The sequence below is a fragment of the Mus caroli genome, unplaced genomic scaffold (genome assembly GCF_978045245.1).
Source record: "Mus caroli unplaced genomic scaffold, Mus_caroli_1 scaffold_2, whole genome shotgun sequence".
NCBI lineage: Eukaryota > Metazoa > Chordata > Mammalia > Rodentia > Muridae > Mus > Mus caroli.
Genome location: NW_028227257.1, coordinates 173364334 through 173436422, shown reverse-complemented (window position 1 = coordinate 173436422; position 72089 = coordinate 173364334). Strand labels below are relative to the sequence as shown.

General features: G+C 37.0%; 1 non-coding gene across 1 annotated transcript; it reads left to right on the top strand.

The window, feature by feature from the left end:
* Positions 1–58792: 58792 nt before the first annotated feature.
* Positions 58793–58924, top strand: LOC115030510 (small nucleolar RNA SNORA17). The gene has a single exon (XR_003836102.1). It is a non-coding gene; the product is annotated as a small nucleolar RNA SNORA17 (small nucleolar RNA).
* The last annotated feature ends 13165 nt before the right edge of the window (positions 58925–72089 follow it).

Below are 72089 nucleotides of genomic sequence, written 5' to 3'. Positions count from 1 at the left end.
TTTTCTTCTAGAGTTACTCTTCCCAACAATCTGTATTATTATTTTTTTTCTGTTCTTACATAATTCTTCAAGACAGTTTACTGAGTAAGATGAGTGTGGATCTATCTGTATTTGATTAAACTATCACGTGATTAAACTATCATCACTTGCACACAGAAGATGAACAACTTTCCCTTACCCTCAAGTTACCTTAAAATTTTAATGCAGAGAGAATATGAATGCTCCCTTTAATTTGAACACTTGTCATGTCACCTGAGTTTTGATCCTGCTAATTGAGATGTTGCTGTTGCTTAACATGTTAGAGATAGCATTTGAAAGCAAAAATGCAGTCCTGCTCTCCTAAGCTGGCTCTCTACTGGCTGCTGCTTGTTTGGATTTGAATGAAGTCAGGATGTGGTTTCTATTACTGTTTAGATGTTTCAAGCTGGGCATAATGACACACACTTGTAATCCCAAAACTCGAGGGGTAGAGGTCCGAGGATCAGGAGGTCAAGGGCTACGTGAGACTCCTTGAAAACCTATTAAAACACAGAAATACACAAGCACACTGGAGAAAAATCAAACATTTGAAAGAGTAATCGTATTCAAAGTTTTAAAATAATGAAACCAGAGACTAAGGAAGTTAGCTGTTGTCTCCATGGTTACATAGGTGTAAAATTAGCAATCAAAGCAAATGCAGATCTGTAGGAAAACAGTGCACATTTTCAACATTTCTTTTATTTTTAGAGATCATAATAAAGTTACACTATTTCCCCTCCCTTTTCTTCCCTTGCCCCCCCCCCATTTATACCTCCCTCTATCCTTGCAAATTCATGGGCTCATTTATCATTCATTGTTCTTATATAGATATAAGTGGAAGAATTCGCTTTCCAGGGACGAGCACATTGATGTGTCATGGTCAGCCCTGAAACATATGCAAGTAACATACAGACTGAGAAGGTTGTATTTAAGAGTATATATGTATACACATACATGTATGTCACAAATGATATTTCAAGTAAAAAAGCTATTTTACTGAATTCTCACTTTCTGTTTTGAACAAACAAACTTCCTTATGGAAAATGACTTTTCTATGAGCAGTTTACTAATTGACACAGTTGTGAATATAAGTATTATTTTTCATTATATATATTCCAGGATATATTTCCAATATACATTATATACTTTTATATCTTTTTCTGGTAATATAAAGCTTCTTAAAACTATAAAACAAGAATATTGTAATTTCCCTTTTGAGTTCAATAATTAAGTGTTTAGAGACACACTGAAGTTGTATTTCTAAATCTTGTTTTACAGGCGGAAGAGTTACTTAATAATTGTCTTAATCTAAAATCCTGAAAAAGTTGGGTGCACCAGGACCTAAAATAAGGTAAATCTGTATCAAAATTTGTAAAAAGGCCATTTTGTTTGAGTGCACATAGCTATGTTCTGTGGAGTATGTAGTAAGTTCCCTTTAAATGATAAAATAAGTGAGGTCAGGCAGATACATTGTCACACAGCTTCAGAATGATTAAGTTTCAGTGTGTAAACAACGTGGAGAATTGTAGAACAGTGTCTTCGCTTTTCATTTACAAAGAGTGTCTTACTGCATGTTCTCTGAATTCTCTCTTTCATTTCTGATTTCACTAATATTCTTTTTTTCATGATTTATATCTGTATAAAACTTAAACATTGGAAAAAGTGTTTTAATAATAAACAAATTGTCTATTTTTCAAATCTGGATCACTGTTCTTTAATATAGGATGACTTTCCATCCGTTCAACAGGTTTCATGGGACATCTTAGAGAGTGTGCCTCAGAAATATGAATATAAGATCAGTCCTAACACATATAGAAATAGACCTTTAATGATTACATTTTGAACATATTTTTAAGTAATTATTTGTTTGATAATTTTTATATATCTCATTTGCTACTGATTTAATTTTCATATCATAAACACAGTAAAGTAAAATTATTTACATTAAAAACAAACCTAATAGAAAAATTAAAGCTTCTTAATGGGACTAAGTTTCTAAGATTATAGCATTTTTGTTTGTTTGTTTGTTTTTTGTTTGTTTTTGGTTTTTGGTTTTTTGAGACAGGGTTTCTCTATATAGCCCTGGCTGTCCTGGAACTCACTCTGTAGACCAGGCTGGCCTCGAACTCAGAAATCTGCCTGCCTCTGCCTCCCGAGTGCTGGGATTAAAGGCGTGCACCACCAAGCCCAGCCCGAGACTATGGCATTTTTGTGCAAGATAGTTTTTATTGTGAATTGATTTGTTCAATTATTAAATGCCACAAAATTTATAGCAATCAAGCATACTATTGAAGAATACATTATACTTTGACTCAATTTCAGTATGGTTCTAACTCAGTTTACTAACTTGCTAATAATCTAATTGTTCAGTTTGTAAACGGTAGATATAGAAGCCAAACTAATTCATAAGTCAATTTGGAATTTTAATATTATTTTTAAAAGCTTCATGTAAATAAATGGCTCAATATTTTAGCGGAGATCTAGCTAGAGCCTGGCTGCAAGAAGGCCTATGTCTGCTCTGTTATATGATTAACCAAGGATGCAGATCAGATTCTCAAGGAAGTTCATCACGAAATAAAGAATAACAATCTGGTAATGTTTTAGAAATTACTCTTGTACTACGTAGGTGAAGGTTAGGAAACAATACACTAGAGAAACAGGCATAAAGAAGATACAGTAGTCAGGGAATGTCACATTCTCCAGAGAGCTCCAAAATTGGATGTCCCTTAAAAGTAGTCAGGAGTCCTCGATATTGTGACCTTGTCATGGCACCTCCATGAGGGGATGGTATCTCCTACAAAAATGAGGTCCCAAGCTAAGATCATTTCCTCCACAAAACTCAGTGCTGAAAGCAGAGCTGTTGGAATCCTTGGTTCTTTACCTCAAAGGACAGACTTAGTAGAGACACACAGCATTAAGGGAACGTGGTTTTCTATGGATAAACCAAAAGTTTCAAGATGAAAATGCATAGTTGTCCCCACCTAGCTGTAGCCTAATAAACCTGTTTGGGGACCTCATGGCTTCTTCAAGAACAGATGCTGAGGACAGCAAAAAAGCCTTCATAAGTAATAATGCCAACCTACACGTTGGAAAATGCAGAATCATTGTGTTCGTCATTAAATGTCAATGGCTTAGAGGTTGTATCTATAGCTATCTCAGAAATCCTATTTGTCAGAACTAAGTCCCAAGACTCTACCTCCAGGGTAGTTTGTGGAATGCTCCAAATGTATACACCATTTCTAACAGGCTTATTATAATTATTATAATAATTAGTAGTAGTAGTAAAGACAAGTCAATGCATTGGTTAATTCTGAATATTGTCTGGCTCATACAGTGTTTGTAATGAACAAACAACTCCAGCAGTTGAAATGTGCATTATCTATTTGTATTGTTACAATATAGTTACTGTATGAAAAGTCCCATTGATAGCTATTCAAAATTAGCTATTATTAGTTTAATACTTTGCAGTTTGTTTCCTATCTAAGCCAAAAAAGCCCACAGTAGTGTCTTATATATGTTTCCTTTGATTTTGCCATCATGCATTCTGGAGTATGGATTTAATATTTGCAAGTGGCATGGGCAATATCAAAGGGAATTTTCACCCTGGCTCCAACTTATTCTCTGCATTAATTACTGCTATGTACAGCAGCCAAAGGTATATGCCACCCACTTGAGCTCAGCCTCCAGAACCCTCAAAGAACAGCTCTCTAACATAACTCCAAGTGAGCATGATTTTGTGAATGATTTTCCCTTGGCCTCCTAGCATGTGTTGTCTAATTGGTGCCTAATGCCATGGCCGAAGAACCAACTCCATCATCTTTGGACCCCTCTGATACTCTCACCAGTGAGGTTTATATATCAGTTCTGTGGTCATTATATCCTCTATTTGTTATATGTTATTTTAGTGGGTGCATGACCTTAACTTTAAAGATAGTATTGCTCTTTTAAATTCTTTAGAGTTAATGTCTCAGTATCAAAATCATTCCTTCTTTAAATAAGAAAATACAAAGATATAGACATAGGAACTTGCAAACTTCATCAACAAATACATATACATGAACATCTAGGTGTTATTTCCCAATGAAAACACTATAAAGAAATTTTGTATGGTCTTTAATAGTTCCTTATAGCCAAGTTAATAAAATAAAATAAAATAAGTATTTTATTTACTTAAAAACCAAATTTTATACTACCAAAAATCTATTTGAAACTTTTCTTACATCAACATGAATGCTTTCAATATTATATTCATCTTTTCTTTTTTTGTCATTAGTTATTGGTTAAAGACAAAATCATTACAAATGAGCATCAAGACTTCAACTTGAACAATAAAGTCATAATAAAAACTGTTATTTACTGAAGAACTTGGGACAGTAGAGCCTTTAGAAGATGGAATCTACAGTGTCATCTTAAGTTGATTGAGGAATATATTTGAAAGGATTTTCTTTAAGTAATTGGGGGATAGCTTTGAAGATAGTTATGGGACCCAGGTCTTCTCTTGATCTTTAAAACATTTCTTCCTGTCCATGCGATGAACAATTTTGCTCTACAATACACTTCTACCATGATGTACCATGAGTCCCAAAACAATGGGGTCAGTTGATCACAGACTAGAGCCTCTTAAAAAATAGCCTCAGATGTGCTTTTTTCTCTTAAAAATATTTTTTCAATTTTCTATTATGTGTTTTGCTGAATTTACTAGATAGATAATTTCTTTATTGGGTCTAGATCGATATAATGGTGAGGCTAGCCATAATAAGTCAGTCACAAATGCTTCTCTATCTAGTAAAATAAAGGCTATATGTGGTGCCTTGCTGCTTCAATTTGACATCGAGTGCTAATGGTAAGGATTCTGTCCCCTAAGGGTAGCTGGAACAAATGCTACACACATCAAAAAGACAAAAATTAATTGCCTTTGTGGGACAAGTTTTCATGTTTGAAGTACTGAATATTCGTGGGAATAGAATTGCTGTGGGTGTTTTAAAAGATCCAGTCATTATTGTGCTGGGGATTTTCATTCTTTATCAACATCAGATAAAAGGCAAGCCTTTAGAGTCTCTCCAAATGTTCTGATCTTCTTTACTCTACACTTTGAGGAAAGACTATTCCCATTACATAGAAGGAAAGATGTTTTGCTCTTGATAGGAAATTGCATTGTGTTCTGGATGGCACTGGAGCATTGGTGCACATCTGTCTCCTCAGCTGTCCAAAACTCGAGAACTCTAGTCTGGAAATTCAGTTGACTATAAGTGTTCAGTTTGAAAATGCTCTTTAACTGGAATTTAATGCCAAGAAATGATGGCAGTAATTGAGTTTGAATCTGTTTTAAGCTGATGAGGCAGAGCACAGACTCTTTCAATCTCAATGAGACTTATTTCCAAGTTTCAAGTTATATATATATATATATATATATATATATATATATATATATATTCTTTTTTTTTCTTCATTTTGGAGCAGATGCCCTTTGAAGTCCTTTATGGTTTCTTTTACCTTTTCTACTGAGGTCAAGTTTAGCAATACAAAACATTGTGCTAACCCAAGGACATCATGCTCAAATGCCACCCAATCTTTGTATAACAGGCAGAGTGATATTCCATAGACTGGGAAAGCACATTGTTAGAACCTGTGACCAGTGGAAAGGGATATCATAATTATAACACTTTTACAAGATGAGTTTTTTTTTCTAATTTTTCACCAATGGACAAATTGTCTTCTGTGTAAATTTGTATTGTAAATTCTTCTCTGCATGCACATCACTTCAACCACTGAAGTGATTATGTGTCATAGATAGTTCTAGACAACTACTACCTCAAATGGAGATGCAAAGTGAGACTCCAGAAAGAGGCCTTTCGATCTCCAAGTCCCTATATCTGCAAAGCATTATTTCTAAGGAGACGTATTCTACGTATTCTTTTCTGTACACTGTAGCTGTCCTCAGAAACACCAGAAGAGGGAATCAGATCTCATTAAAGATGGTTGTGAGCCATCATGTGGTTGCTGGGAATTTAATTCAGGACCTCTTGAAGAACAATCAGTGGTCCAGTGGCTCTTAACCACTGAGCTATCTGTCCAGCCTGTTTTATATATTCTTTACATACAATCTTGCAATTAGTATGTTTTTAACATGTAGTTAAAAATTGGAAAATCTAATCTGTATTCAAATCTACTGTGTGACTAATGGTGTAGTCATTGAGGGAGGGTGGAAAGAAGGGGGGTTCAGAGTGAAGTGAAGGACATTAGATGGCAATGGAGGTGCCCAAAAGTAAAGAGAATAATAAATGATAATAGAGTTCTAAACTGAGTCCTATGTGTAAACTGTCAAGATGTCAGACACTGAAGAAATTTTCAGTGGCATAAATTTAAAATGGCTTATTTCAATACTTGAAATTCAGGTTAGAATTATTTAAAATTCTGTTCAAGTAGTCAAGACTAAGTTTAAGAAAGTAGTGCATGGTGCACACAACTGAGATCTGCTTTACTCTCTGACTCTTTAAATCCTTCTTTCCTTGCTGTGGATAAGCTGTCACTCCTGGATCTCTCTACCAGTGGCAAAAATGTCACAGAATTGATTTTGACCATGATCACAATCTGTAATAAGAACACTTTATAAATTCAAAGACCAGGCCAAAAGTAAGTGAAGAGGAGAACTGTAAACCACATACTTGTATTTTATACATGATTAAAAGTAAAATGATCAGCACATTAAATTGGCTACATATATTGCTGTATACAGAAAACCCAGTTTTCAGCCTCGAGGCGTAAAGCACACGTGGTAACTACTCCACATCCAAGGAGGAGATAAGTGGACACTGGACCACATTCGTATGGATACTTAACAATGTGCCAATTCATTATCTTAATTTGGATGGATTTCTTTCTGGGTGAAAGAGTTGGCTTGTAAGTCAAACAAATCTAGGAGGAAAATGGGAAGGCAAAGAAAAGATGTTTCCCTTTTAAAGAAAAAATATCTAAGTGTTTTAACTAATGAATATGCAAGAAGATATTCCATTCACTTCTAAATTTGATTTGATTCTACTATATGCTTTGAAAATAAAGGTGTCAGTGTGTGTTAAACAGTTAATGTACATGTTCTTTATTCATACCTTTTTATATTCTTTTGCTCTACTTTGAATGTTGTTGGCAGATCCTTGGTTACTGAAAATGGCGTAGACCACTGAGTCCAAAGTAAATGAATATATATTCCAATAGTATATTCCATTGAAAGCCTACTGAATGATGAGCAAGACATAGAGCAGAAAAACTCAGTTATTTACTTTTCATTTTAGCTGTCGATTGTGTTTAATGTCTTGTGCATATATATATGTGTGTATATATATATCCACATCAAAAATATAAATGTATGTTTCACTCTCTTGAGTAACAACCCCACTCATATCAAGCATATTAACTCCAGACTTCTATAGACTATCTATGATCCATTTTTCTCTGTACTGCCTTGCTCTGTGAGAGGACAGCAGACAATCCTGCTGTTTGCAGACTAGAGACCTAACTATGTCTACAGAGGTTTAAGATGAAGGAGCAAGAGTTAGTCATACAGAATGGGAGACCAAGGTTGGAGAACTCTGAATATGTCCTATCTCTTCAGGTTAAGATTCTTTTAAAGTCTAGTAGAAAGGCAGAGGGATAGGCAGCTGCACAATGTGGCCCTTTGAATGATCTATGTGTTACAGGAGAAAATAAACACCATTGTAATAGAAGCTGCTTTTTAAAGGAAGACAATTTGAATTGCTAGTGAATTCAAAACTTAAATGAGACTACCATCAGCTCTTACACAGAAGGTAGTAGAAATATTCTTCTTTATGTAGAATACTAAAATGTAATACCAGGGCTGGTAAGGTGGTTCTGTGGGTAAAGATAGCACTGCAATTACCATGCAAGTCTGGGAACCTGAGTTTCATCCCTCAAATCAGTATAAATTAAGGAGGAGACGACTAAATTCACAAAGATATTCTGTGAACTTCCCATATAAGCCATTGTGGTCTCCCTTTTCCCAGGCCGCAACAAGCCATGATATGAAGCAATCCACAAATGTGAGCCCCCTTCCAGGAATACACTCACAAATAGTAAATAAGTAAATAAAAATATTATCACAAGATTGAAGGCAAGTGTCTCCTATGTCTGGTTCTTTACTAGTTTGTATAACTAATCCCACAGGTGGGAACTGTTGTCTCCTATAAATTGTCAGTGTATTCAAATCCCTGGCAAAAATGAGCACTTGTATATCTGAAATGTAGTGTTGAACATTTTAGTAAGTGGAAAACCCATGATAATATGTATGTATCCGTGGTCCACTTAAGATCTTTCTACTTAGTTCCTAAATATTGATAGATATTATCTGTATAGAATGATTCATTCTTTTAAACCTAGGGAGAACTTCCTTGTAAAGGTAGAGACAAGGAGAAATCAAACAAATTAGGGATATAAGAGAGGTGGCTTAGCCATTACAGGCTAGACTCACAACCAAAATATACAATGTACTTTCTATGCCTTTAAAAATGCATTAACACCTTGCCAGTCTCCATATGGGTCTCTGGCAAAGCAAATGGGACTTACATGAACGTGCAATAATTCATGTTGCCACTGGGTGGCAATGGCAGCTTTTCTCTCCAAAATATGCATGGTGCCCATAATGTAATTTGGTGCCCATAATGCAATTTAGTGCCAAAGCTCTTGGTCCCCAAGTTTCTCAGGATAATCAGGTACAAACTACACTTGTTTTATGTTCATGACACAACACTTATTCCAAACCTAAGACGGTTACTAATGTTCCCTTATTCCCAGCCAATCATGAACTGTATGGTACCAAGTGCATGAGGAAGAAAAGGCAAAATAAAATGTAGTAGAAAATAAAGCAGGTACCAGCAGAATTGCCTTAATGCCTTCTGCTAGTGAAAGCTTGCAGAGAATCTAAGTATCCTCTAGACTGTTGTCCGTCACACAGCAGTAGTGCTATCCTTCATTCTCTTTAGCACCTCATTGCCTAAAACATCTTCCCCTGGCCCATAGATGACTTGCAATAATATGGACACACACTTCTGAAGTGCAGTTCAGACAGTGAGCTAAGAATGCTTCCATTTCCCAGGATCCATTTGTTGTAAATGGACAAAGAGAAGAGAAAATATTTTGGAAAAGTGTTAGAATATGTATGGTAATGAAGGCTTTGCAACAAATTTTGAGTGGAGATAAATGTATAGACACTTGAATTCCAACAAATTCAAAGTTTTAAAATAATAACAAGGTTTGAGACCTTACCACAGGCTAGAATAATAACTTTTTTCATGGAAATACGGGTTTAAGTGTATCCATCTGAATATAAGGCATCTACGTGTAAATAGCTTTTCTAGTTCATATGAAGGGGTGATCTTAGATTATTATTTTCATTAATACAGTAAGGTGGTTATATCAATAAAGTGAAATAATATTCTACAAATGTGAACAACAAAACAATGAAGACATATCTTTTTTTTTTCTCTTGGGAAATTTACTCCTACTTTAACTTCCAGAAACCTTGGTCTGTTTCATGGTAACAGTAAAAAAAGTTATTATTCTAGCCTGTGGTAAGGTCTCAAACCTTGTTATTATTTTAAAACTTTGAATTTGTTGGAATTCAAGTGTCTATACATTTATCTCCACTCAAAATTTGTTGCAAAGCCTTCATTACCATACATATTCTAACACTTTTCCAAAATATTTTCTCTTCTCTTTGTCCATTTACAACAAATGGATCCTGGGAAATGGAAGCATTCTTAGCTCACTGTCTGAACTGCACTTCAGAAGTGTGTGTCCATATTATTGCAAGTCATCTATGGGCCAGGGGAAGATGTTTTAGGCAATGAGGTGCTAAAGAGAATGAAGGATAGCACTACTGCTGTGTGACGGACAACAGTCTAGAGGATACTTAGATTCTCTGCAAGCTTTCACTAGCAGAAGGCATTAAGGCAATTCTGCTGGTACCTGCTTTATTTTCTACTACATTTTATTTTGCCTTTTCTTCCTCATGCACTTGGTACCATACAGTTCATGATTGGCTGGGAATAAGGGAACATTAGTAACCGTCTTAGGTTTGGAAAAAATGGTTTAGTAAATAGAACTCAAGTACAAAATTCTCATAACTAATGGATATATATGACTAAAGAGGTAACTATTGCATCTTTTTATTACCCTAGGCCTCTCTGACAGAGGAAACATACATAGATACCATTTTAGATCTATAGACAAACTAGACAGGATAAAGCCAATTTTTAAATCTTTTCCATGTTTCCTTCCTACAGCGAGCCAGACACATATACAGTGCTTTAATTAATCATATACATTTGGGAAAAGATATTCTTCATAACCAAAGAGGACACATTCACTCCTTCCCCATGAGACTTTGTCTAAGAGCTTCAAGGCCTGGACTGAGTTGAAATTTTGCACAGTTGAAAACAAGACCCAGGTACCTTGTGTACTGTTGTCCACTCTATTCTTGTTATGTATGAGACCTGTTAAATGCACTAGGTCAAAAAACATTTACAGTTACAAATAGAAATTTGAAAACTAATTAGAGATATAAGAGAGCAAAAAAACTATTTCAAAATCTTCAAATACTTATTATGAATTGAAAACACAAATAAATCCAGTTGTTATGATCTTGTGTACAGACACATGTGTTCACACACATACAACAGAGACACACTCATGGAGGAACTGGAGTGCCAGATTGACTAATGGAAGTAGAGCTGAGTGTACTTTTAACTTGGAAGAAAATGGGAGGTGGTGTTGTGTGCATGTTTACTAAAATTGCATGTGAATTGGGGTTTTCCTGATATCTTTATATTTGCAAATTAATGTACAACACTGACTAAGTGCGGCACTTCATGTAAGTCATTTAGGAAAAAGCGCGTTAAAAATGTGTGACCACAGAGAGACATGACTGGGCACACCTGTGAGGCATGGGACTCAGGAACTACAAGCCATCCTCAACAACATAGACAGTTTGAGGCCAGCCTGGTCTACATTTAAAAGTTAAACTCAAGAATAAATGTAGACAAATTAAAAAATATCAATGCCTCCCTATGGAGAATTTTGTGGCTTACCCACACATCTTGGATCTTGGTAGCCTGCCCATGGATTATGTGACAAGAACACTTGCTGCTAATGAGGTGTGCACACTAGAGAATGACTGAGCAAAGCTCTTCTAGAACAAACATACACGTAGTTTAACATTCAGGGTTACACTCATTTAATTTTAATGTAAAGTTCATGCATGGATTTATACATCAATTACAAAAAGTAAGAATTCTGATGCAGATGCTGTGTCTTCCAGCCTTTCATACAAAAACAATACTCAACATATGTCTCGCCACATGATAGTTGCACATATATCTGGCTATCTTCTCCCTTTCTAGCTTATGTGTTTCCCTAGGCATTGCCAAAGAGGAATTCTTATTACGATAAAGTGTATGCATTCTGTAACTTGCCTCTGCTTCCACTCTGGCTCCAGCAGGCTGCCTTCACTTGGTTAATATTTGTTCTTAGCTGCTTCCTCATTCTCTGGGCCGAGCCAGCCTTCCTGGAAGTCTGTGTTCCCCATGGCTCTTGAAGCTACATAAATAAAAATGTTTTTTAACTGAGGTCATTAAAAGGTTCACAGAATTTTTTCAAGATTTCAAGAGTAGTTGATGATGCAGGCATACAAACCAACAGGACACAGCTTCCAAGTGGAAATGAAAGGTCCTCAGGAACATTTTCTTCCCTGCCTTCCTGTGAATTAATGTGCTCTGACAGACCCCCAGGTGGGGCATTTAATATTTGAAGCCTAAAAGGAGACAGAGTCCTGGTAAAATATTAATAAAAATCTATGAATTCAAGATAAATATATTGCAGACAAACATGGACTCTTAAATGTATAAGAGAGCATTCAAATACTTTCAGATGAAATTTGAAATTTTATATTTTGAAAGCACAAATGAGATTTTCTTAAAATATAACTCAAGAAAAAAGATGGGAAAATAAAAGCAAGCAAAGTAAAAAAAAAAATACACTTTCAAAAAAGTTTATTCATGGCAGTGAACATGCTCTTCCAAGGACAGTAACCTCTTGAAAGTGCATGCTTACAGAGGAGTGACACGTAACTCATGTCTAAAATCCGTCTAGCAAATCATCTGTCTCATTAGTACAAACTGAGCTGTGAATCTGTTTATTGATCCCACTGAAAAAAGACAGCACAGGTTTTGTTTTCTGAAAGAACCCTGAAATACAGAATTATCACTTCATGAATTCTAAATGTTCAGAGTGTTTCCAGAGCAGATCTGCTGTTTATCTTGAATCTGCTCTTTAGAGTTTTTGTTTTAAAAACTCTGTTGTATTTTATCTTAAATTTGAATAAGCTAAAATTAAGACAAAAATCTACTATATAAATTATTTGCCAATGAGTATTATGTTTTCTTGTTAGAAATTTATCATATATTCATAATCCCACTTTACATTTTATGACTACCAGTGATACAGTCATTTATAAAGTTAATTGTTTTTGTCTTTATGTAAGCGATTGTCTTTCTATTGTAGTTCTGCTTTCCTTTCTGGCTTTTCTCTGAAGGATCCTTTCTAGTGAGTTTCAAAGGATCAGGTTAATTTATGCTTATTTTAAGTCAGTAAAATTAAATATCAGAGTAATGTCTAATATATGAATTTTACATATCTTAATATATTTATCTCCTAGCCAACTGAAAAAAACCTGTAGGTGCAAATTTCAAAGCATCTCTTCATAGTTAATATTATGAATCACCTGTATCTGAGCATAAGGGTTATTATTTTATTCTAGCATATAGATCACTTTAATCTTGATTAAAATACTCTTGGTTGGATATCTTTATGTCAAAATCTAATTCTATTTATAACAGAATGCTTTGATACTTTGCATTATATAAAACTTGAAGGCAGTAAACTTAAATTTATTTTGAGCCTTTTACATGAATGATTGTAATTTTTTTCTTTAAAATTGAAATTGAAAGTCTTAACTTTATTTTAAATTACATCACTTTTTTAGGATTAGTGAGTTCTCAAACAATGCCCTCATTTGGTTTTCCTTTGTTTTTTAAACAGTAGTGTTGGCATTTATTTGTGATCCTTTGATTTTATTTGTTTTTATTCAACTGAAGACAATAATATTTTTTTATTTTATTTTTATAAAACATCGTTATTGTCATTATGATTAGATATATTCTTGATTCCTAAGAGAACACCTGCCTTTGCTATTGATTTTCCTTCAATTTTGGCTATGGGTTTTGTTATACTTGGAGCTAACTTTAGTATTTCTAGTGCAGATCTTTTCTTTCACATTTTCTGTCAGCATTGTTTATAATTCATTCTCTCTCTTTTATTCTCCCTTAGTTTTCTCATTTTGGATTTACTGAATGGTGCTTTCCCTTACATAAGGAATAGGCTTTCCTGTTACTAACATTTCTCATTGCTGTGACCAAATGTCTGACAGGAAGCAACTTAACCGAGGAAGGGATAATACCAGCTTGTGATGGTCCACCATGGAGAGAAGGGCACGGTGTCAGTGGACAGAAAGATGGCTGGGCTTTGCCTCTGGGATGCTACACTTCAGTAGTTCGTGAGTCAGAAAGCACAGAAGCCAGAGGAAGTTGTGTGGGCCATTAAACCACTTTCCTCAGCAAGGCTCCAACTCATGGAACTTCTACAGCCTTCCTAATCGGGCCATCATCTAGGTGGGGACCTAGTGTTTACATAGGTGAATCTATGGATGTATTTCTCCTTCAAGTATAATTGACTCAATGGTACTTTTGTTTTCTTTCAGCACTAGGAAGTAAAACAATGGACTCTTGAATGTTCCATCACTGAACTGCAGAGTTATTGGTAATTTTCAGTTCTTTCTGGTTGGTGGTTGTACCTACTGCTACAAATATAGTAAGCAGTACATCTCCTATCTCCAATCGATTTCTCTGCTTCTATGTTTAGAAATAAAAAACAATACACTATGTGTTTAGTTGGTTGGATTTGGATACAAGGTTTGACTCTAGTTACTTACTATGTAGACCAAGTTTTCAGTCACAAAGCTGGTTTTTGCCTAGCTTGTCATCCTTAGAATCTTCCAAACCTGTGAGCTTCCTCTCTCTGGATGAAGAGCTCCCCGAAATCTATCATAGTATGAAACAATTAAAACATCTCACTGTATATATTTATGGTAGACAGCATTGCATTATAGAAGGATGTTTTTATACTAGAAAATATTGCGTGTTGGCATATGTTCACATACTGCCAATTCTCAACCTCCTATGATCACTAATCTCCTTTGTTTCCATAAGCAGTTTGTGTCTCTCTATATATGGCTATATACAGACAGACAGACAGACAGACAGACAGACAGACACACACACACACACACACACACACACACAGTTTCTGTATAAAATCTATGAATCACATAGAAGCAAAATGACATGGTATCTTCCTAAGAATGCCATAATTTGATTAATATAATTATCGCCATAAGTAACCAAGTTCTGCAAAAGTTAAGCAGAATATCAACCCATATCTGTTGACCTGTACTTTGAGTATGAGTCAAATTTGTCTCTAGAAAATTTAAAAAACAGAATAGATGGCTTTCTTCCTCATGATATGTCTGATATTGCAATGTTGCCCCACTCCATCTTGGTGCAGGTCTGTTTAAGAGTTTGTGGGCTTTCAAAGGGTAGGGAAGCTGATCAGATAAGGCCAAGATGAGAGCTAAATGGTCCTAACCTGTGCAAACTGACAGTTTAAAAAGACCTCGATTATTCTCATTGATGACTTGAACTGTTATCTCTATTGGGTAATTTGTTGATAAAGAGATATTTCAACTTCTTATTATAGTATACATATTTCAGTTATCCAGAAATGGATTGACTGTGCATAACTTATTAAATGGCTTTATATGTTTTTGAGTCTTGAGACTTAGAAGCTTTTTATCATTCTGGGCATCATCTGCAGTTATAATTTATAATATTTTCATCGCTATTTCTAATGCCTGCACAGCCAGGTAGCTTTATCATAACCATAAAGTTATACCATTACTTTTCAACCTGAACGTGAATACTTTAATTACAGTTGGTAATGATCTTCACTGCCTGTTGATACATTTGCTTTTATGATTAAGACTTATCATGATATTCAAAACTCTCAAATAATGAAAAATTTAATGAAACCATCTTTTTGGAAAGTTCACATGAATTGAATAGTTGATCATATACCTTTAAAAAAGTCTGAGAAAATATTTTTTCACTTCAGAAAATAGTAGTTTCAAAGGAAAGTAGACTTTTGTTTTAAAATTCATATTTTTATAATTATGGTACAAATTTTGTGCAACTATATAGAAAAATAGGAAATTCCAATTTAGAATTCCATCATGAAACTACACCATTCTAATTTCTCCAGGCCACGGTTTGTTAATATTCCACAGAGTCCCAGGATGCAACTCTAAGACTGCATTCAAATCTATGAACACGAGGTAATCATGCTCAGTAGAGTATAACAATAATTATAATAGAGATTAAATAAAAATAATTAGAAAAAGTTCATCTAGTTTTGATGTATTAATTATTCTGACCCTGTTCTATTCAGAGTCTAATTATCTGGTTCACTGAAAATGCCGAGATTTCTACGACTCATAAAAATTACATTCAAGTAATTATGTCAGCAAACTAAACAGTATTCATTTACCATGGCTTTTTATGCACACATTTGAATATGCTTTTTTAACTGTTTTAGCTCTTTGTTCCTATTCATGGGAAATAATACCTGTAGAGAAATTTGAAAGTCAGTTGCCCTCTGAGTGTCGTGTGCAATTCTTGCTGATATTCGTCTTTTGTAAGGCTGCTGTAAGTCTCATATAACCTTTGTTTAAAAAACATGAATTAAAGTTCACTCTTCAGTTGTTTCAAAGAAATCTTCAAAGCCTTTGCTGTTGTAGTTAAAAGAAAGTTTAAAGCAGTCTTACGAATCATTTTTAGAAAGTTTCTTACTTGGACAGCTAAGTAGTTTCTTCCTGGTTTACTTCATATGGTCATATTTTCCTGAGAAACATATTATAGCATCGTGCTATGAGAAAGACTGGACTTAGAAGATGTGTTTATATACTCATGTGAACATAGAAAATTTAAGCTTTTTCAAAAGTGATGAGAGAACTTAAGTGTGTAAAACACAGGAAATCTAATTTTGAAATTAATGAGAATTGTGAAATTCTTGTGGCATAATAAGATCATTAGTAATAAAAGTACAAACGTCTCAATGGAGAAGTTAGGGCAAGGACTACAGGAGCTGAAGGGGTTTGCAAACTCATAGGAAGAACAGCAATATCAACCAACCAGAGCCTCTCTGCAAAAGCTCCCAGGGGCTAAACCACTAACCAGAGTAAACAGGGGTACCCATGGCTCCAGCTGCATGTGTAGCAGAGGATTGCCTTATCTGGCATCACTGAGGGGGAGCCCCTTGGTCCTGTAGAGGCTTGATGACCCAGGATAGGGGAACGCTAGGGTGCTGAGGCAGAAGTAGGTGAGTGGGTGGGGGAGCACCCCACAGAGGCAGAGGGGAGGGAGGAGGGAATAGGGGACTTGTGGAAGAGAAACTGGGAAGGGGGATAACATTTGAAACTAAGAAAGGGGATAACATTTGAAATGTAAATAAAGAATATATCTAATAAAAAAGAAATGTAAATAAATAAAATAACCAAAAGAAATGTAAAAGGAGTACAAACTTTTTTAAACAATTGGTGGAGTTAAAGAACGCTTAAAGAGACAAAAGTCTATCTGTTTTAAACGCAAATATATAATACACCCCATCTTACTTTTATGTGAAAATGTAATGTTTATATTAAACACAAACCATAGTTGCTGGCTAGATTATTCAGGTTGCCTTTCTAAACTATTTTTGTCACAAATAAGTGAGGATTCCTCATGGGGGCCATGAACAGTCTTTCTGCCTAACAAAAGTTAAGTGGGACTGCAGGTGGAGTTGTGGGAAAAGATGCCTAGTGAGTCTAGTGAGGATTCATTTGTGTTTCATATCCATAGAATGATTTCTACTCTCTCTACTTCTGAGCTCATTTAAGTCACCCATCAAAGTTATTTACGTGTCCCAAGAAGTCAAAGTTTTATGGATAAACTGTGTTTGGATTACTTAGCAGTATTTGTTACCGTTTAATCTCTTTAATCATCAGATGTTGTGATGAAAGTGCTATCATGTTATGAGCAGAAAAACAGCATAGGGAATTTCTAAATCTCTTGTGATTGGGTACGGAGAAGATAAGAGAGGGGATAGCTGTAATTGGTTTTGTATTTGTCATACCATATCATTTTGATATCTGTTCTCTAGTCCTTTACATCCCTGTGCCTTTGTTTCCTACTGATGGCATGTGTCATCTGACTATAGGAACACATGCTCATAGCTCATTATCCACACAAACACCATTTACACACAAGGCTATGAAGACCTGACAATGGCTCCACTGGGGTCGAATTTGCCCAACTTTAATTGAACAGCATTTAGATTTAACCATTATCATTCATGGGATAGCCATGAAAGAGTAAGATGAAAGCACTTTGCCAATATTCAGTACTTCAAATAGATATTGATATTTAGTTTAGTTTAGTCTTAGTGTGAAAAACAATGAAAGGCAGAATAATTCATAGTAAAATATTTTATATATCTCTTAAAATATATACAATGAATTCTAACTGAGATCTATATTGTGAGTAGAATTTCAAGTTACCTCTCCAAGAGCTGATAAGTATAGAGTGTTCACTGAAGTCTATATTGGTTTGTTCTTGGTTTTTGTTTTGATTTTTTTATACTTAAATGTTTGCTTGCTCGACTTTTAACCTTAAAAGAACACATTTTTTATTATTTCACAAAAGGAATATTACGAACACACACCATCATTCAAAGGAATACCACATGTAGAGTTTGCTTTCCTCCTGATTTCTTTAAGAAAAATTGTATCTTAAAGGTGGAATGCACTGCAAGAGAGTTTATTTTTGGAAGTCTTCTAAACTGCTCCACAATGCCCTGTCTACTGATGTATGACTAGTATTAACCCACAACAGTATTTGCATTTTAAATTACTTTGTGTACACTGGATATTTGCTTGGACTCAGATCATAAGAAGTATATTGCCTTGGGCAGGGCATAGGAACAATTATTCTGCAGTCCTAATTAAGTCATGATTAAAAATTATATATGATCCTGGAAAATAAAGAAACTTTGTTGACCATGCTTCATTTTCACCAGACAGTAGAAAATTCTTGGAAAAAAAATCCTAGTTTTCAAAATAATTTCTATTACATTCTTAAACCAAATATTTGTTATTGTAGTATGTACTTACTAGTAAGTGGATATTAGCCCAAAAAGTACACAGTACTCAGGATTCAACCCACAGAATTCAAGAAGGCTAACAAGCTGAAGGGCCCAAGTGAGGATGCTTCATTCCAACTTGGAAGGGAGACGAAATCAATGGGGGGGGGCAGAGGGAAAGAGGGACCTGGGTGGGAGAAGGGAGGGAGGGGGAAAAGGGAACATGATCAGGTATTGAAGAAGGGACAGAAGTGAAGCCCTGAGGGCTAGCAGAATGAAGAGAAACAGGCAACCTTGGGAGGTGGGAGAAAAACAATAAAATAAAAAGAACATTCTCAATTATTACATTGACTTTGTAGTTTTTTTGATCCTATACCTGGGTTCCCAATAGTTCTGTAAGAATTCATCTGTTTCCTATCCTTGTTACAACATTGTTAACACTCAAAGCCTGAAGTTGGGGTAGGAGGTTCCAGTAAGACTAGCTGGGTTTTTTTTGTTTTTGTTTTTGTTTGTTTGTTTTTATTGGGGTATTTTTGTAATTTTTTTAATCACTCTTTTTTTTCTGAGACAAAGTATATCTTGGGAGATGATCTAAGATGGCCTGTAATTGTCAGTGTAGCACATGTGGTATTGAATTTACTCTTCCAGAACCAGCATTCCAGATGTTGGGGTTGTAATTATATAGTAACACAACCAGGTCCTAAACTATTACAACTTACTCCCTGGAAGCAATGTATTTTAGGTTGTAAATTATTATCTAGTTGCCCCACTGTCCTTTTCCTGAAAATTAACATATGAAACCCAAGTTCATGAAATAGAACTACCCATTGTATGTTCTAGGATAAAGCCCAGAAATATAAGCATTGTTTTTCATATTTAAAATAGTCACCTGTCATGACAAATACTGATGGTCAATCTGACAAGACCTAGCAAAGGACATGATGTACACGTGGGGAGAATTTTTCTGACCAGATTATTAGATGTGGGAAGTCTCACCTTCAATATGTGTGCTGATTTTTTTGCCAGCAGCCCAGATATAAAGAAATCCAAGAGCTCTTGATGATTGTCTACTTGCTTTTGCATCTAACTGGTGGTTCATCTGTCTCATAGATCTCATAGATCTCATAGATCTCTATTGTTGCTCCTGATGCTGTTGCTCTGCTGTTGGCATCCTTTGCTAACACAAAGAGCAGCTTCTTCTACTTTTCTAGATGGACAAAAGACCATCCATGAACCCTGCAGGCCTTCACTATACAGGGACTGCTGGAGCATCCAGTGTCCGAGACTGAGTGGTGGCTGAGTTCTAAGTCTCTTAGGGGTTAATGCAGATCTTGTTAGACTACCCAGACCCTAACATGTGAACTGTCCTAGTAAATCCTATTTTGAAATGTATTTTTTTCCTTTTGTTTGCTCTAGAGAGCCCTGAGAATACAGAAACCTATGGCTGAGTGTCATAAAATTAAAATATACACATACGTATGTTCTAAATAATGATAGTAATTTTATAAAGATGGAATGAAATAATTTTGTAAATACCACAAAGTGTTCATATCATGGCATATAAAATAAATGTTTTGTATTTGGGCACATATTAAAGAAGATGTAATTTAAAATGATGAGGAGACATCACTTCAATTCACGTGCTTCACAATGTCAAGATAAAGGAACTCAGTGCAGTCGCCTTTGTGATTGATTTTCCATTTACACAGTTAATGTACAAGCAAATATAAATTCAAATCATAGCCTGGAACAAGGGACTATCCTATTAAATATTAAAGTTTTAAAATTGAATTTTATTATACTTCACATTCATTTTGAGTCAGATTTATTCTGGATTCTATAGTACCAGCTATCATGTAAGTACTGTTGCTATGCCTTTAGTATCTTACTAAAAGTAACAGGCATCTTTTAGCAAAAGAATGTGCATATGTACAGTGTATGTGTGTGTGTTTATATTCATGTGTATGTGGGCATAAGTGTGTTTATGCATTCATGTGTACATGTCTGTTTATAGAGGCCGGGGACAACCTCAGCTTCTTAGACCTACTTTTCCTAGGTTTGTTTGTTTGCTTGTTTGTTTGTTTTTGCTTTTTGTTGTTTTTTATTTTGTTTTGAGATAGTGTTTCTCATTGGCTTGGCACTTGTCAGCTAAGCTTGCAGAACACATAAATCCATCTGTCTGGGCCTTCCCCGGCCTGGGGTTATAATTGCTTCCTTCCTTACCTGGCTTTGTTTTTAATGCTGGTTCTGAAGATCAGTTTAGGTGTTTGCAAGGCCCTCTAAGCTATCTTCTAGGTCTAGTATGAAATATTCAGCCAGTTGAGTTGCGCAGATGCCTGTCTTTCTTTAAATAGTCAAAGGATTATGTGTTTTTCCAATGAGTAATGCATTTGCTAAAATAAGAAAAATAAACATTCACTTTTTAAAAAAAAAATCCTTTGTCTATACACACAAAAATAAACACTTTCTTTTGGGTAAGGTCATGATGTTCATTTCTCAAGGAATCAAGTAAAAAAAAAACCCAAAAAACAAAAAACAAACAAACAAACAAAATTAAAAACATAGGAGCAAATATATTCCAGTCAATGTTAATGCATTCCCATTTCAGGCTTGGAGGAAATTCACAATCAGTGACTAAATCTCCAGATTCTTAGGTCACAGTAACCCCATTAAATTAGAATACAAGCAAAAAGCAATTGCTCTAGAAGTGAATATGCTATGGGCTGTGGAGTTTGCCCAGTCAAGAAAAGGCTTGCCGTGCAAGCATGAGAACTGAGTTTAATCCCCAGTATCCATGAAAAGTGCCAGGCATGGCAGAACACACTTGTAATGTCAGTACAGAAGAGCCAGTGACAATCATATCCTTGGGTTTGGAGATTAGCTGACTTAGCAAAATTGATGACAAGAGAGACCCCAAGGTAATAAATTAGGTGGAGGCCCAGTGATGGAAACACTTAAAGTTGGCCTTTAACTTCTACATGCATCTATGAATAGATGCAAAGTATACATACACACGAACACACACACATACACAGACACACACACACACACACACACACACACACATACACACATTCAAAGAAGGCCACATGCTAAAATGTAAGAGCCTTGAAGGGACATGATTTTTCTTTTTCCAGTGATACACCTAAAATTGATAGGCTTTTAGAAGAAGCCCAACTTTAGAAATGAAGGCATTGATTTATACAAATACTGCATTGCTGAGAAGGAGGTAAAGCTATCTGAGACTACACAGGGAAAGTAATTCGGAACACTCTTTGACCAAGCCAATTCCTTTCTTCTAGGATTAGGGTTTGAATATTCCCCATTGGCTCATGTTTTGAGCTCTTGATCCTGGAAGTGTAGCATTATTTTAGGAAGTTCTGAACCTTTAGAAATTGAACACAGCTGGTAGAAATGGGCTACTGCCAGAAGGCTTTTGAAGGTTCTATCCATCCTGAGTTACTTACTTCATGTGACAAACCACGTTATGCACCTGCCAGGATCAAGGGAGCTGATCTCACTCTTCAGCCTCCCCAGACACCAAAACCTCTATAAAAACTGAACCCTGTTAAACTTTTCCTCCATTAACTCGTTTCCTTTAAAAAATGTTACATGTTATAGGTATTTTGTATTGCATGAATATTTCTGAAACATGCATACTATAAAGTAAAATATAAGAGAAAGTGTTCTGTTATGCTTAAGGGAAGAAAGTGTTTTTAGTCTGGCAACTACATTCCTACTAACAAGTAATCAGTGGGAACACAGAAAGAATGTTACAATGTTTAATGTGTTAACTCAGCATGGCATTCTGTTACACTCTAGGACAATTGCATTGATGTGCTAACTGGGTATTAAGTGAGTTACTCTCACAATTTCATAGTACACTAAAAGGAGTGTTAAGATGATTTCATCGTTTCTTGTTCTAAACTATGTTTGGAGAAAATGAGATAGTTCCTTCCTTAATGCTTTACAAGAGAACACACTGCACTGATTACCATTAATTATGGTATTTGCACACGAGATTTCTGAAGCATCACTTGATAAGCTGACAATAGTATTTCCTATAGTGCATTTCTTCTTTATGTAAGTGATGCTCATGTGACAACTCAGCACTTAACACTGAGGAACGCCGCATCCGAAACAGCTTCTGACTACAGTGAAAAGAAAATGTGGTTCTGAATATCTTTCTACTAAGGAGCAATTCATATTTACTGATAGTTTACTAGCTAGAATTGAGCCTGCATGCATGCATTTGAAACATTTTTCAGCAAGAATGTCTTCAGCTAATGTGATACAGGGTCTGAGAAGAAGTTTATATGTTTATTGTAGAGTTCATTTAGAGTGAATTTTGAGTTTTGGCTTAATGATTTGCTCTTGTCTTCCAACTGGATCTGATGTGATTCTCTATATGCTAAAATGGTCATGCAAAAAACCTGTGGCTAAGACTTCTAAAGACACAGGGCTTGTAAAGAAAATGAAAGGACATAAAGGAAGAATCTTGACCTGACACCTTCCTGTCTCGTTGTCAAATCTTGTTTGTTTTTTTTATTAAAAGAAAATAAGAATAGCAAAGACAATTTCTGTTTATGCTAACTGTTGAAATTGTGTCAGCTTAGGCACTGGATTCCTAATAATTTTTAATTATTTGCAGTTCAGTGACAAGAGGTGGAGGGGTAAAAACTGATACCAAGATCACACCCCACATCTAATGGGGCTGTTCTATTGCTTTGCTTGGTTTTTTGCTTTGAGTCATCCAGAAAGTAAAGATGTATAGTAAGGCCCTGGAAGAACTTTCATAGACAGATGCGGTTCCAGAGTGAGGAAGACTCTATTGTTTTTCACTTCTTGCTCTGACGTTAACTGCCAAGTTTCCAATGAGACAAAGATGATGAATTCTCTTCTGTTAGTCCAGAACTTAACCCCTATGGCTCTAAAGATGAAGATGCTCATTGACATGCTTGGCCTATTTGAATTATGGTCTAATGGAAATTAAAAGGAAATTAGACTCAGTTCTCAGAAGTCATTACTATTCAAAGTACATCTTTCCCTTTCTTCTAAGAGTGATATCTAGGCCTTATAGTTGACATTGTGTTACATGAAATAGTACAACTTTTATTTATTTTCTAATTACTCTGAAAGCACCGATCACCTCATATGTTACAGATAAGTTTTGATATAAGAAACTTCATGTCCCAAAGGTGTAATCATCTTAAACATTATCCATTAACAAATACTCATATAAATTTTGATGACTAAACATCTAGACTCCCTTCACAACTACAGTCAGAGATACCTTTGTCTCCTTCAGGAGTAATAGTTACTGTTTGTGACAAAAGTTCAGAGAATCCTAATAGCTAGCCACATGCAAAGTTTCTTATATCCCATTAAAATCTGAAAGGAAATGAAAACCCTTAGCACCTTATAACATTAGCTGATAACTATGTCTGGTAAATGACAGTCTCATCTCCTCATCTAAGGTCTTATTTCTCATCCATTCACAGTCTTGACTGCTATGCATCACCATAGTCATTCAATGTCTACAAGACCAGTTGGTTTACTCCATCAGGACTTGCCACCCAGACAGTCTACATTATAGCTTTTGTAACCCATGCACTGCATTTATATTATCTTTCAAACAACTTAGCTCAAAATATAAAATCAAGTGAGCATACGAGAGACTCAATAGTTTATTTCCTATTTAAATAGGTTGTTATTCTGACTAAAAGAAAAATAATAGTGCTTATATCTAAATATGCTTTCACATTATTAAAGTTTCTTTTATAAAATCAATAAGAATTGAATATATTTTTAAGCCACAGTTGTCTTAGTTATAAAATGATGTCTCTTTCCTTTCTGAGAAAGGACTATAGTCACTTTGCAGTTGCTAAGATGCTAACTTACGACAAAAGTCAAGAATAATTTAAATAAATTATTCAAACTTGAATAATAAATGAATTGGGAACTCTGTAATGATTGATAAGATGAAAATTAGACAGTCACACAATGTTCTTTGCTTTTCCTGTGTGGACTATCTCCCATCACATTGAGAGTGTTTACAGCTCTCTGATATGATCATAGAAATTCTGACCAAGTTGAGAGTAGTGCTTCTGTCTCCAGAGATATAATAGTAGTTCTGATCCTTTTGGCAGCCAAATTTTGCTATCCACAAAAATTTCTATTCTCCCTCAATGTCTTTGTGATCCATTATTCATCATAGGAACCTGGCAGATGCTGGCTACATGAACTCAAGAAGCTACATTTAATTATGTGCTACTAGAAAGCTTGGGTATTTCATAGTGGCATAATAATAACTTCATTCATATGTTTCCCTTCAGGAAGCCATTCCTAAACAAAGGTGTCATGTTAGCTTTCCTACTACAGTGACACCAGACCACCTTGAACTGAAATTCTCATTATTTGAGTCACAAAAGCATGAGATTGCAAAGCTGAGTCATTGTCTCCTAAAGTTACCGTTGTGAGGCACAGAGGAAATACACAGGAACTAGAAGGTTCTTGGGAAAAACGCCAGAAGGGAGCTGTTAGGTAAGAGACAGGGCAGGAAAGGAGTCTAATCATTGGACTGGCCAAATGTAGAGGAAGGGGGAAAATGCTCAATTAATTCTTCTGTAGAGCAATACATATCAGTTACCAATCTTCTTCCTTTGTACTTAACAACTCTCCTATATTTTTTCAGTTGAAACACAAACCAAGAATCCTCTGTACTTTGAATTTTGTCCTTGGTATATTTACTATTTTTCTGTGCCTTAAAGTGTTTCTATTATTTTAGAAGTCAAGGACCATCTAATAAGGATAGTTAACAGCAATACAATAACCAGTAGTGAATATTTTTCCATTGTTTTCCTTGTGTTTGGGGGATAGACATTAGGCACACGATTTTGGTCATGAACTATTTTTAAGGCAATGCTGGGATCTTTTGTGACGTGGCATACATAAGAGAATGTTCACTACCCCTTTCCACACAGTTATCTTATTTTGTCAAATTCTTAGTGAGAAGAGCATGTGTAAAGCCACAGCTCACAACTAAATCTTTCGTGCTATAATTTAATTTCACCTACGTCTGCTATTTGCTTAGCTAAGCTGAGAGTAGTCTAGTGACAGTTCTGCAATCAAGACTATTAAAATTGCTAATCGTGAGGTGACATCTGAAAGACACTGGAATTCCAAACTGTTTACTAATAGATTGACTTAATATGCATAAAGCTTTAGCTTGTTAATATGTTTTTATTATTTTTGAAATGATAGAATAACTACATTTTCTCCTTCCCTTTGCTTCCTCCAATAACAGATCTCAAATTCATGGCATTTTTGCTTTGTTGTTACACACACACACACACACACACACACACACACACACACATTACTACTACTATTAGTACTACTGCTGCTGCTACTGCTAAGTGCATAGATACAACTGGATCTGATTCAGTACATATAATGTTACCTATATGTATATGTTTTCTCAGAGTTGAGAACTCATCATTAGATGACAGCATTGGGGACATTGTTTCCTCCCAGCCTCATTATGCCTCAGGTGGCCAGAGGCCTCTGTCTAAGATTGGGCCCCCTTTTGTTTTCTCCCTTCGATGTCAGCATTTCCAATTGATGCTGTTACTGCTCAGGTCATGTTTAGGCAGGGATATGGATGAGACTTCATGGGTTAGCCTCTCTGAGAGCTCTAGGAGACATAATCTCACAGAACACTTCATATTCTTCTGGCTCTTATAACTGTTCCCCTCTCTCTACTGCAGAGACTTCTGAGCCTGGTGCAGGAATTCTATTTGGATGTTTCAGTTGACAGCACATGATCTTTTATCCTATGTGTTTGATTAGATATATTTTTCTATAGTGGTCTCCTTTGGATGGAAAGATTCATCTCTTTGACAAGAGATGAGAACTACTCTTACATGTGGGTTTAAACATAGACATTTAGAATACAGCTATGAATAGCTTTCAGACTACCAGAAAGCACCATGTGTCTTAGTCACTATTTTATGGCTGTGAAGAGACAACATGACCAAGGCAACTCCTATAAAAGAAAGGATTTCATTGGGGCTTGCTTACACTTTCTGAGTGTCAGTTCATTATGATTATGGTGCCAGGCATGATGCTGGAGACCTATCTGAGAGCAACATCCTGGCCCATGGGACAAGAAAAGGAGATACCACTGGGCCTGCTTTGGGTTTTTGAAACATTGAAGTCCATTGGCAGGGGCACATTTCTTTCAACAAAGTCATAGCTACTCCAAGCAGGCCACCACTCTTAATTATTATGCCTTTCAAAACATGCCACTACCTATTGACTGAATATGCAAATATCTGATACTGGTTAGGCATCATTCTTATTCAAAGCACCACAGCATGAAAGTTTTAGCTTTTAACAACTGGGATCAGCTAAGAGAAAAAGAATTACCACTTCTAATTTGGGGGTTCTTTTTTCTTTGCACTTGTATATTGCTTCCTTGGGGGTTGAGGATTTTTTTCTTTTTATTTCTTTTTGTTTGTTGTTTTGTTGTTGTTTTGTTTTGTTTTGTTTTTGAACTCTTTGATTGCAAGACTTGTTTGTAGGTCATTTGAACCCAGGTTACAGTTTCTTTTTATGTAGTGAACCAGGCAGGATATTTAACCAGTTACATGCATGTTAACCTTGAGTGCACCTCACAGTAGGGTTCTAATCTTTGCTTTATTCCTATCACTGCAGTGCATTGTGCTGTAAGGATCATACTTCCTTTTCTAGCTTCCTTCAGAACCTGTCTTTGTTTTGCAATGCCTAACACCGGACTTTGTAAGAGGTTCATTTAGCCAATTATTCCAATTTGTTTGAAGCTAAAATCTTTAATCTATCCAGCCCTCCCCTTAATCTTTCTAGGGAACAGTTTTCATTCCATTTACTGACCATTTTGATTTGAGAAAGTGGAGAAAACTAATTTGACTACATATGTGTGCAAATGCACAATCCTTTCCTGAAAAATAGCATGTAAATATAATATTAAAGAACATTCTTTGCATCTATAGTAAATAATCTTTTTTGCACTTGTCAACATCCTTGAAATGATGAAAAGAATCCAAATGCAGATCTATGCCTCTTATGGAACTGCCATTCTAAAACTTTATTAACATTGATCTTTTCAATAAAATGAATCTTTGGATATTTTGTGTATATATTCTTTTGACTAGTACACTATAAGAACTCAGAATAAGTGGAGAAATAGTTTAGGGAATTGATGAAGAAGTCAAAAGATTGACTGCTAACTTTAAAAAGATTGAGGCAAGAGAAATAACAAATAAAATTTTAGAGAAATCTATTCATTCATTAAAATGTTGCAATACCAATTATAGTTTTGTATAGGTATCTAAATAAATATGAGATTATTCTGTTGGAGGTTGGTTTGGTGCTGCTATGTATTCAAATGATAAATACTGACCTTCAAAATCTGGCTGTCCCTGTGGGGACATTCTCACATGCACCAAGTGATGTTATGAAAACCTTGACACCTAATTTAAAGTTAACTGGTTTTAAAAAAGGCTAGGGCCAGTGACTGGGCAGCTGACAGAAAAGGTGGAATATGAGATATAAGTAAAGGTGTGAGATGAGAGAGAGAGAGAGAGAGAGAGAGAGAGAGAGAGAGAGAGAGAGAGAGAGAGGAAGAGATGGATCATTCTAGGAAGAAATGACATATTCTAGAAGGATCTTGGTGGAACCTAACAAGTGATTGCAGCAAACTTGAAGAGCTGTATGGAAATTGATTTTGAAGTTGTTAGGTAGAAAAGAGAGGTGAGGTATACTAGAATTTCATGGATCAGGTTAGGATACTGGACTGTCATAAATTGTACTTCAAGTCTCTTCTGCAGAAGAAAGTTACTACCAAGTTAAGTCAACAACTCACAAACCACATCGTCTCCACACTTTTAATAATAGATAATTTGTTCATTGGAGATGAGAGGATCATTACTTGTCCTGACCTTTGTCACATATAAGTTCTTGAATTATATACAACACTCATAACTGCTCTTTGCATTCTTATCAGCTCCTGTACTTAAAAATATGTGTGCCTGATGGATGCCCTAGAACTTTAAGGGACATTACTGGTGATTGTGAGCCTGCATGAAGTTGCTGAAAATTCAACCTGGATGCTCTGCAAGAGTAACAACTTTTAACAACTGAGACATCTCTCCAGCCCCAAGAATAATTTTAATTACAAATATTTCCCCCAAACATTTTTTTTGAGTGCTTCTGTTGAGTCCAACAGAAGTTGATCGTTATTTCCTTTCAATGTGATAAGTCAGTTTCTACCCTGACTTCCTTTGGAGATTTTTAGTTTGGAAGCTGATTGTGCAAAAATGCACACGTTTCCTTTTATCAATAACCACTCTGTGGTTTGCTCTTTTGAATTTCCTTCACTTCTGACTAAGCACTATATCAATTTCTTCCTCTTCCAACAAGGCCATTTCCTCTCCTCTGGCTCAGTTACTGTCTGTGTGATCACATTACCTAAGATAGAATGTTTAGCACACGCATTCTTCAAACCCAAAGTGATTTATATGTACATTTTTGAAAGAGGAGATCAACTGACAGGCAGCAGGTAGAACCTCATGGGAGTTCTAACCAATGGAATCTGACAAGGAGACAATGGGCAAGAAATTAATGTGGAAGTCCTCAAAAAGGGTGCTAAAAGATGCAAACAGCTTTGTCAGGATGCCACAAAAGCACAATAGAGCTTTAAGTAAAATGTTATTGACAGTCCAAACAGAGGTATCTGGTCTTAGTACAAAACAGAAGGCCTCTGTTTGATGTAAAGAAAAAAAAAATGTAAGATTAGTTCATCAAAGTTAAGAAACCTTAACTTGTGGTGAACTGCACCCTGTTTTCACATAAATGCTTAAAACAGGCTAACAATATCCACAAGAACATAATCAATATTTATATCTCATGAGAATCAGTATACAATGATATGTTCTAACCAGACAGGGTTTGTAGTCCCTGGGGGCTTATAGACCAGTGAAAGGGTGTTGTGTCTGAACATAATCTTGAAGTCTCACTGGGTGAAGCACAGATGATACGTATATTTGAAGAAGTACAAACAACAGAACTTTCTACATCTGCCCTTATGCTGGTGACATATTCTACTAATACAAAATGTAGTGGAAGGGACTAGGACAGCAATTAGCCAAAGAGGAAAAGTTTACACTAGTCAGCACTAATGCTAGGAAAAAAAAAAATTCACAGGATCTGACATTCCTGTTGTCCTCTGAGTTCAGCCATCAAGCTATCACTAAATAGATGAGTGAAAGTTTCTGCATTTATTAAGAAAATGTGTAAAACCAAGCCGAATCATATTGGGGCCAGGAATTTTTAAACATTTATAATGCTAATTAATCTATAACAATACCTGACTGAGATATAACTTTGGTTTTAGAATTACTTATTAGGAAAGCTAATTAGAAATGCATTGTGTACCTCCTGAAATTTGAAGCTGTAAATGTATCTCAATCACACAAACGTGAACTCACTAATTTTTTTTCTGTTATTATTTTGGGATCGCAGAATAAATTTTTTAAAATGCTCAGCCTTTGACTCAACTTAGGGCAGTTTAGCAGTCCCCACATTTAGAAACATCTCAACTTTTATATCTATGCCAAAAATAATAGAATCCAACAAGTTCAGGCAAAGACACTGAAATTGCCAGGCATGTAAGAACAATATTTAATATAATGCATGTAATTTGTATTATAAAGAATAATGCTATGCTGATTTGTATCATTTGTAAGAATGCTTATATGTCTTAATATAAGTTGTGTGACATTTATATGATATAGTAAATGTGTTTTAAAACTCATGCTTCATATTACATAGATTTGTAAACATCGCATGCTGGGCATCAATGTAATAAAACACCTACAGAAGTCAAACCAAAGAGTAAGATTTATTTTGGAATACTGGTTCAGAAGTCTCTATGCACAACCCCTCAGTTTTCATGTTTCTGGCCCAAGATACAGCATGATAAGGAAAGAGATACAGAAAGCAGCTCATAACATGGTGGCCCGAAAGGATTGGAGAAAAGGAAGAAAAGGGAGAGAAGGAACTATTTGTTAGAAACTTGATCATGGAACCATAGTTCAAGGTAAATGTTGGAGATAACGGCCCCTTGATCCATCACCATTAGAGAGCACTACGGCTCACCAACTACAATCATTTGTTGCTCACCTACATGCATTGTAAGATAGGTAGGTGGCTGAACTCTGAGAACAAGCATGTGTAAAGAAGATGAATGTTCCAGTTCCCAGTCTGGCCCCTAAAAATCTACTATGTGGTCTTAGTCAAGGATAATATAGATGAATCCAAAGTTCTAATGGACAATGTCTTAACCAATAGTGAGCTATCTGATTAATTGTGGAGTGGGAAATTCTCTTCTGTGAAAAGAGCCCACAAAGATCTAAGAGTTGCTGAATATGACAGCTGACCAGTCCTGGGTGGTAAGACATCTTTAGCCTATTCTCTCTCATGAATATTACATTAAAAACAAACACTGGTTTGTTTTCTACATGTCAGAATTAGAACAAAGGAGAAATAAATTAATGAAGCTAGACAATGGCAGAGAAAACAATCTCTTCCTCCACATAGGTGATATATTGCTGTTAGCCTTCTCTTGATGTCAAAGAGGAAAAATGTGTTCATTTCAATTAACAGAAAATTGGTGTCTAGAGTGTGTTCTCTAAAGTTAATTCTGGTGACTGAAATAGATATACTGACCTTAGCCTCTTAAAAACAGGACACATGGGAATAATTTATCCAAAGAAATGATCATTTCTTTGGAGCTTACATATATAAGACTATTTACATACTCTATTTTCTTATCACCAGTTGTTTATTAATTACTATATACTAGTAAACATAAACATAAATAAGTATGAATTTTAAATGGGCACTCATTAGCTCCCTCTAACTGAGTATGCAATGTCATTTTACATGATACGTATTACACATGATCAAATGTTTCTTTTTGCAATTTGGTGTTAATTATTAAACTTAGAATTAACCATGTTGAATAATTATTAACATATTCCATTCATTGCTAGTATCATTTATACTTTTATACCAAGGACAACATTCCAGAGTGAAAAACCTTATTACATTCAAATATCATTTATGTGCTTTGGGCTTCAAGCATTTCAAGTATCAGAGAAATAATTAACATATTCAAAAGCAATTTTAAAACTGCACTAATAAATGTAGTGGGAAAACAACAAAATTAACATTATTTTTCTTAGAACCTACATCATGCTGTATTTCAGGCCTTAGTTTTTAAGTACAAAGAAGAACCCAAATTTAGAGAACTACTTTTCTCTATAAGATAATAGTTATAAAATTAGTAAGTTTTGTTGCATTATTGATGTAAAATCTATTCCCAAAATGAAATGCTGCCTTGGTGTTTTGTTATATATATTAATAAAAACAAATTTTAATGAATAATATGAAAACATATCTTTGATAAATAGTTTGATAAAAAAATAAATATTATGAATCTTTACCTAGGAATTTATAGCAGCAAAACTGTGCAGACTCCAGCTTTTCTATTAGCTTCTAGAAAGGATGCAGATGAGAAATGACTCAGAAAGACAATTCTTGTCATTATTCAGAATTGAAAGGTTAGCATTGAGGAACAATCATGAGTTGGGGTCAATCTATAGGAAGAAATTGCTAAACAGTGTAAAGCAGAAAAACAATTTAAACTATCTTTCAAATCTCAGCTGCATACCTCTTGATACAGCGGGTTACCCTTGCATTGAAGACCCCTCAGGTTCTCTTGCATGGGAGACAATGATGAAGTTTAATGTGCTGTAAACATAGCCTAGGTGACAGAAGACCCACCCTGAAACACAGGCTAGATGCTTTTTACTTTGTATTGTTTATATGTTAGAACAATTCCCAAGTTGTTTTTGATGATATGAAATCAATGTTAGTTGTGAACAAATTTGACTTATCACTGGAAGAACAAATGATGGGAATACATGTGTTTATGGATTTGTTGGCTTAATAAAGTTTTAGAGAAATAAACACATGAATGTTGCTTAATAGTATAGCTACACCTTCAAATCTACTTTAAAGAACCCAGTGTCTCACAGCTAACTATAGTTTGATAGCAATTGAGCAGACTGAGGAGTGTTTAGTTCTTAGCCACAAGAAACTACAGGGAAATAATTACTTTATTAACTTTAATCTTTTTTTGAAATTATAATATCATTACTTTATTCCTTCTTTGTTTCTCTCTGAATCTATCCATATATCCCTACATTTTCTCTTTCAAATGCATGGCCTTCTTTTTTATTAATTATTATTATATGCATATTTGTGGTTTTTTATTGGATATTTTCTTTATTTACATTTAAAATGTTATCCTCTTTCCTGGTTTCCCCTGTCCTAAAAACGCCTTTCTCTGACCTCCTCCCTGCTTCTATGAGGGTGTTTCCCCACCCACCCATACCTACCTCCCTGCCCTTGAATTACCCTAAACTGAGGCATCAAGCTTTCACAAGACCAAGAGCCTCCCCTCCCATTGATGCCCAACAAGGCCATCTTCTGCTACATATGTGGCTAAAGCCATTGATCTGTATTTTTTTTACATATATAGTCCTAAATACAGCCTTCTTAGTCCTTACAATGTTATTTGTATGTATGTTTTTTAAGGCTAAACCATTTTGGTGTTGGATAACCAATTGCTATTCTCTTCCCTGAGAAGTGAGTCAGATAAGGCAGACTTTCTTCCAAATAACTCTACTAAAATTATGCCTCACTGTCCTATTCCAGCAGATGCTGACCCCAATACACACCTTATAATGCTAACCATACCTCATCTTCACCTTTAAACATAATGCTACTTAAATCTAAACCTGCCAAGCACCAAGTAGCTTCCTCAGTAGATGGATGCAACTTACACAAGTATGTTCAACTTCCAGAGAAACTGTGAAGGAAGTAGAAAGATCTAGACCTTAGTGAATATAGACAGTGCTTTAGCAAATGACTCCCTCGTATGAAAATACAAAGGAACAAGCAGATATAAATTCAGGGGAATTTGGGGGTGATTTGAACATTTATGTTCATTGCAGACTTATTTATAATAGCCAGAAGCTGGAAAGAAACCAGATGTTCGTCAAAGTCTGAATATAGGAATGGATATGGGAAATGTGATACATTTAAAGAATGGATTTAAAAGTTAGTTTAAGGCCACTGCTAGTTTTGCTCATGAAAGTAAGGGAGATTGGAAAAGTTTGAATCTGTAGAAAGCATAATCTACTTTAAGAACTGGATAATGGGGCAAAAGAAGGTAATTAGCTTATTGGTACTATCAGATTTATCTTCAACCTTCTATAAAAATCTGAAACACTCACAAGAATCTTCTAAGTATGTGGGTAAAACATGGTGGGAAGAATAGTATCGCCCCCTGTTTGAAAACTTTTGAAGACAATTAGCTTAAATAGCAAATAAATGTCAGTCTTCAAAGAGAGCACCAAAATAGCCAAGAATTAAATGCTTCATTGCGAAGATTATAAATAGTCTCTCCAATCCAAACATCTCAATAGTGACACATGGGGAAACTGACATGATTATGGACTCCATGGAGATTTAATTTAATTTTAACATTTCATTACATTTAATTACTCAGTTTGTATATGCAGATATGCTAATTGTGTGTTCATGTGGGAGTACATGTGGCACCCGCTGTGTATAGAGGTCAGAGGGCAACAGAAACCTTGTCAGTTCTTTCCTGCCCGGACATAGGTACCATGTTTTGAATCCTGGTTGTCAAGCTTGTGGTGAATGCCCTAGCCCTCTGAGCCATCTTGCAGACCTGAGTTAATGAAAAATGGTAAGGCCTGGGCAACTCTGCTAAACTTCAAATATCCAGAAATATAGATAATATTTAATGTATTATTTCACATTTATTAAGACATATTTACAAATAATGTATAGAGATAACATATATGGAGATTGTATGTGTGTGTGTGTGTGTGTGTGTATAGGGGGTATTACACTCACTGAGGTAATTCTTAATATATGGATTCCAATTTCCATGCATACAGTTCTGTCAGACCATTTAGGTCATCAGAGCAGTAACTGTCATTAAAATTGTATTCTCTTCTACAATGGAAAGAAATCAAAGGTCGGAGTTAAATCTTCCTGACTTCATGTCATTAAATCCTTGCACACTGATCAGTACACAGTTGGAATTTAGAGTACATAAACTAGAAAATAGTAGACAGAAAAATGGCTGTCATTTCAGTTTTCAAGGTGCAAAGTACATTTGAATAAAGTGCGTGTTATGACATTGCTCTATTAATTTAAAAGATGTAGAGATTATTATGAAAAGGATGGATTAATGATTCAGCAATTAAAGGTTAAGGCAAAGCAAAACAAAGAAGAAACAAGCAAACAAAAGCCACAGAGAAATACGCTAGTAAAAATTATAATGTGTATTAACTATACAGTCCTATATTATACTTACATATTTTTTAAATATGTTTAAACAGAACTTATAATAGAAACAGCTTATTGCCCATAGTACTGTTTTCAGTAGCAGTAGTAATAGTCATAATAGTATGAGGAGAAAACACAAATATTCACAACTGTATCTGTGCCAAGTTTGTTAATGTATGCTTGAAGAAAAAAATGAAGAAAAATGCATTTCTCTTATTAGTAACACCTCATAAAATGTTGATCTGTTGCTCGGGCAAAGTGGCTTTCAAATATTTTCATGGCCACATCATGCCTTTCCTGTAGTTACCAGTTGTTGGCCCTGAGGTACATTTTCATGTAGTGAGTCGCATGCTTTATCTTTTATCTCTAGCCAGAGCTCTCTGTCTTTAATCACTGTGGTTTCATGTGTGGGGTAGAATGTTGTTGTTGGATTGCTGCATTTTTAACATTTTCCTTTTTAATTGGGAGTGGTGTGGGCCACAGTTGGGATTAGTCCTCTCTGAACCTCTTCCAAACTGTCTGGGGTTAGATGCCTGAGACTTACTTCAGGATCCAGGTGTGGGCCTCTTAGAGTTTGAGAGCCCCTGTCAGTGTGTAATGAGATGAGATATGTCTCCATATGTCACTTAGTAGAAGTTGTAGAGTAGATCTCACCTCAGAACAGTAGGTTGAATACATTCACCACCATGGTAGGTAGGTTGGAACATGTCACCTCACTCTTTTTGTCGTTTTGAGTCAAGCATCAGCTGTCAGCAAGCTGGTATGACTGTTAGCATGACGCTGCTTCCTCGTAAATGTCATTTTGTTATGTAGCCCAGTTAGTTATGGATGTGCAATAAATCATCCTATCTTATTCTCTTAAAATAGACATTTTGCATGTGATTCAGAGACATGGAATGGGAGAATAACGGAATGGGACTCGAATTGAGTCACAGAGATCTCAGCAACCCACTTGGAAGACAGTGTCCTCAGTCAAACATTGGAAGCCAATGTAGGTCCCTGAATGTTCTTGAAATTTTTAATGTATAGTGTTGTTATAATAATAAATTCGAGCTGTTTCTCTAGGGAAGATTTGAATGCTTTCAGTCTGTAGTAATTGTGAAGAAATAAAGGGAAAGGTCAGCCATTGATGCCAATTCTCTAGACTGATACATGGCAGTCAGAGAGGCAATATTACCCCCATGACAATCTCCTGTCAGCTGCAGTATTGATGAAGGAAATCGGTGGGCAAAAGGGAGAGCCAGGCTTCTAATATGCCTTTAGGAGCAGAAAGATGGTTCCTTGTAAACACGATTAGTATGATTTATTTTGCTTCCCAACAGCTACCACTTAACAGCTGAGGGAAAAAATACTTCACTCCATTTGTTTCTCCTCTAATCTTCTTTCTCTTTCCCATAGAGTCATCTCCTATTCATTCACCTTTTGAATGTACTTCATGCATCACGCATGACATGGTTGTGCAATACTTAGAAACTATATCAAAATTCTCATTCCTTAGACACACTGTCATCTACATTGGGGTTGCTACCATAGAGCAGAGTCAAGTATTGTTGGTGTGTGTATCCAACTGCACCTGAAAAGAATATGGTTATTTTCCCATCCTGTGTAGAAAGAAGGGGCATTGAGAAGTGAGATGCTGAACACAGAGGATCCTAACTCACATCATGCTTAAGTATGAAAATCCCCTGTCAATACAATGAAGAAAAATTGGAAGAAGGATCTTTTCTGCTTGTATAGATGCAGCAAATAAAAATTATAATGCAACATAGAGGAGGGGCATGTAAGTAGTATCCTCTTTAAATACTAACTCATATATACTTATTAAATTTATCATTATAGCATTTATTTTGTTAAGATATGTTTCTATAAATACAATATACTAACCAAGAAAGAAGATGTTAGGGAATTCAACAGAATTGAATCTTCACAAAATGTAACCTTGTAATTATGAATAAAATCAATAAGCCTTTAAAGATCCTGCCAACATATTTCTTCTGGAAAGGTAGGCTTAAACAACGAGCACAGTTAAATGAGAAGGTAGAAAGATTTTTCTAAGCAAAACATCTCAGTTTTTCAGGTCTAAAATTAAAAAGGGAAAACATAGATCCACTAATCCTCAAACACACTGACTATAAACAAGCACACCTGGAGATGAGGAAAGAAAGTCAAACAGCGAGGAAGAAGATATCTTAAAGAACTCAAGAAGGTGGACTCCAGAAAGTCAAATAACCCCATTAAAAATGGGGCTCAGAACTGAACAAAGAATTCTCACCTGAGGAATACCGAATGGCAGAGAAACACCTGAAAAAATGTTCAACATCCTTAATCATCAGGGAAATGCAAATCAAAACAACCCTGAGATTCCACCTCACACCAGTCAGAATGGCTAAGATCAAAAATTCAGGTGACAGCAGATGCTGGCGAGGATGTGGAGAAAGAGGAACACTCCTCCATTGTTGGTGGGATTGCAAGCTTGTACAACCACTCTGGAAATCAGTCTGGCGGTTCCTCAGAAAATTGGACATAGTACTACCGGAGGATCCAGCAATACCTCTCCTGGGCATATATCCAGAAGATGTCCCAACCGGTAAAAAGGACACATGCTCCACTATGTTCATAGCAGCCTTATTTATAATAGCCAGAAGCTGGAAAGAACCCAGATGTCCCTCAACAGAGGAATGGATACAGAAATTATGGTACATTTACACAATGGAGTACTACTCAGCTATTAAAAAGAATGAATTTATGAAATTCCTAGCCAAATGGATGGACCTGGAGGGCATCATCTTGAGTGAAGTAACACAATCACAAAAGAACTCATACAATATGTATTCATTGATAAGTGGATATTAGCCCAAAACTTAGGATACCCAAGATATAAGATACAATTTGATAAATGCATGAAACTCAAGAAGAATGAAGACCAAAGTGTGGACACTGTGCACCTTCTTAGAATTGGGAACAAAACACCCAGGGAAGGAGTTACAGAGACAAAGTTCGTAGCTGTGATGAAAGGATGGACCATTTAGAGACTGCTGTATCCAGGGATCCGTCCCATAATCAGCTTCTAAACGCTGACACCATTCAATACACTAGCAAGATTTTGCTGAAAGGACCCAAATATAGCTGTCTCTTGTGAGACGATGCCGGGGCCTAGCAAACACAGGAGTGGATGTTCACAGTCAGCTATTGGATGTATCACAGGGCTCCCAATGGAGAAGCTAGAGAAAGTACCCAAGGAGCTAAAGGGATCTGCAACCCTATTGTTGGAACAACATGATGTACTAACCAGAACCCCGGAGCTCTTGTCTCTAGCTGCATATGTATCGAAAGATGGCCTAGTCGGCCATCATTGGAAAGAGAGGCCCATTGGACTTGCAAACTTTATATGCCCCAATATAGGGGAATGCCAGGGCCAAAAGAATGGGAATGGGTGGGTAGGGAAGTGGGGGGCGCTATGGGGGACTTTAGGGATAGCATTGGAAATGCAATTGAGGAAAATATGCAATAAAAATATTAAAAATCAAAAAAAAGAATTAGATGAAATAAATACCTAATTAAAATAAATACCCAATTAAAAAAAAAGAATTAGGAAAAGATGGTTTTTAAAGCAAAAAATATGTCTATGGCATATGTCGATCAGCAGCAAAAAGCAAATGGATTAATACGTGGAAAAATTACGTTTTTAAAAGAATTTTAATTATATTAACATATAATTAATTTTAATTATATGTAACTCAAATTTAGTATCATTTACTTATTGATTTTCTATCGAGGATATATAAACTATCCAAGGTGTCACCTTGACACCCCTGGAAAGGGAGAACCTCCATCAGATTGGCCTATGGATGTATAAGCCAGGGCATTTTCTTCTTCTTTACCCTCCCCCTGCCCTGCTCCCCAACCCACCCACTCCAGCTTTCTGCCCCTGGCATTCCCCTGTACTGGGGCATATAATCTTCACAAGACCAAGGGCCTCTCCTCCCTATGATGGCTGACTAGGCCATCCCTGCTACATATGCAGCTAGAGACACGAGCTCTGGGGGTACTGGTTAGTTCATATTGTTATTCCTTCTATAGAGTTGCAGACCCTTTCAGCTCCTTGGATACTTTCTCTAGCTCCTCCATTGGGGGCCCCGTGTTCCATCCAATAGATGACTGTGAGTATACACTTCTGTATTTTCCAGGCCTTGGCATAGCCTCACAAGAGACAGCTATATCAAGGTCCTGTCAGCAAAATGTTGCTGGCATATGCAACAGTGTCTGGGTTTGGTGGCTGTTTATAGGATGGATCCTCCCTCAGGTAGGGCAGTCTCTGGATAGTCCTTCCTTTCATCTCAGCCCCAAACTTTGTCTCTGTACCTCCCTCCATGGGTATTTTGTTCCACATTCTACGAAGGAACAAAGTATCCACACTTTGGTCTTCCTTCTTCTTGAGTTTCATGTGTTTTGCAAATCGTATCTTGGGTATTCTAAGTTTCTAAGCTAATATCTATTTATCAGTGAGTGCATATCGTGTGTTCTTTTGTGAATGGGTTACCTCACTCAGGATGATATCCATCCATTTGCCTAAGAATTTCATAAATTTATTGTTTTTAATAGCTGACTAGTACTCCATTGTGTAAATGTACCACATTTTCTGTATCCATTCTTTTGAGAGCCATCTGGGCTCTTTTCACCTTCTGGCTATTATAAATAAGGGTGCTATGAACATAGTGGAGCATGTGTCCTCTTTACAAGTTGGAACATCTTCTGGGTATATGCCCAGGAGCGGTATTGCTGAATCCTCTGGTAGTACTATGTCCAATTTTCTGAGGAACCACCAGACTGATTTCCAGAGTGGTTGTACAAGCTTGCAATCCCACCAACAATGGAGGAGTGTTCCTCTTTCTCCACATCCTTGCCAGTATCTGCTGTCACCTGAATTTTTGATCTTAGCCATTCTGACTGGTGTGAGGTGGAATCTCAGGGTTGTTTTGATTTGCATTTCCCTGATGATTAAGGATGCTGAACTTTTTTTTAAGTGCTTCTCAGCCATTCGGTATTCCTCAGGTGAGAATTCTTTGTTTAGCTCTGTACCTCATTTTTTAATGGGGCTATTTGAATTTCTGGAGTTCGGCTTTGTGAATTCTTTGTATATATTGGATATTAGTCAAGCCAGGGCATTTTCTTAAGTGCTAATTCCTGTTGGTAGATCCAGCCTGAGAGGTAACCTTCCTAGACAAGTGGGTGTGGCCATTGCAGAAAATAGAGGTAAATGTGATTCTGGAGCAAGCAATACTCACCATGGTTACTGTCTGAGTTGCTGCTTGAGAGTCTGGCCTCATTTTGTTCAAAGATGAACACATTCTTGTAAGTGACAACAGCAAAAGAATGATTGCTATGAACTTAGCCTTCGTCAATGCACTTACAGTGCTACTACAAGAGAGTAAGGCACAATGATGAAGAAACAACTGGCTTAATGCAAACAAAAAACAAACAAACAAACAAAAAAGTGAAAGTCCAAATTTCTATATCCTTCACGCTTGGGAAAGATACCTAATGACAAGTGAAGTAGACAAGGTGATTTTGAACTCATCCCTTTGTCATGAAGGTTCTTTTTAATTTTACTTTGATTTTTCTTCCATGATTAAGAACAATTGCATAAACAAAAAGTAGAGTGTTCCTGACTTCAAGAAATCACAGGATTTTGCTGCTGAGACATCATTTAACATTTATTGACATTTGTTATTGCATGAGAACTGCTGGCTCCTGATCAGACAAGAAAAACATGGAGGATGTCTTTTCTCTAATTTCTCATGAGTTTCATGAGGAAATGATCCAAAGGACGCACTTCCTTAGGCTTTCTGCCAAAACAACTATAGCCCGGTCCTCTAGAAAAGAGGGTAAATAGCTTTTTAGCAATGAAATCTTCTTTTCTTGTAGGAAAAAGAATGTAGGAGATGGAATCAAGAGTTGAGCTGTTAGGAGTGATTCCAACAAATCAGGGAGGCAATCTCAGGTGCATTACAAGGTCCTTCCATGCAACCTTGAAAACTAAACCTTGTGACTCAGTGATAGGTGGAAAAGTCAAGAAAGGGCCAGACTTGTCATGGTAGAAACAGAAGAGGAATTTGCAGGAGAGATTATGTTGAGATTTTTGCATAATAAAACTTAAATATGTAGCACAGTTTTATTGTATTAGAAATAGCTATAAATCCTAAAAAAAAAAAAAGCTCTATTGTGAGAATACAAAGAACACAAGTTTTTAAGTCTTTTCTATCCTTCACAAAGATTGGAAATCAAGCTTTTCTTGCATCTAAGGTAATATAGCCACCAAGAAGCATAATAAAGTTGTAACAGTAGTTAAGACACAAATATCAATGCAACCTTAATTCCTTATCTGGAAAATGGGAATATAGCAACAGCACATGAAAAACTACTAGAAGAAGAGAACAAAAATATGGTGTGTATCCCATGGTGTTGTAAACTGTCTTCTAGGGTTAATATGTAGATCCAGCTTGGAAGTCTGACTAACACTAATGACTGGATAAAGAACGAGTGGTGTGTTTGAGTATATACTCATACACACACACACACACACACACACACACACACACACACACACACACTTACTTGTGGCAATTTTATTTAGCCATAATAAAAATAAAATTATGTTATCTGCAGTGAAATAGTTGGTATTGAAGATCACCATGGCAAACAAAATTAACCAGTGTCAGTAAGACAAATATCACATATTTTCTTTCATGTGCAGAAAGAAATCATATATATTGCATATGACAATAAGATAATGAGGAAGGAAATTTGGAAGGAAGGAAGGAAGGAAGGAAGGAAGGAAGGAAGGAAGGAAGGAAGGAAGGCAAAGGGATTAGTTACAATGGGAGCATAGAGTAAGATAAGATAGCAAATGTGATTATGTGTAAGGTACAAGAATATGAATTATATAAATGCCATTTTAAAAGATTTCTTTATTGTTTTATTTTCATGTATGTATATGTATATATACACATATATATGCATACATATATATACATACACATAGATAGATAGATAGATGATAGATAGATAGATGAAAGATAGATAGATAGATAGATAGATAGATAGATAGATAGATAGATGATAGATAGATAGATAGATAGATAGATAGATAGATAGATAGATAGATAGATAGATATGCAGACACACATACCATAGACACCGAAGAAACTCTTAGGACCGAAGAGTTTTAGATCCCCTGAAACTGGAGTTAAAGGTCCTTCTGGATTGTCTGCCATGAGGGTTCTGGGAACCAAATTTAGATCTTGTGCTAGCCCAGATGGCTCTTAACCACTGAGCCATATCTCCAATTCCAAGACCTATTAGGTTTTATACTAGCTGATATCATTAATGGATAAAAGTAAAATGGTTAAAGTACAAAAGTGTGAGAAAACACAATATGCCTTTTGAGCACAATACAAAAATGCTGATCACTAAAACTATCAGTAAAAACTAACACACACACTCACAGACTCATGAAAATGCATACACACATGCACACATACACATGCACGTGAACGCACACACAAGCACACATGTACACATGCAAACACATACACATGCACTACAAGAGTCATGATATTTCATTGCTAGAGTTTATTTCAGAAATTCTCTCATCTTTGTCACATAATATCATACATGAAGGAATCTAGTTACTGATAAAGAATGCTTTACCCCATATAGTTGAAAGTCTATTATCAGCTAATTCTTAAATTAAGATATAGTTGAAAAATAATGTGTGTGTGTTTATATTCATGGTGTAAAACTGGATGTTTGATCTATCACGGTGACATGATTAAATTGCATACTACTATTTCACACATGATTTAGTTTTCTAATGTTTAAATCATAAATTCTTTTTTCTTTATGGTTTTCAGATATTTAGAACTCAGCTACATACGTTCAGATTTATGATTTTAGTCACCCTTTTAAAAATTGTGTAATGGAATTTATATAAAATACCATTAAATATAAGTAAATCCATTGTTGCTGAGGGACATCTAAACGATGGCCAGGGTGAAGGAGCTTTGTTGGCCCCACAGCTGCTGTCCAAAAGGAGGTGCACTGTAACCTAGCTAGCTGTTGTGTAGCTCCCAAGTCTCATTGTGATGATCTGTCCATTACTCCACACCATTTATGGTCAGTTGCATTTTATGCACTTCTAAACCAGAGTTCAATTGTGTCTCAAGGTTGTACACTGGACAGAAGCAGTTTTCTTCTTTTGAAATAAACTCATAGTTCAATGAGACCTTTGTATTTAAAGCTGTCTAAACACCTTACAGTATGTTTTCATTATTTTTGCTTTAAATCTAAATAGTTCTCATTAGAGCCTCTTGTGTTACTGACTTCATGGTTCCCTTTGCTGCTTCCTATCATGAAGTAATGAGACTGCTTTCCAGCGACGCATTTCTTGCTTAACTGTCTTCCCAGTTGCTAGGGGTCTTTGAATTTCTATTGAGTTGACAGAAATGTGTCTCATGGAGGAATTATGCGGTAGGATGCTTTGCTTCCAGCTTGACACATGGTGGCTTTTGTGCTGACCTCTAACGGCTGCACTGTTCCTGGACATCACACATGTGTGGTTCTCTCCACACCTTACCTGAGCCAACTTTTGGTTTAACTTTCCCTTTAGTGTGAGAAGAGGCTTGAGAGAAGTCAGCAGCTGTTCCACAACAACATCACAGGTAAATAGAAGTAGAGTCACCAAGATAGAGATGTAAGAACTATAAATGATATCTGGCACCCATTCATCAAACAACCATACATCACCAAATTGAGAAGGGGAAAATGACTATTTTTAAGCAAGTACAAAATGTATTATTGTGGAGTCTGGTAGGATATAAGCAAGCCAGCAATTTAAGTCATCCCCAAGAGCTCACACATAACTAAATCATGCTTCAGATTAATGTATCAGTCAGTTCAAAGGTTAAACAAACAGCTGCTTCTCAAGGAGACACAGTACAAAGCTTAACTGTTCACTGGAAGGTCTGTAATAGTCTCAGCAGATCCCCAGAGGACTCTCTGTTATTTGTTTCTGATTGGGAGATTTCCAAAACTGACTCCATGCTACTGATGACCTTTCTAGCTAGGGCAGGGGGGTGAAGCTCTGGAGCCAGTGTGATTTCACCAGTCTCTGGGAAAGAAACAGAAAAAAAAAGAGAAAGAAATAAAGAAAGAGAGAGAGAGAGAGAGAGAGAGAGAGAGAGAGAGAGAGAGAGAGAGAGAGAGAGAGAGAGAGAAAGAGAGAGAAAGATAAAGAAAGAAAGAAAATCTACTCACCCACACACACATAACTTGTCTTTAGTTATTCCAAGGTTGTGTAGGACCTTACCCTTGAGAGGATGGGAGAACCCTGGAGAAGGCTGCTCATCCAGTTACTTACTCATTTCTACAGGCATGTAAAGAATTGTAAAATAGTGAATCACTGAGAAATGTCATGTGGAAGAGTCTGGTTTGATCTAATGTAAACCTATGCCAGTATATGAAAAATAAAGGAATAAGTTGCATATTTATTCAATATTTACTGTCACTAATTTGATGATTTTGAGTGCTGGAGCTGAATCATAACTCAGGAAGTTAGTTCTATTTAAAAATTAATTCTTCCACAATTTCATACATGTATTTAGTGTTTATAGATCAATGCCTCTCCATTATTTTTTTAATCCCTTCTAAAATAAGAAAAATTTAAAAAGAAGTACATAGAAAATTTAAACTGGACTTGTATGTTGAGATAATAATATACATTTGAATGAAAATGTATCAAAGTAAGGAGAGTTTCCATGCAGTTCACAGAAAAATCAGCAAAGCTGTCTTCCCAGGTCCAGAGAGAAGTTTTTAGGAATTCTTCTGGGATGAATTCAGCAGAGAATATAACTGACTTTTCTTTCTCTCAGCACCTTATTTAATATAAGATGCAGACAAGTGGCCCTTAGCTATCTTCTGATGCTTCTTTACTGGAATAAGCTTCAATACTCTTTTGAATTTTTATGTTGCAAATATTAATACAAACCTTCATGGGCATTGCTGCATTTTTCTCAATTATTCACTATTAAACAATAGGAAAAAGGGATAATTGAGTATTTATTAGAAATAAGACTACCCAAGATTAGAAGAGAAAACACAAATTACTTGCTTGGATGCATCCTATGTAGAAGGAGACAAGCATAGAACTCATGATTCCCAGAAGCCTCTGTTCCTCTCCTTTTCAGACATTAAATATAAAGTCTCATAACTGGAGTTATGATAATTTATTCAACGCATATGTTCATGATCTGTAATAGAGAAAGTATACTAGAATAAATGTTCTCCATTATCAGATTATTATTTAATTGTTAGTTCACTATCTGTTGAAAGACAATGCCAAAGTCCTAAGAGGTAGTTCACTAGACATGAGTTTGGCACTGCTAGAAAATTTAAAATAGGTAAACGGTGACTGTTAGCTGAAAATACCTTTAAATGGATCTCATATAGATCAAACAACAATGGAGACTGTGATAAAAGTAAGAGAGTGAAGAGAAAATTCATTCTGAAGGAACCAGGGTAATGAACTAGACAATTAATTGTCAATAGTATTTACCCTCAGCAGAGAATGATAAGAAACCCCCAAATTTGGAATCTTACATAGACATAGAGATACATTTGAGATTCACAAACGAATAAAATCAGAACAGGATGATTAAAAAATATTCTTGAGGGACTGGAGACATGGCTCAGACATTAAGGATGCCTATGGGCCTTACAGAGACCTGGGGTTCAGTTCCTAGCACTCAAATAAGGCAGCTTTCAACTCCATAAAGGCCAGCTGCAGGAGAGTTCAATGTTTCTGACTTCCATGAGTACCTGGCCTCACATGAACCCAGCACTGTACTGACATAAATGAATGAATATATATATATATATATATATATATATATATATATATATATATATATACTTTAAAAGCATAAAAACAAATATTTGTAACAGTGTGTTCATTTTATCAGCTCCTGCTTGAGGAAAGAAAAACCATGACCAAAGTTATCTGAGCCTGAGAATGGTCACAGCAGAAGATCAAGGGATTGTAATTGGCCAACATATAAGTCATGGCTGTGTTAAAGTGGAAGACAAGGTACCCAAAGCCAAGAAGGAAGGAAACGAAAATCAGAAGGGCATCTTATCTTTCAGAGATATGGACTGAGTCCAGTGAGCAGAAAGAGCAGGTCCAGTTGTGGTTGATGAGAAAAAGGGACTCCCAAGAAGAAGTTCAAAGAAGCTTGGAAGGAAACATACCGCCAGGGTGGTCAAGACTGTAAAATAAAGCTGATTTGGAGATGAAATAAAATAATAAAGCCCACACCATATATATGAACTTATTCTAGCTCACTACTCTGCCTTCTAATGAGATGCATGTAAGTACTGGATGCTTCCTAGATGTTTGTTAAAATAGGTTATTTCAGCAAGTTATGTTTGTATTAAGGGTGTGTTCTATGCTAAGTTCTTGTGATATAATCATACATTATGATGCCTTGTAGTTCTGTGTTCTATATATCTGAAGATAATTGTTGTCAAGGGGAAATGAATTTTCTGGAGTAGGAAACACAGCACAATTTTCTAGAAATGTCCTCTTGATGAACATTCAAGTTTATAAAAAACAGTCCAATATATGTCAGGCACTGAAGAACAATAAAGAAGCTAACTGGGGTAATTGGCTCTTGAGTCTGAATCCTTTGAGAATAAAGAAGGTTGTCTATTATTCTTTATATCCACATTGCCACTAGCAATGGCTTCCCCATAGTTTTCCAGCTTATTAGAAGAACGTACCATAGATGGATGGTTTACTCCATATAAGACATACTGTGTTTGGGAAATAGCCAGATTCTGTTTCCTTCTATTTATTTATATTTGCAAATATATGGTAGGCATTTTAGCACAGTGGAGCCAAAATTTAGCGATTTAAATTTGACTACACAGGATTACCTAGTTGAACAAAACATGCAGTGAATATACCTAAAGAAACTTGAATAATAGGAAACCTTACAAAAAACTCACCAAAGCTATTGAATCACTTCAGCAATGCCAAATTTGAAAAAAGGTGGGGAGATGCTGTGAAAATATGCTGAAGCAAGCTGTGAGTACTGGAGTACAACAACCATGACATGCGGTGCTCAACACGCATACTGAATTACCATAGTTTCAGCTTCGTTGGTTGTGTATGAGCAGGATATAATAGTTTGGATAAATGGTTACAAACTGATGCCAGGATTCCTCCATGGAAAATCGGATTGCCTAGCTTTTGATAAGGTCTAAGGTTGTAATGATGATTGGCCACTCCAGTGATTCAGATGGAGTTGGTTTCCATTCTATTTTTATCATTTCAAAGTAGTAGTTTTCTCATTCTGGTAAAGACTAGATTAGACTGGAATTTGGATAACTATGAAGGTGACTGGATATGTTAGGTAGATAACAGATATGAGGGAACTTAGCTTGATTCATTTTAGCAAAAACTACATTCTGGTTACCTCCATCTTGGTCAGAATGAATGCATTTTTCTCATAATGTACCTCTTCCCTTATATTATGGTTTCAATGGAGATTTAACAGGTGAATAAAAAGAGGCAATGTGGCTTCATTTATTTTAGAAATCAGAGGAAAAGCGCTCTCGGATGAATTAGTTGATGGTGATGCTTTCCAAATCTTATTACAGAAAGCAAAAGAGGAAGAAAGTTAGCTATGATCATCAGCATTAATAGCACATGCTTTATTTTCCCCAAGGATAAAAGAGGAGGACCTGTACTTTATATCTTACTTACCTACAATTACTGTAGTTTGTGTTCTTGTAGTCCATTCATCCCTAGGTTTTACTTAAGATGTATAATATTTGTATCAACCTTGAATTGAAAATACTACAGAAATAATTTCTGGCATCTCAATTAGAAATTTGAATTTTCCTCATACTCTGAGAACTAGATTTTTTTTAAAACACAAATGATGACATTGTACCCAGATCCTCGCCTATTTTTGACAAGCTTTCTATTACTCAGTTACATTCTCAGCCTAGAGAATCTTTTTACTTTAGTACTAATTTACCTCTTAAAACTAGTTCAAGATCCATAATAACATCATAATTATTCAATATTTCTAACTTTGTGGGATCCTCTAAAGTGTTTTTGAGTTATAGCAAGTTAATCTATTTTTGCATGAATAAGCAATATAATATTAAGTCCAAGTAATCAGGAAAGACCTTATCAAATTATACGTCCTCTCTCTTCTGAATAGGTTACTGTCTGGCAGAGATGCTCAGAGTTTTTAGGGCTCCAGAAAATATTAATGATTAACTAAAGGAAGCACACAGTGAGACAATTTGGAGCCAGCTATACACAGTCGAAGAACTCTACTAATTTCCATGGGACATGATGATAAGTTTCAGAAATCTTAACAGTCTTCTAATCTGTGCCTCTATTTGTTTGTGAATTTGATGGAACATGAAGTAATTGTGCTCTTATCTCTGAAGACTTTTGCTATGATCTTGAGAATGAAAATAATAATCCAAGATTCTAAATACATCAGTGAAAAAGAGCAGTGTGAAAAACAAAAAGAGGTTGTGTGTTGTGACCCTTGTGGCTTGTCAGAAGAGAACTGGTTTTTAACTTCTTTAGCACTATGGCTTGTTTCCTACTTGATGGACAGAAAGAATCCTATATTTTCAGGGTAGCAGTGAGTTTATTTGTGTTGTTGTATCAGTAGAGCAGCATAATAGTAAATTGACCTTCTAACCTTCAGGTTGAGAACAGTCTAACAGAAACTGGACTTGGAGGAGCTGAGGGCACAGCTCAGTGGGAAAGGGCTTAACTGGATTAACTGAGACTCTGAGTCAGAATTCTATTGCTAGCTCAATACAAGAGAAAGTGGCAAAAAAGAGGAGAGAGACAACGAGGAAGGGAGGAACAACAATATAGTGACGTTTTCTCTTAGTATGACACAAGAATCTGAAAAATAAAGAAATATCTCTGTTGTAATTGTGTTTTACTTTTTAACATAGTAAAATGGTTTAAAGTGGAGGGTCAGCATATGAAGTTATATATTCTGACATATATTAAAATTTCTATTGCTTAGAACTGGACATAGTTCCGAGGTCTTGGAGAGGCCAGTCACAATGGACACATCTACATTACAGCTCTTTCATCTATGTCTGTGAGAACATGGCAGAAGAAGGAGGCAGAACAATTGTAAGAGGGAGAATACCCTGAAGACTGCGGTGAAACAGTCTCGCATAAAAGGGCTGTGTAAACAAGATCTCAACAACTCTAATATCAATAGACAGGCTAATATAAAAGAGGGAGTCTCAAAGGGCCACAGCCCTGGAGCAGGTACTACAGGCAACTGATGGCTGGGATGAGCTCTCTGATCAGTTGCTGAATATAATCAGTCAGGAACCCATACACACTGACAATAAAAACAAACTCAAAAGGCTGTATTCATACACACAAATATATAGTCATAATATTGCAAAAGAAGCTATCAATTTGAGAGTGGGGGTCCATGGACAAAGTTGAAGGATGGTGATTTGGGAGGGGCTGGAGAGAAAAAAGGAAGGGCTGAAATGATGTAATTATACTTTAATTAAAAAATATAACCAAACGCTGACACCATTGCATACACTAGCAAGATTTTGCTGAAAGGACCCAGATATAGCTGTCTCTTGTGAGGCTATGCCGGGGTCTAGCAAACACAGAAGTGGATGCTCAAAGTCAGCTATTGGATGGATCACAGGGCCCCCAATAGAGGAGCTAGAGAAAGTACCCAAGGAGCTAAAGGGATCTGCAATCCTATAGGTGGAACAACAATATGAACTAACCAGTACCCCACAGAGCTCGTGTCTCTAGCTGCATATGTAGCAGAAGGTGGCCTAGTCAGTCATCATTGGGAAGAGAGGCCCCTTGGTCTTGCAAACTTTATATGCCTTAGTACAGGGGAACGCCAGGGCCAAGAAGTGGTAGTGGGTGGGTAAGGGAGTCGGGGGGAATGGTAAGGGGGACTTTTGGGATAGCATTGGAAACGTAAATGAAAAAAATACCTAATAAAAAATATAAATACCTACTCTTGTAGATTTCACAAAATGTAAACTATGACTAAATGTTTCTAAGTTTCAATTATCGTGGTGCATGCCTTCCATCCCAGCACTTGGGAAGCAGCAGAAGATAGAGCTCTCTGAGTTTGATGTCAACCTGGCCTACATACATAGCTAGGGCTACACAGTGAGACCCTGGTTCAAATCAAATGCACAAAATAACAATAACCACAGGACACACATTCACATGTACATCTTGACACTATCACAACTTATGAATCACTCTAACTACTATCATAAATCCAATTTTTAATTTTGGTAAGCTAATTAGTGGTTAAAGATACTCAAACCAGCAGCATGAGTAGAAGAGATCGATGTATTACTTTCTAAACAAAGCAGGATCACTTTCCTTGGTACCACTCGGCAAGCTTTGATTAGCGAGAACCATCATCAGCAGAGCCAATACATATTCTTCTTATGCCAGGAGCCTGAGTCTCAGGAAAATTTGCAACGGCTATACACTGTATATTCATGGAAAAGAAAACATATGTTCACTACAGGCAATGCTTTTACAATTTATAGTAAGTTTCTTTCACTTTTAATCAATAGTGTCCATTATGAAGGCCATTTCTGCTCTTGTTCATAATGTTCATGAAATGAATTTTCATAAAATGACTCTCTGCTCTAAACATAAACACTGACTGTAGCTAGTAACCAGCAGCATGACCCATGAGAGCCCAGAGACTCCCCACAACTCTCTTTGCAAAGGTCTGAAGATAAAGCAAGTTAGAAATCTCATCTCCCTTCTCAATCCCAGAGATCAGGTCTGCTACCATTTGCTCTACATTTCCAGAAAAATGGGCAAAGCCAAGGATGGGATAAAACCAGGGATGAAGGACATATGTTCCACTTACCCTGTATAACTGTGGACACTGAAACAATGTCAGCTCAAAGCACTGAAGGAAGGCTTTCACGTCTATGTGTAGTAACAACCATGAGAATATTTGAGTAACAGGGCATAGAAGGCAAATATTGAGAGATTCCAAAAGGAGAATACCTATTGCAAATCTGAATTCCAATAATTTCATTCAAACTTTTTCTCCCCTAATATGTATGTTAAATAAGAATTAATGAAGTACTCTATAATTAAATATTTATTTTAAGGAACTAAAATGGCCTAGTATTGATGCTTCCATTTATCTTTAATTTTATTATTATTTTTAAATAAGAAGATAGCTCAGTGGGCTGATTAACATGCTAAAACAACAAATGATCATGTTACTGCAAGGTCCTGACTTACATTAAGTCTCAGAGGTAAAAATACTTTGAGCCTCAGTGAAACTCCATCCGCTTGTACTTAGCCTTGGCTCCTCCTAAGTTAGAGCTTGTCTGGGGCCCTGCTGTTTGGAAATGACCCAGAGGCAGAAGTGAAAGATGAAGTTTCAGCAGGAGGGCCTGAGCATCTCAGAGGCTTTGCCCTGTGATTCAGAGAGGCCTGCCTGGGGCTCACAGCTTCCAAAGGTGGCTTCCCTCTTAGTCTTGAATAATTGTGACTGTTTGAGTCCTGTGCCCTTAGATGTTGGTGGGGGTTTCCACAGTGAACACAGTGTGTTGACTCTGGATAGCAAACCTGGAAAATTTTAGAAGCAGACAAAATCATGTGGGTTCTTGAAAGACATAACTCAGACATGCAAAATATATTTTCTCTGCCATTCCTTGCTCTCCTGTTCTCATACTTATTTATTTCTCTCTTAGAAGAAATCAGGACTTTCCTGCACTAAAATTGAATCTCATGTTTATTCCCCAAATATATTTCCTTATTTATCCTTAGCAGAAAGAAGAAGCAAGAGGAATGTTAGGGAATGTTCACTCTTCCAAGTAACTCCAATCGGAATTTAACCATGTGTGTACACACATATACATAGTAAGAAAGCAGGAAGAGGAAAGGTAACCAATGATGTGGATGAAGGAGTGTAGTGGTTGTAGTGGTGATCAGAGGGTGAAGAGAAAAATGTGTGTGTGTGTGTGTGTGTGTGTATGTGTGTGTGTGTGAATGGCTTTATATGAAAGTATTAAAATGAGATCTATTTCTTTGTACATTTATTGTAAGCAATAATAACAATCACAAAACTATTTTCAAAACAGCAGATATTGAGATGCTCTGAATCAATGGTTATTCTGTTTTTTTAAACTGGTAACACCTTTGTGCTGCAAATGATTTTGTAGAGAATTAAAACCCTTTGAGAACCTAAGCTTTGATAGTGAGATCATTATACCATGATAAATTCCTTCATATATGATGAGAAAATAGGCTTGTGATTGTGAAATGAATTTCAAATATGCCTCCACTGGAGATGCTAATGTCTGACTGTACAAAGTATCAATGGACTGGGGAGAAGAAAAGTCATTTTGTACAGTATAAGATGCCAAAGCTACCTCTCCATTGGAACACAGGATGGGAACTTGGCTTTGCAGTTGAGTTACTGATATTTGATCAGCTAGGGGCCAGCCTGCAGGAGGCTGTCAACACCTCCTGGAGTTTGCAAACCTTGAAAGGAATCTACTTTCTCTTTCAGAATTTCTGTGGACTAGAGGATGGGCTGTTTTTCATGCTGAAGCACTGACCCAAGCCACCACCTTGGATTCCTTTGCAATGTCTGTGGTTTTTGTTTAGCACGATCTTACCTAATCCTTGGTATTCCCATGAACCTCTGTGCTGGTGAAGCTGCACCCAACCTTTGGATAGTTTCAAGAGCAGATAAGCTTTTCATTCTGGCTTGCTTTCTGTCTCTCACTCATCCTCTTTTTTCCTGCTATTATTTAAGCCCTACCCTAGTTTGGCTAGGGATTCACTCTAGTCCTTTCCTTTGAAGTAGGTGCTTAGGTGTTGATGTGTGTGAATCATCCTGCTAATTATTTAAAATCTATCCCATGATAAGGCATTGCCTCTCTTATAGGGAATGGTGAGTCAGTGATCCACCTAGGAACTACTTCCTGTAGGAGAGGACAATGAATTTCCAATTTGTAGCAGTCACACCTTCTTATATATTTTCCTTTGTAATTCACATTCATTTTGAAAGGCACAAAACTCAATATGTTTTTATTTGTAGGTTTCTTTAAATTTTATCACTTTATCTGTGAATATACATAGAGTGTGTGTATATATGTGTACACATCCATGCTACAGAATTTGTGTGAATATCACAATACTACCTTGCAAGTCAGTCCTGCCTTTATACTTTGTTTTTCTCCACTGTCTGTGTCAGGCTAGCTGACTCAAGAGTTTCCAGGGATTTTCTTGTCTCTGATTCCCATCTCACAGTAGAAATCCTGTCATTACAAATAGACACTATTATTCCCGACTCTCTTGACTTCTAGGGATTCAAATTCAAGTCTTTCTAGTTGTGTGGCAAGCCTGTTATCCACTGAACCATATCTTCAGTTCTTCATCTATTATAATTCATTTTTGTGCACTAATAAATTATTCTAATATTCAATGGATGGCACTTTCAGTGTGCTGTCCCTGATTCCAATGTTTAAAAAACAGTTGTGTTCACTATTGTAACTTTTTCTCTGATATTTGAAGTATAAAGTTTGCTTTTGAAGCCTGCTTATATAAAAATCATTAAAACAACATTGCTGGGAATATCAAACCTTCCAAATGCATAGAACAAAAATATTGTGGCTGCACTCAAAAAGAACTAGTACTCTTTATGTTTGTTTTGAGTGGTTAGTACACATGAGAGCCCTGTGGAATATCGAAACCAGAGTGTGGTTTGGAATTCTTCCATGTTTGATGTGTGATTTAAAATAAAGCAATAGCATCTACAATAGCATGTAGAATATTTATGCTGAATACTGTTAATTAAGTTTTAGATGATCCACTTACAATGAATATATAATTGAGATTATTACTATTAAATACTAAAATGCTAGCTATATGGGACAAATGAAAAGCACTCTACATAGTTCAACATCTGTCATGGATATTATTGCTGTTGATGGTAATATTCTACCAGTTCACATGGAATGCAGAAGGGAAGCCCCAAAAATATGGAGGAGGGAGACACGGAATATGAAGAAAAGAAGCTGAGGAGCTAAACAAGAGGAAAAGGAGAATGTGTTTATGTTAAGCACTTAAAAACTGAATTATTACACCAGTGTTGATTCAAAAGCAAACAAGCAATGATGTTTGGTTCAAATTTCTCTTAGTATGTGAACCTTCTGTGATCTCATATGTCTTAGTCAGGGTTTCTATTCCTGCACAAACATCATGACCAGAAAGCAAGTTGGGGAGGAAAGGGTTTATTCAGCTTACACTTCCATACTGCTGTTCATCACCGAGGAAGTCAGGACTGGAACTCAAGCAGGTCAGAAAGCAGGAGCTGATGCAGAGGACATGGAGGGATGTTCTTTATTGGCTTGCTTTCCCTGGTTTGCTCAGCCTGCTCTCTTATAGAACCAAGACTACCAGCCCAGATATGGTCCCACCCACAAGGGGCCTTTCCCCCTTGATCACTAATTGAGAAAATGCCATACAGTTGGATCTCATGGAGGCATTTCCTCAACTGAAGCACCTTTCACTATGATAACTCCAGCTGTGTCAAGTTGACACACAAAACCAGCCAGTACATCATACAAGTGGCTTAATATCCCTAACAAACAATTCCAAAAGGTTTGAAATAGAGATACAGCTATATCTAGCTCCCAATGTAGCTATATTTATTAAATGAGATAATATATCAATGCCTTTAAATAGCACCTACCTGCTTGTAAGTACCAAAGATGAACTAGTAATACAAATTATCTCCAATAATTTATAATGACTATTAAACCAGGGTACAATTTCTTCCATTTCATAGAAATTAATGTGTCTTCGTGTCAAATTAAAAGTAATGAATCAGTCTATAGGCATAATGTTTTTGTGCCTGTGTAAAGCTTATCCTTGTGTTATTCAAATACTGATTTCTCTGGCCACATATCTTGTTTCAATCTGGCATTGTAATGCTTATGTCTAAAATCTTCTGTCTCAAGTCTGTGTAAACAATTCTTATTATTTATTCTTTGCCTTGTCAATAAATACTGATCACCCAATGGCTAGACAGAAGAGAGATAGGGTAGAAGTTTTCACCTGCCGGGGGAAGGACAGAGAGAAGGAGGGAGATTCAGATCAGCCATGAGGAGGAAAGGGTCAAAGAAAACACCATGAGAAGAAACACCTGAGGCCTTAATTGCAAGTATTTGGTATTATGGATGGGAGGTAGCCAGATTAGCATAGGGGGTTAAAGTAGATCATTTAAAATAGATATTAAGGTGCAGCTTGAAACAAATCTTGTTTTTTCTGTGTGGTAATTGGGGACTAGCAATGATAAAGAAATACAGCTACCAGATGAATTCACTGACTACACTTATATTAAAAGTAATCACTTTTACACAAGCCCAAATATTAAACTAAATATCTCTATGCCTTCCTGCTTGATATGTTATGAATAATATCTGAAAAGTCCAAATTCTACTATCATCTGCTATTTATTACTTTACACCACATTATACACAATATAATTTAAAATTATTATCACAGTGATTAAAGATAGATCCTTTCAGGGCAAAGGGTTGTGCTCAAATCCAGCCTTTTAATTTGATATTCTGTGAAGCTGGAAGACTGACTAAAGTCACTAGTGTTCTGGGGGCTAGATGTCTATGCTCATATAAAAATAGTCCCCCTCTCAAGTTTTATTAACGCATTTGCAATAGGCTAAAATGTGAATGATGCTTAGAACTGACATAAACTATAGTTATTAGAAAACCTTAGTGCTACGTATTTACTATTATTTGTATTTTTGATGTTTGCACTAAGTGTAGAGTGCACTGAGCCTGTAAAACTGAGGTGGCACTTTATAATTGAGAACCAACAACTAAATCATGCTGAGACCACCAGAGACGGGTTCCGGATGAAGATGGATGTCAAAATGAATTCCCCCCCCCCATGCATATTTGCAACTTTTGTGACCAATACAAAAATGTGAGAGTTTTAAGGGGCACTTACATTCACCTTACTTTGAGCTGTTATAAGGACAAAAAATAACTCATATAGATGGATTGAAACCTAATTTTTTCGGATCTATAGATGTCTTATAAGGTTATTCCTTTGATTTGCCCCAAACTGTGCTTGACCTATCAACTAAGTATAGGAACAGATTTAAAGCAAGATATTGATGGCAATATTATTGGAGGTTATGTCAACAGTGCTTTTACTAATTGATAGAGGAGCCAAATAGAAAATGAACATGGGACAGAAGATTTAAAATGAGAAATGATTTGGAGACATAAGAAAAAAAAAAGAAACACATAATGTATTAGTAAAAGCAATAATAATAGAGAAATTTATTTCAGGAAAGATTTACATGGAAGACAAATGATCTAAAATCAGTAACTTAGTTTTATACCTCAAAGAACTAGAAAAATAAGAATTCAAACCCTAAGTTCTCAGAATAAAGCAAATCATGTGTTATTCCTGAAGTAAATAAAATATTAGCAAGATATTATAATTATAATGAAAATATATTTAAATATTATATATACTATGTAAAATGTAGTGATCAGCAGTAACAAGAGGGTGTAAAACACCTCTTAAGGCTTCATCCAGCAACTGATGGAAACATGTGAAATCCCACAGCCAAACTTTAGACAGAGATTGAAGAATACTGCAGACATTGGGGAGGAAGGATTATAGGTGTCACAGTGGTCAAGGACACACACACACACAGAATGAACTATACTGGTCCCATAAGAGCCCATAGACCTTGAATCCTCCGTATATCCATAACAGTTGTATATCTTGGTCTTTATGCAGGACTCCTAACAATGGAAGCAGGGACTATTTCTGATTCTGTTGCATGCTATGATGACCCTTTCTCCTTACTGGGCTTCCTCATCTAGCCTCAATAGGAGAAGATGCTCCCAGTCTTCCTGCAACTTGATATGCCAAAACTGGTTAGTATTCAAGGAAGGGCTTCACTTCTCTGAAGAGAAAGGGAGGAGAAGCGGATAAGATGGGGGACTAGGAGGAGAGGAGGGAGGGGAATTTGCAGTCAGAAGGTAAAGTTAGCTAACTAATTAATTAATTAATCAACTTTTTAAAAGTCTCTGAACATTCATATTCTTACATAGGTTAATTAAGAAATAAAACGTAATGAAAAAGGAGACAGAACTGACCACACAGAAAATGGTAGCAATGCTAAATAAATTTGCCGGTCAATGGCTGGGAAGGGAGACAGAGGCTGGACTTTAGAATTGCCAGGCGAGGGGATCAAGGGAGGAAGAAGGAGAGAGAACACTATGCCTGGAGTGTGGTAAAGACCAGGCCTGAGAAGTGGAGGACAGGGAGACAGCCAACATGTAAGAGTCGGGAAGAGCAGCCCCAAACCCCCAACCCCAACTTGGTCTAGGGCAACAAAGTAAGATTTTAGTAAGAAATAACTCAGAAATATGGGAGGGGACCAATACAGTTTAAATCACCCTAGAGACTCGCAGAATTTTATGAAATCTAGTTCTTCCCCAAGTAATCTCAAAGTATTCAAACATACTAGTCTATGTCAGTTGAAAGCCAGTTATCCACACCTCCTGTGTGTTAAGCCTTTTCCATTCTGCCTTGAAGACTTTGTGCTTTGCCTCATCTTAGGAGCTGACCAAGATTTGTGATTTCCTATTCTGAAGTATGTTGTGGACTTCTTAGGAAGCACAGACCTACTCTCTAAATTTAGATCAGAATGCCAACACAGCTTGAATCACAGAGTTAGATGCATGAAAATCTTTGTGGATGCTCTCGGTCCTATATGCAAATATTGATGGCATCATTTGTTTCTGTTGATTCATATATATATATATATATATATATATATATATATATATATATATATCCTCCAATTTTTATTAGGTATTTACTTTATTTACATTTCAAATGATATCCCAAAAGTCCCCTATACCATCCTCCCCCGTTCCCCTACCCACCCACTCCCACTTCTTGGCTCTGGTATTTCCCCTGTATTGGGGCATATAGAGTTTGCAAGACCAAGGGGCCTCTCTTCCCAAAGATGCCCAAGTAGGTCATCTTCTGCTAAAGATGCAGCTAGCGACATGAGCTCTGGGGGTACTGATTAGTTCATATTGTTGTTCCACCTATAGGTTGCAGCTCTGTACTTTCTCTAGCTCCTCCATTGGGGGCCCTGTGTTCCATCCAATAGCTGACTGTGAGCATCCACTTCTGTGTTTGCCAGGCACTGGCTTAGCCTCAAAAGAGACAGCTATATCAGGGTCCCTTCAGCAAAATCTTGCTGGGGTATGCAATAGTGTCTGTGTTTGGTGACTGATTATAGGATGGACCCCCAGGTGGGGCAGTGTCTGGATAGTCCATCCTTTCATCTCAGCTCCAAACTTTGTCTCTGTAACTCCTGCCATGGGTGTTTTGTTCCCAATTCTAAGAAGGGGCGAATTGTCCACACTTTGCTCTTCCTTCTTCTCGAGTTTCATGTGTTTTGCAAGTTGTATCTTCGGTATTCTAAGTTTCTAGGCTAAAATCCACTTATCAGTGAGTGCATATCATGTGAGTTCTTTTGTGATTGGGTTACCTCACTCAGGATGATACCCTCCAGATCCAACCATTTGCCTAGGAAGTTCATAAATTCATTGTTTTTAATACCTGAGTAGTACTCCATTGTAAACTGGTACAACCACTCTGAAAACCATTCTGGCATATATATTTTTAAATTTAAAAACAAGTTTTGTAGTTTGTACTACAAACAGTTTCAAATGTAATTGTATGATAGAACAAAGATTAAAAAAAAAAATACCTACCCCTAGTGGCTTTGCAGGTGTGGCTGCTGTATCACATAGGTGTCAATAGGCAGCAAGTACTAGAGCGGCTATGTCAACATTCAGTGTTCTGACCCGTGAGCATCTGAATGATGAGTAGTCTAACATTTCCACCCCTCCAGTACCTCGCAGACCCAGACAGGCTTCCAGGGCAAGGAGCAAGCCTGACATTAGAACCTGGCTTGTGATCACAGGGAAGGACCCAGGCTAGGAGCGAGTCCAAGATTACCATACCAAAATGCAAGGGTGAGACAAAGCCCTCCTGAGAAGACTCCAGACACTCACAGACCCTAACCATCACTAAGAGTATCAAGTATGTAGAGGAGAAATGGAAGAAAAAGAAACAAAAGGTTGTGGGCATAATGAAGAAAGGCTGAACTGGAGGAACAGCCTGTTGTGAGTACCTACTGATGCCACCTAGGACCATGGTGGTATCCTGGCCTGTGTGGCCACTGAAGGACACTTCTGGGTCTCTGGTCCTGCAGCAGTAGAGATCTGTTAGCACCAAAGACCAGGCAAGCATCCATGGTCTAGGTAACCATCCAGAGACACGTTGATGTCTATGGGCTGTACTGAACTGACCCAACCATCTCCTGGGTGTCTTAGGAAAGCTGGTCTTTGGGGCCATGAAAGGCGGAGAACTGGCTGCTCTCATCCAGCTGCAGTTCTCTATAGAACATTCCTGTACTTTGCCTGGCCAATAGAGTAGAGATGGCCCTGGTCACAGGAGTTGTGGTTCAACCAATCCTGAGGGTATGAATGTGGAAGAGTTGACTCTGCTTCTCAGCTGTGTGGTGTTGTCAGAGAGACAGGCTCCCCCTCCCTTTGACACTTTTATCCTGTGCAGTGTCATGGACAAGGGAGTGATAACCCACCCCTCATCACCTGCAGCTTAAGAGAGAGCCAGCCCTGGGGTCATGAGAGCTGGAGAGCTATCTCTACCCTTCAGCTGCAGCATGTGGGAGAGCAGGCTGTGCACCTCCTCTAGGCCACACAATAAAGCTGACCCTGTAGCCCTGAGGGTGTGACTATGGGCTATATGGCTCTAAAACTTGTCTGCTGTTCAGTGATATGGGTGAGAGAGAGATTCCCACCTCAACCCTCAACCCTTGCCAGCAGAGGAAGATAGACTGCTAGCCATGGGGTCATGAGGACAGGAGAGTAAGTCTGAATCTTGTCTCTTGTGTGCTAGTGCACACTAGGAAAAGATGCTTCCCTCTACTCTCTCTCCTTTGCCACCCATGGCTGGTGGGAGAGCTGGCTCTGGGGTCCTGAGTGTGGGAGAACTGTCCCTGTCCCTTGCCTGCTACAGTACTTGAGAGAGCAGGTTCTGTACTTCACTTAGGCTTCCTGGTAGAGCTGGCCCTGATGGCATGGGTGTAGGTAAGCCAGCCCAGAAGGCATGAGGGTGGAAGACCTGGCTCTTCCCCTTGGTGTCTGCGGCTTTGAATGGGCCAGTCTGGGTAGGACAGGAGAGCTAGCCCCTGTGGTATGGGTTCTGGAGAGCTGACCAGCTCAAATATCTTTCAGGTCCAGATCCAGGTCCTTGAATTGGTCCAACACAACATCTATCCCATTGATGAACTGCTTGATTGCATGAAGGGGGGGCTGGTCCTACAGATCCAAAACTATAGGATCTCTATGACATAGGACAACAACAGGATATCCAAGAAGAGTCCCAGTAAAGTTGTAGTATTGATAGAGTAGCATCAGCCAGAAGCTCTAAAACAGGAACAATGACTCACTGCAATGAACATATATAATAAAGATGTGTGGACAGAGGAGTGTACTGTGGGGCACACTGTGACACACCACAGCTTCAACAATGAGATTGTCCCCTTCTGTTGGTGGAGATGTCACATGATGGGGGATGAGTCAAGGGGAGGGAGGATGAGTGGGATTGGTGTGCATGATGTGAAATTCACAATGAACCAATATACAGCTTTTTTAAGGGAAGATAAATTGAAAGAAATAAATTCTGGCTAGATAGGTGAGTAGAGGAATTGGGTGGCATTTTCAGGAATATTTTACCCAAAATATTAAATATTTGTTAAAAATGTTCTTTGCAAAGTTTGTTGAAAACTTGAAGTATGATGTTATTTTGAATGAATAGCTATCAGATTTACCCTATTGTAAGCCTCATTCTCCTTTGCTTTTGACTTTGTTCACTATAATTTTCCTCTTTGCCCTGAGCAAGATGCTCATTTACCCATCAAAACTCATTTTCCTTAGAAGTATAAAGTACAAATACCAAGTACTGTGTCTTCCTTAAGCATCTAACAAAAATTTTATGAGACGACTTGCTGTGCTATGTATTGGGGCCAGTTTGACACCAAGAGTCATTGGAGTACAAGGAGATAATAAAATGTATATTCAACAAAGAGCTATTTTTCATGAATCGTGTGTGTGGGTGTGGGTGTGTGTTAATAGTGGGGGTGAGGTGTTGAACCTAACCAAAAATCCATATAATGTCAAAAGATTACCAAGAAGTCCTTATAATCCCCAAGGATCAAATGAAACATGTTTAATTTCATACATAATATGTGCTTGTATATATAACAGCATCAAAAGTTATACATATACATGTCTTAGTTGGGGTTTCTGTTGCTATGAAGAGATACAATGACCACAAAAATTCTTATAAAGGAAAATATTTAGTTGGGACTACAGTGTCACAGGTTTAGTCCATTATCATCATGGACTGAAGCATGCCAGTCAGCAGGCAGACATAGTGCCTGAGAATGAGATGAGATTTCTACATGTGAATTGGCAGTCAATCGGAAGAGATTGTGAGCCACTAAGCTTGATTTGAGCTTCCAAGACCTCAAAACTCACCCCTTAGTGATGCACTTTTGCCAACAAATCCATACCTACTCCAACAAGGCCGCACCTTCCAATACTGTCAGTACCTATGAGCCTTTGGGGACATCTTCACTCAAAGCACCACATACATGATTCTGAAAGATTATTCATATGGTGATTTATATATCAATTTCAGTAGCCTTATTAATCACTTACTTGTGTCGACATTCTACTAGTCATTGGTTGACAATAAATAGCCAATCTCATAGAATTTATACTCTACTAAGAAGAGATAGACATTCTTTAATGCACATAACATGTAGTCATGATTTATCCAGTAGTGTGAGTCAGATAGGACTAGGCACCAAGGGTAAGATGGTTCTCACTTTATCAGGAATATTAGGAAGTACTTCTGTTGAGAAACAATACACAAATCCAGGAAGTAATCCAGAGGGGTGGTTTAGGTGATGAGAGGAATTCTAAAGGAAGTTAAGGGCAAAAACAGGAGGCTGATGTAGCTGCAGCAGGAGACTGGCTCAGGACAGCAAAGTGTGTGATCAGAGACAATATGCACATCATATTTGAAAATTCATAATCCTCGTGGGAACTTTGTCTTATACCATGAGATAGTTGGACATTTAGATATTCGAGTGAAATCACTGACATCATCACTTAATTGGTTATTTCTCCTCAGTTCCTTGTGTATACCATTAACCCATGCAGTGATCAGAATATAAGCCAAATATAAGATACTTTTGGTAACTTCTACTTCCCATTAGTGATTTTTATAACCACTCAAGTAACAAAACTTTGTGGATTCACTAAGTCATCATGCCTGGGTGTCCCATGTTGGACTCAAGTAAATTGCTGTACAAAATGCACCTGATATAGTAGGCTATAGATTTATTGTGAATTATTTACTGCCATCTTGTGCTTTAGTTTCTCTGAATACATGAGAGAGAGAATGGGTCATTTATCTCAAAGGTTATGAAAAGATGATTCTGTTTGGGTAGGGCAAAAACCCAGAACTGTGGCTATCATTTAGCATGGTTCTACAGGTGTCAATTCTGTTTACTGTGTTTGTTTGTTTCTTTTGATAAACATAAAGATAACACATGCACAGCATAAAACAGCTCCACGTTATGTAGGAGATAGAATACTATTAACTCACTCAGATATATGAGAATGATTGTGATAAATAAGTTCAAATGTTGGATAATTTAGGTTTCTATGTATGTCTTAATGTCTGATGGGTCGGTGAAGAGCAGAAAGCAAATGTCCTAAGAATTCATGTGAGTAAAATGAAGATAAAATATCAGTTGCATGTTGTGAACTAAGCATTACTTGAGATGGAGATTTTTAACTTTTATTCTCTATGCAAAAAACATTGATTTTTTTTAATGTGTCAGAAAATTTATGCTGATTGCTTAACATTATCCCCACAGAATGATACTACCTCATATAAATTATGTGAGTATCTGGGGGATAAAAAGTGTGTAAGTTAGGTAACTATATTCAAGGATATAGACTCCTACAATATTTACAATTGGATGTGGTGGGAACTCTTCTGCTGTTTCAACATTGTATAAGAGAAAACCAAAACCAAACAACTAATGAAGTACCTTTAGCAGAGCTATTGTCAGAGCTGATGCCTGAATGTCTGTGAAAATAATGTCACAGAGACGAGATGTTCTGAAAGATGGGTGTCTAGATCACTATTCTAGCAAGACTAATATCTCCCACTTTATTTTCCCATTCCCCGTGGTCAATGTCAAGTGTTAATAAGTATCACTTCTAATTTCGAAGAGATTCTAGAAAATAGTGGTACCTAAGACTTCCATAAGCTGATATTCTTTGTCAAGCCTTTAAAGAAGAGGTACCCTTGCTAAATTAGACAAAAAAGTTCAGATGTAGTATAATCTCAATATCCAAATCCATAGGAGTGACAGTGCACAACTTTACTTCTTTTAAGTACTTTTTCTGTCACATGACAGTTTTCTTTGTACCAACAGCAGCATCTTGATTTTTTTCCATGATATGACACATTCAGCATTGGAGTGTCACTGATCACATTTCACAATTAGATGGTCTATGGTCTGATAAGCTTCTGCTTTAAGTCACACACAAGCCATGAACACTTACCTCAAAGAAAATTACCTCAAAGAGGTTGTCTATTGTATACCCATTTTACTTGAATTTGTCCCTGAAGAAGGGACACTAAGGCTTAAAGTACAATCCATTTTCTGCCCTTAACTGACTGTGTTCTGAGATAAATCATTGAGCTATCTAGATTACAGGATCATTCTCGGCTAAAAATAATGAGACTAACATTTTTGACATTTTATTTTATTTTTTAATAAACTTTCATAACCTCCCCCTCCCTCCTCTCTTCCCAGGCCCAGCCTTCAAAATCTCTTTACCCAGCCCGTTGCCTCCACAAGTTCTCAGATGTGGGGATCCTCCTCTTGGGTATTATTCAACCCTGGGGCATCTAGCCCTAGCAGTACTAAGTTCATCCTTCTCCATTGAGGCCCAACCAGGCAGTCCAAGCAGGGGGTAAGGGGATCCAACGGCAGAAAACAGAGACCACGATAGCCCCTGTTCTACTTGTAAAGTGAACCACATGAACACAGCGCTACACATTTGCTGCAAATGTGTAGGCTTCTAGGTCCAGCTCCCATATGCTCTTTGGTTGCTGGCCCAGGTTCAATAAGTCCCCATAGTTCCAGGTTAGTTGACATGTAGGTCTTGTAGTGTGCTTGATCCTCCGACTTGCTCACTTCCCCTACTCTTCAACAAGACTTCTTGGGCTCTGCCTGATGTTTGGCTGTGGATCTCTGCATCTGCCTGCATCCACTGCTAGATGAAGACTCTTGGGAGATAATTATGCTATGTGCCTGTCTGTTAACATAGCAGAGATGCAGTAGTGTGTCAGGTTAGCTCTCTCCCATGGGATGGATCTTAAGTTGGGGCAGTCACTGATTGGCTGTTCCCTTAGTCGCTGCTCCATCTTTATCTTTGCATATTGTGTAGGTAAGACAAATTTTGAGTTGAAGGTTTTTTTGGATGTATCAATGGAATTGACTCTGAAATAAACCCTACTTTTTTTACGATCTTCACCAACCCTACTTCTAACAGAGGGCTTATATCCAAAATTTATAAAGAACTCAAGGAATTAGGAATCAACAATCCAGAAATAACCCAATTAAAAATGGGGTACAGAGCTAAACAGAGGCTAACATTCTAAGAGCCATTTTTACATATCAAGTACTGTTCTATAAAGCATCTATAAAGAGGATATTATTATGGATCAAATTTCTTTTGTTTATGTGCATCTATTTTGTCTGAGTGTGCATGCCACAGCATATGTGTAGAAATCGCAGCCACTGTGAAAGTCAGTTCTATCCTTCCACTTGGTGAGATCTTAATATTGAATTCGCGCTATCAGGCTTGGCCGCAGATGCCACTGAGCCTTCTCACTAGCCCTTTTCTCTCTTTTATAATTGAAAGAATGAAAACCAGAGGGATAAAAACAGTCTGCTTGGTTAAAAAATAATACTGGTAAATGACAGACTTGGAAATTTGAATGTCATCTCAAGAATCTGGACTCTCCTCTATTCCATGATATTACATCTCTTGCTGCTAATTTCAAAGTTAGTGGTGAGAAATGAGATGTTTTTAAAGTGGGCCTTTGGGTTCTGTCTAGACAGCTTTTTTTTTACTTACTTTATACCTAGAATTTACAATTCTGAGGTCCCTGGCCTTCAAAATCTATCCTTGTAGAATGGTCACAATAACAGTTATCCTGTAGTATTGACCTGATAATTAAATAAAGTAATGCCCTTCATGTTCCTGCCTCAAATACATGACACAGTTTTAGTGTTAGGAAAATTATTGGAATAGCCACGTGGATTAATTTAAATAAAAATGGAAGTTACCAAACTTCAATGTTCTAAGGGTCTATGTGATTGGGATGTGATTGATTGGGATGTGACTGGGATGATAGATGAGGGGATGCTGGCTTCATTTATTTATTCATCTATTTATTTTACAGAATTGAAAAAAACTAGTAAGTGTAATTTTTCTTCAATTGCTTTTTTTCATGTTGAAAACATTTTACCTCCCATTAATGGCAAAGTCTGGATTAAACTGTCGGCACTTCCAGTAACAATCAAAATAAAATAAACTTTTCAGAGGAGACAGAGGCCTGCAGATCTAGCTAGGTCAAAGGGCTCATAAGACGCAGAGCCAAGTTGGGATATAGGTTGTTTATTCCAATCCTCTGCACTCTTTAAAAAGTTTACAACCTTTCTGCTGCCTCTTGTACATGGATCCCTATGCTTTGAAGAGAAGGGTTTGATAAAGGCATCCCGTTCAGGGCAGAGTGCTCTGAAATCTCTATCTCTGCACATTATTCAGCTGTGGATCTCTGTGCTGATCACCATCCAGTGCAGGAAACTTCTCAGGTGAGAGTTGCATTATGCTCTGCTCTCTGGACATAGCAATGATGCATTAAGACTCATCATATTGATCTATTCCTTCAGCAGAGTAATAGTAGACTATTGTTCTTGTAACCACCTTAGCAATCATCTATGTCTTTAAAATCAATTAAAAATGACTAGTTCTGCCGGGCCTGGTGGCGCAAGTCTTTAATCCCTGCACTTGGTAAGCAGAGGCAGGTGGATTTCTGAGTTCGAGGCCAGCCTGGACTACAGAGTGAGTTCCAGGACAGTCTGAGCTATACAGAGAAACCCTGTCTTGAAACCACCCCCAAGAGAGAGAGAGAGAGACAGAGAGAGAGAGAGAGAGAGAGAGAGAGAGAGAGAGAGAGAGAGAGAGAGAGACTAGTTACTTCCATAAAATTTGTCCTATTTTTTCTTCAGTATATCTTGCAGGCAGGCTTCTATGTAGGTTATAGGTTTTGCAGGTGGGTGACAGGGGTAATTACCTTCCTTTCTCCTCCAGTAGCACGCAAATAGCTTCCAGCAACATGAATGCTATTCAGTAGGGGTGAAGCTTCTATTTGGACACAAGCTTGATTCCTCCATGTTTGATGACATGGGTGTTATGTCTTCAACAATATTATATTACCATCAGGTTATAGAGAATATCAATGGCCCCAGGAGGCAGTATAAAAGACACGGTGTTATCCATGCACAACACAAAGGATACACACATGAACACAAAGATGGCATGTGGAGGACCTGTACAGGTTTAGAGCAGACAAAAATCCCAGCACAGAGAAGAATGAGGGGACACATATTTTCACACCTAGTCAAGAAGATATTGATACCTGTTGGGAAACAAGAAATCAGTTTTGTCCAATAGGTGATAGATGAGTATATAAGCCACACTCCAGGGCAGACCACATTCCTGGGAGTAATTGACCAATGCAAAATGGGCTCTGTTTTCATACTGAGTGCTTTTTGCCCTGTTTTGTTTTCAGAAGTCTTGTCTGCTTTTGTTTGGTTGTTTCTGTTCTTCTTTGTGTTGAGTTATGTTATTTGTCTTTTTGTTTTGTTTTTCTTTTCAAGAGAGAGAGAGAGAGAGAGAGAAAGAGAGAGTGAGAGAGAGGGAACAGGAAGTTGGGAGGATAGGGACATGGAGATAATCTGGGAAGAATTGGAGGAGAAAAAGAAATATGATCAAAATATATTGTATGATATTTTTAAGTAAAATGATTTACCACTGTTTATTAGTCTCCATCCTCTCTCTCCCTCCCCCATCTCTGTGTCTGTGTGTCTGTGTGTGTCTGTCTGATGTGAGATTCATACCACAGCTCAGCTTACATATGGTGGTCAGAGTACAAAACTGTGCAGTCAGCTCCCTCCCTACATCTTTACCTGGGCTCTATGAACTAAATTCAGGTCACCAGGCTTCTACTCAGTGGACTCTTACCCACTGAGCCACTTGACAGCTCCATCTGAACTCTAGTTACAACTTTAGCTGTTCAAAAACATGGTTGCAGATGACATGCACATCTTTTTAACCAGGCTTCTGTGGCTCTACTTGGATTCAATAAAGGATATTGAACTCAAAGCAGTCATTAGTTCACTCAACTCTAAACTCACATTTTAAAAATATATATGGGCACCATAATCTTTGAGATTTAGGGTATTTAAAATTTTTCTCTCTTTCCCTCTCCTCCCCACCTCCTCCTCCCTTCTTCCATCATTTCCTCCCTCTCCTTCCTTCTTTCTTCTTTTATCAACTAAACAGGGATTGCTACAAAAGTTTATAGAAATAGCAATTTTGCAAATGTTTTTGTAAATTGGAAGACTTGAATGAATTTTGTTTTTAATGTAATGTCTGAGGTGGTGGCAAGACTTGCTAAAGAGTCACAGAGTCAATTTTAAGAAATGAACCCAGCGTTTTTTTGACACTTCAATATATTAAGAACAGGTCGTAAGTAAAAGAAAATAGGAACTAAAGACCGGAGGTTGGAAAGCCTGGCGTCAGTTCAGACTGTCTGAATCACTTATGCTGTGGTGGTGATTTGAGCTGACAAGATGTTTTTGGAGGGCTCATGCTCTTCAACACTGTTTGCTTTGGGAAGTCAAGCCAGGATTTATTATGACTGAAAGCCTTTACAGCTGTCGGATGTAGTGTAGGGTTCAGAGAGCTCAAAACATCAGCTGACATTAATAGTGTGAGTTGTGATTCTTGTTGAATATTTGCAACAGTTGTAATGCAGGAAAAAAAGAGACAGAAACTACATTGTGACATTGTGTGTGTGTCTGTGTGTGTCTGTCTGTCTGTATGTGTGTCTTTATTCTTACATAGGATTGGTAGGAAAAATGATATATCAAGCAAAGAAATAGTTGTCCAGTATCTAAGAAATATAACTCACATATCTTTATTTTTTGTGTTGAATATGCACATTATCTTCTCTTTTTGTTTTTTTTAATTAATTTATTTTTTACACTCCATATTCCATTCCCTACCCCGCCCCATCCAATCTCAGACTGCTCCACATCCCATATCTCCTCCCCACTGCCCCGGTAACCACATGGATGTCCCTACCCCCCACTCCACCGGACTTCTAAACACCAGTCCCTTGAGGGTTAGGTGCACCATCTCTGAATGAACACAGACCAGAAAGTCCTCTACTGTATGTGTGTTTGTTTGTTTGTTTGTTTGTTGGGGTTTTTGACCAATATCCACTTATTAGTGAGCACATACCATGCACATCTTTTGGGTCTTAGTTACCTCAATCAGAATGATATTTTCTAGTTCCATCCATTTACCTGAAAAACTCAGCATGTCCTTGTTGTTAAGAGCTGGGTAGTATTCCATTGTGTAAATGAACAACAGTTTCTTTATTCATTCCTCTGTGGTGAGACATCTAGGTTGTTTCCAGTTCTAGCTATCACAAATAAGGCCACTATAAACTTTGTGGATCTCTTGCCCCTGTGGCATGGTGGACCATCTTTTGGGTATATTCCCAAGAGTGGTATGACTGGGTCTTTAGGTAGATCTATTTCCAATTTTCTGAGGAACCTTCAGATTGATTTCCAAAATTTGCAATCCCACCAGCAATGGAGGAGTGTTCCTCTTTCTCCACATCCTCTCCAACATGTGTTGTCACTTGAAGTTTTGATCTTAGCCATTCTGAGTGGTGTAATGTGGAATCTCAGGGTCATTTTGATTTGCATTTCTCTGATCACTAAGGACTTTGAACATTTCTTTAGGTGTTTCTCAGCCATTCCAGATTCCTCAGTTGCGAATTCTCTGTTTAGTTCTATACCCCATTTTTTGATTGGGTTGTTTGGTTTTTTTGGTGATTAACTTCTTGAGTTCTTTATATATTTTGGATATTAGCCCTCTATCGCATGTGAGGTTAATTAAGATTTTTTTCCCCCAATCTGTAGGTTGCTGATTTGTCTTATTGACTATGTCCTTTGCCTAACAGAAGCTTTCCAGTTTCATGAGGTCCCAATTATCAATTATTTATTTTAGAGCATGAGCCATTGGAGTTCTGTTTAGGAAATTTCCCCTGTGCCAATGAGTTCAAGGCTCTTTCCCACTTTCTCTTCTATTAGATTCAGTGTATTTGGTTTATATTGAGGTCCTTGATCCACTTGGACTTGAACTTTGTACAAGGTGACAAATATGGGTCTACTTTCATTCTTCTACATACAGACAGCCAGTTAGACCAGCACCATTTATTGAAGATGCTTTCTTTTTTTCATTGTATATTTTTGGTGTCTTTGTTAAAGATCAAGTGACTGTTAAGTGTGTGGTTTTATTTCTGGGTCTTCAATTCTATTCCATTGATCAATGTGTCTGTCTCTGTACCAATACCATGAAGTTTTTATCACTATTGCTCTGTAGTAAAGCTTGAGGTCAGGGATGGTGATTCTCCCAGCTGTTCTTTTATTGTTTTCATTATTCTGTTTTTTTGTTTTTTTGTTTTTTTGTTTTTGTTTTTTTTTTTTTTTTGAGGAAAATTGGTATCAGGTCTTCTTTGAAAGTTTGGTAGAATTCTGCACTAAATCCATCTGGCCCTGGGCTTTTCTTGGTTGGGAGGTTTGTAATGACTTCTTCTATTTCCTTGTGTGATGTGGGCCTGTTTAGATAGTTTATCTGCTCTTGATTTAACTATGGTCAATGGCATCTGTCTAGAAAACCATCCATTTCATCTAGATTTTTCCAGTTTTGTTGAGTATTGACTTTTATAGTAGGCTCTAATGATTTCTATAATTTTCCTCCATTTCTGTTGTTATGTCTTTTCATTTCTGATTTTATTAATTTGGATACTGCCTTTTTGCCCTTTAGTTTGGCTAGGGGTTTATCTATCTTGTTGATTCTCTCAAAGAACCAGATTTTGGTTTTGCTGATACTTTGTATTGTTTTCTTTGTTTCTATTTGGTTAATTTCAACCCTTAGTTTGAGTATCTCCTGCCTTCTACTTCTCTTGGGTGAGTTTGCTTCTTTTGTTCTAGAGATCGCGGGTGTGCTGTTAAGTTTTTAGTGTAAGAGCTCTCCAATTTTGTTTTATTTTTTGTTCTTTTTGTTTTTTATCAGGGCATTTAGTGCTATGGACTTTTCTCTTAGCACTGCTTTCATTGTGTCCCATAAGTTTGAGTATGATGAGTCAACATTTTCTTTTTTTTTTCTCTTTTTTTTATTATGTATTTTCCTCAATTACATTTCCAATGCTATCCCAAAAGTCCCCCATACCCCTCCCCCCCACTTCCCTACCCACCCATTCCCATTCTTTTGGCCCTGGCATTCCCCTGTATTGGGGCATATAAAGTTTGCAAGTCCAATGGGCCTCTCTTTCCAGTGATGGCCAACTAGGCCATCTTTAGATACATATGCAGCTAGAGACAAGAGCTCCGGGGTCCTGGTTAGTTCATCATGTTGTTCCAACTATAGGGTTGCAGATCCCTTTAGCTCCTTGGGTACTTTCTCTAGCTTCTCCATTGGAAGCCCTGTGATCCATCCAATAGCTGACAGTGAGCATCCACTCCTATGTTTGTTTGGCCCCGGCATAGTTTCACAAGAGAGAGCTATATCTGGGTCCTTTCAGCAAAATCTTGCTAATGTATGCAATGGTGTCAGCGTTTGGAAGCTGATTATGTGATGGATCCCTGGATATGGCAGTCTCTAGATGGTCCATCCTTTCATCACAGCTCCAAACTTTGTCTTTGTAACTCCTTCCCTGGGTGTTTTGTTCCCACTTGTAAGAAGGGGCACAGTGTCCACACTTTGGTCTTCATTCTTCTTGAGTTTCATGCGTTTAGCAAATTGTATCTTATATCTTGGGTATCCTAAGTTTTGGGCTAATATCCACTTATCAGTGAATACATATTGTGTGAGTTCCTTTGTGATTGTGTTACCTCACTCAAGATGATGCCCTCCAGGTCCATCCATTTGGCTAGGAATTTCATAAATTCATTCTTTTTAATAGCTGAGTAGTACTCAATTGTGTAAATGTACCATATTTTCTGTATCCATTCCTCTGTTGAGGGGCATCTGGGTTCTTTCCAGCTTCTGCAGGAAGTATTTAATTTCTTTATTTATTTCTTCACTGACCATGTTGTCAATGAGTAGAGAATTGTTCAGTTTCCACATGTATATGGGCTTTCTGTACTTTGTGCTGTTATTGAAGACTAGCCTTAGGCAATGGTGACTTGATAGGATGCATAGTATTATTTCAATCTCCTTGTATCTGTTGAGGGTTGTTTTGTGACCAATTATATGGTCGATTTTGGAGAAGTTTTCATAAGTTGTTGAGAAAGTGTATTCTTCTGTTTTAGGTGAAATGTTCTATAGATATATGTTAAATCCACTTGGTTCATAACTTCTCTTAGTTTCACTGTGTCTCTGTTTAGTTTCTGTTTCAATGACCTGTCCACTGGTGAGAGTAGGGTGTTGAAATCTCCCACTATTATTGTGTAGGGTTCAATGTGTGTTTTGAGTTTTAGTAAAATTCCTTTTATGAATTTGGGTGCTCTTGCATTTGG